The sequence below is a fragment of the Halichoeres trimaculatus genome, unplaced genomic scaffold (assembly GCF_033239565.1).
Source record: "Halichoeres trimaculatus isolate MK-OKI-2021-1 unplaced genomic scaffold, fHalTri1.1 fHalTri1_scaffold_2, whole genome shotgun sequence".
In the NCBI taxonomy this organism is placed as follows: domain Eukaryota; kingdom Metazoa; phylum Chordata; class Actinopteri; order Labriformes; family Labridae; genus Halichoeres; species Halichoeres trimaculatus.
Window position 1 is genome coordinate 27265593 of NW_027437180.1, and position 56944 is coordinate 27322536.

The window sequence follows — 56944 nt, forward strand, 5'->3', positions numbered from 1 at the left end:
TCGCTGTCTCCTTACCCGGAAGAGAACCCCTTCTCCCTCTCCCTGTCTCTCCCCCCTCTCTCTCAGCTGGGATGAACGCACACGTGGAAATGTTGGCCCGGCTCCACACTCGGACCAAATTTAGTCATACAAAGGCGAGGGAGAGCGAGGAGGGAGAGAGACAGGGAGGTGGTGGTGGAGGGGAAAACCGGGCGGGGGGAGTTGGGGATGAAAGAGCCAGCCGCCGCAAGATCAAAGGCAGCCGCGGCTCCGCCCCGCTAACCCCACCTCCGCGCTTTATAAAGATCTGCCTCCCCATCCCAACTTTGATTCTCACGCAATCTCTCACTGCTCAGACACTCAGAAAGCACCACACTTCCTCTGCTTTTTGGCTTTAGTTCTTAATTCTTTTTTTACGAGTTTTCTTCCGAATGTTTCAAAACTCAAACACTTTTCTCCTTTGGTTTCAACCAGTTTTCCCCTGCCTTCATGGCCTGCTGTATTTATTTCCTTAGTACATTACTTTTTTCATTGAAGACACAATTTCTGTATTTTTGTATGTTTGGAAGCAAGATTACACATTATATCAACTGTTCTGGTAAACTAATAATTCCAAAAATAATCCCTGAGTAATCCTTAAATCTGGGGTTTAATTGTTTTCATTTGTGTTTATGAGCAAATTCTTAATGAAAACTTGCCTCTTTTTCTAGCCTCGCCCCGTCAACCCCTTTCCTATACATCACTATGGATCAGAAGACTAGAAAATGTCGTTAGGCCTTGCAGTATTTGTTGGTACGGTTTCGATAAGTTGAGGCACTTGGCCAATTTGAGTTCATTGGACTAACTAATCATACTGTATCACCTTCGCATGATTTAATCATAAGGAGATAGCTGTTTTATCTACAATTTTCTTGAAAAAAAAAAAAGTTAATTCAATATTTGGACATAAAAAAGTACGCCAGAAAGAATGGATTTTTTTTAATTAAAATGATACGCCACCTTTTTGAAGAATCTAACATAAAAAATCTATACATTAAAAGTCTTAAATATTATTTAATAGTGCAACTGAATAGCTTGTTTAAAAATGATTATGCATCCTTCATACTGGTAGTGTTTCAACTGAAAATTCCACCTTAAATTAAATGTTTCTTCCTCTACCTTGGCTAGACGAGTTTAAACTTGCCTCTTACTTCTCTCTTTTTGCGATTATCATTTTCATTTATCACAATTGTTTGAACCCATCACAAACAGTGCGTGTGCCAACCTCGCTGCTGCTTCTTCTGCTCCTTTTTCTCCTCCTGTCTGCCCATTTGTTGTGAGCTGTGTATAAATCTCTCTCAGGAGGAGTGTCAATCGGTGCGGTGTCAATCAGAGCCTCGGCTTTCCTTTCATCTCTCCTTCCTCCCAATGACTGAAGAGGGAGGAGGAGGAGGAGGGAGCACGGCTACATTACCAACACACACATACACACACTGGATACATTACACTGTGGAAGCGGTGCGGGGAGCAGTAGGAAGTCTGTCCGCGACATTTTTCCTCTATATCTTCTTTTTCTGATTGTTTTATGACTTTTTGCTTTCAACTCTCCTCACCGAGCAGCTGTGAGGATGTATTTTTGAGCATGAAAGCGGCTCGTTGCGTTGCTCGTTGCTGCGTCCTAAGTGTTTAATTTGTTTTCCTCACATCCACCGGTTACCATATAACCCTCCAGACGGTGTTTTGATTTTGTTAGCCCACTTTTTTGCCACTTACAGGACGCCACAGCTTCTTCACTGGACGTATTTTTCTCACTTTTATAAATGCACTTCTTGAAATACTGGACCATATCCGCCGTCATTTGACTGAAAACAAGTGATGAGAGTTTAACTCGCGGTCTGTCTTTTTTTTATTTTTTCCTCATGACATTGAGTTGTGTCCCAGACTCTCCCTCTGGCCCGTCAAATCTTGAGCTTTCTGGTCTGAGTTTCTTTCAGTCGAGCTGAAACACTCGTGGTGAAGAAGGACGCCGACAGCAGCTTCACTCCTCCTGTTGCTTCAGTAAAAACACACCGGCAGCGTGCTCGCACGCCGCTTCCTCTCCAAGTGACTCACGGTCTGCACTCCGCTAAAACAAGGGGACGTTTTCCCACTCTGGGGATTTTAAGTGGGAGTTTTTCCCCGCTGTAGTCTCGGACAGTTCTGGCGTGTGGCTTCAGTTCTCCCTCAGAAACAAACACAGAAAACAAAAATGCCACAGTTATCAGGCGGCGGAGACCCGGAGCTGTGCGCCACAGACGAAATGATCCCATTCAAAGACGAAGGAGACCCGCATAAAGAGCAGATCTTCGCCGAGCTCAGCCACTCAGAGGAAGAGGGAGACCTGGCAGACATCAAGTCATCTCTGGTGAACGAGTCAGAGAGCAGTCCCAACAGCAACAGCCACGATGTGAGTAATGTTGTGTTCACTGATGTGGTGAATGATGGAGAGGAAGGTGGGTATCAACTCTCAACTCCAGCAGGGAGGGTGAAACAGCCGGCATCAGGCTGCAAACTAAGTTTTATTTGATCCTTTCAGTATTTCACTTTTCTTTTCCTTTTTTTGTACATTCATCATTTTATTTTTTTCTGGTGAGTGGAGGATTTTTAATTTCTAATGAAATGTGATTTAAAGAGCAGACTAAATATATAAGAAACCAAGGGCTAATACAATCCTGATGCAAAGAGCCTCTTGTTATTTACAATCCATTTGAAGCTCTTTCATCTCAGAAATTTATCAAAAATGCATGAAGAAATGCACAGCCTCACATGTCTGTGAATACATTCATATTTATTCTATGGTGACAATGATCAGCTTTGTAGGAAACTGTTCACAGACCCTGGTGCTCCAGCTTCAATTACAACCAAAAGATGGTCATTTCTGAAAAATCAAAGATCAAAAAAACACCTGACTGTTGATGATAGTAACATATTTTTAATCTGTCCCGAAATTTGAGATAAAAAAATATTTTAAAAGGTCAAAAAATGTGGTTGTCATTTTGTGGCCTTGTGGGCAGCCTGAGACAAGTATATGACTGAATCTACAAGGTGCACAATAATCCTCACCGCCTCTAAAATATGTTACGATCTTAGATTACATTCAATTTTTAAATGATTTCTGTTACCATATGATTTTTAAAAAACATACAAACAAAAGAATCACATCCAATGCTAAAATTAATAAGACGTGCCTGTATGAATTTCTAATGCCCTTTTTATGTTTCTTTTTTGTCGATCCAGTTTTGTCATCCATGAAATATTTTGCATGTTATGTTGATGAGAAATATGTTAAAACAATCTGCATCTGCACCGTTTTCAAAAACCGTTACATACAGGTTAAATTGAGGCAAGATAAATTTATCTGAGGAAAATCTTCATCTCAATGTGTTGACTTCATTCTGTATGTAAATACACGTAAAATCTCAATGGAAGAATTATGAATAATGAATTTTTAATGTTACTAAATTTATTTCTCTGCCACTTTTATATTCAAATCCTGAAAGATGGCATCACATTAGCCCATAAAAAAGACAGCAGGCACGAAGCATCCCAGTAAAATGTGTATTTAATTTTCCTGCCTCGCTCCACCCGTGTACTAACCTCAGGATGCAGACTGCAGCATCCCCATCCCAAAGTTCCTCATCGGTTTTGTCATTAACCGGAGTGTTAATGAAATTTTGGGCGCATCCTGAAGAGGAAGAGGCTGAGCAAATTCACCACAGAAATGTCCTAGAGATGCAAGAAACAGAGGCTGAATGTTAATTAGGAATCCAGTGGAGCTCCCTTGCTCTGCTTGAAGCCATCCTGAGAGGTCTGAACTCCAAAAAGAGGTCCTCTTTCCCAATTCAGGCTCGTAAAGAAAGAGGAAATGGATGTGCGAAAAGCGAGACACTTTTCCCGTTTTTAATACAAAAACTGTCTCAATCATCTCTTCATTTATTCGACGGTTATATTTCAAGCTTTTGATTCATGACCAATATTCTTGGTGTTTATTTGATTAGAGGGGGAGACTTGAAATGAGGGAGAGATGAAAATGAGAGTGGACCTATGGTATTGAAAACAAGTTAATTTGTAAGCTCCTTAAGGACATGAAGCTTAATTAAGTGGTTCTTTTGAAGCTTTGATGCAGGCTGCTCCATCACCCCTCTATAGATAGTACTGTGTGTGTGTTGGTGTGTGTGTGTTTGAATGTGAGTGTAAAGCTTGTTCTGCCATGGTGACAAGCAAGTGGACGGCATTTGTCCCAGTTGTATCTGCTGGTGTCTGACCGTATCATCATGTCTCTGTGTGTGTAACTGCGTTTGAAAGCCCTCCTAATCGATTCGCCATCATTTCAATGTATGTTTTTCTTTTTCTTTTTTCCACTTACAGGCAGCTAGACAGTCCCAAATACCACAAGATTCATATCACGAAAAACACAGAGACCATCCGGATGATGGTAAGTGACACGTCCTCGAGCAAAAGGCTTGTTAGATCTGCATGCTTTGTAGAGCACGACCAGCGTGTCATTTGGCTGTAATAAAGCCTCAGATTTTCAGGATAATTCTCAGAAGCTTGAGAAAAAAGTGATGCCTTGTTCCTCTTCACACAGATGTGATTGGTCACACTTTTAACTGCTGGTCCTCCCCTTATCAAAGCCCCTGTTTCTGCTCCTCTCAGATATATAATCTCTCATTCAGGTCTAGTCAGGACATGCTTTACCTTCATGTTTCCTGTTACCTCCCTCAAAGATGAGGGTGCCTGCAGAATGTAAAATAGATTGAAAGGACTGTAAAAGTGCATGCTTTCATGTTTAAAAAAAAAAAAAACTTGATTGCACACAAAGAATGAGCCTTAAAAAATCTGAATAACATCTGTTGTGTTCCTAATTATGCAATTAGCACAACAAACTATTCCCGCATATGTCTGTGTCATGCAACATGTTGCTACCGCTCAGGGCTTGCTGCACTTTGGCCTTTGTAGTCTGACCTTGCTGCTGCAGATCATCATTACACTCTGAAGAGGAGTGTGTCTCCTCTTTGTTCCCCTTTCACTCTTGAATAAGACCCCCTCAAACCAAACACTGCCTTTTTTCTTCTTCTTCACAACAAATCCGTGTTGCCATCAGGGCTGTGTACCACAAACACACCCCAGCCCCCGCGGCCTTGTTACGCAGCATGCAGTTGAGTGGCGAGTGGCTCTGTATTGAGGCCTCTTCTTTTACAAAGCTCCCCCTCTCAGGATAAAGGCATAGAGGAACAGTTGGGGCGTCTCCTGTTTTGACACAGTCTGTATGTTCTTCTAATTGGTGCTAATTGGCACAGAGGGGCTCCATTGTTCCTCTGCATAATACGACCCTCCTCTCCAAGACGGGAAGAAAGGGCACAAACAAAGGCCGAGGAAAAATAGGGCACAGGTTAAAACGATCCGCAGTGATATTATTACAGCGCCAGCCGGAGTGGGAAGGCCAACTTTGTGTGCAGCTTTGCCATCATAACAGTCTGATTCTACTGACTGAGGGACACGCAGTGTATGTTAGATTAGCATATCTTAAAGATTGAATATAGTGAGTGTACAAAAGTCACACCCTGTTTCACTTTTTAATCCTTTTTTATTAGGAAAGCACCAAGACATGTACGGTAAAGGTCCGTATGCGGGTTACCCAGGATACATCATGATGAGCAACATGAACGACTCCTACATGAACAATGGCTCTCTTTCTCCGCCCATTCCCAGAACGGTCAGTACCAGCTATTTTCTCCTGATTTTGTTTAATTGTGTTGTTTTTTTGTGACATGAAACGCTGCTGGTGTTGCAATGAACTTGAGCAGGAGGAGCTAAGAATAAACATTAAGTAATGGCAAGGCAATAAGCCTGTTGGAATTTTGTGGTGAGGATATGTGCCTCATAAAATCCAATTTCGATTTGTCAGTTGACAGAAAATAAATCACAGACTGTTTTAATGAGCGGGTAAGAAATGACCCAATCAATGTTGGTTTGTGAGTCCAAGGAGGCATGAAATATCATTTTTCTACATCTGTTAAGGGTAAAATTACGTTGTTTAATAACTGTTAACGTTTGGTGTTACTCTGGTCTTTGCTGTATTCATAGTAGGAAGTGAAAACACGCCAGAAGAGATTCGACTTGCTTTAGCACCTGTTTCGGTTAAATCCTGGTCCAATTACTGCTTTTACAGCTTCAGACCTGAGCAGAGGTCAGATAGTAAAAAAAATGTTTTAGACTCTGGCTTGGTAGTGTTACAAATTCTGAAAACGTAAAGTAGAGTAAAAGCACCAAGAAACAAGCAGCTTGGCAACTTGTTGCTTTACCTGCCCACAGACTCTGCTCTGCTTCTTCACTTTTAAACTCCTTACATTCCGCTTGAAACTTACTTGATGATTTTGTTGTTGTTTGTGTTCAGCTTCTTAGACTGTGGATTTATTTGTATTTCTGGCGATTAATGCTGCTTACTTTCTGATGTAGAATTGTTGTGAGATTAGAAGTCTGGAGTTATTGCTTCTAGCTGCAGCATTGGGTTTTAGTGCCAACTTTTCGAATTTTTTCTTTTCATCTAAAGTAGAACAAATTGTTATAAAATCAAAGTCAGATTGAAAATATGACATGCCAAATTCATTTAGATAGCTTTAGTGTTTACCCATTGAAGTTACAGATACAATATCTTGCTTGTATATTTAGTGTTGAATTTTGTGTTTAAGATGACAACACTGGCATTTATTACAAAATAGTAAGTGAAAAACAACTGGCAGCTGAAATTAAGAAAACAGTGAGTTTAAGATGTGTTAGATATTTCCAAGTTTTCTTTGTTTTGATTAACAACCCTAGCCTCGTCAATAAAAAGCACCAGACTGAGTGGTAGTGTATATTTGTGCATCATTTAGCTAAATGTACCAGTGTTTTTGTCTGCTATGCCCTTGGGAACCGCATGCCTGCCACTCTTATCCACAAGATTAACAGAGATATACAGTATTTCCCATCTTGTTAAAATCTTAAGTGATGCATGCCTACATGACCCAAGTAAGCCCTCTAATTAGCCCTGCATGACAGAGGAGGCCTAAAGGCAGTATCACACCCCTGCAGAGGAGTTCATGGTGCCGTCCAGGGGTGGCGTGCTTTGTTGCAGATATCGTCCTTGTGACCGTATTAATTTCAGGCCAGCTGCAGGTCTCTCTCTCACTGGCGGCTTCCTGTGTCTGTCCCGTTTGCAAATTTCTCCTCTCAAGACAGACATAAAACGCTGGGCACTCCAGCAGCTGTCCACTCTAATCCTGTTTTGTCCACGTCTCTGGGTCACAAGCAGCCTCAGTCTGGCTATGGTTTGCAAACACACACACACACACTCATACACACACGCATGGTGCTGAGAGGAACCCAAGAGCTTTGGGTTGTTTGTGCCTTTTGCAGCTCATTCGTGTTAGTTTCATCAGGGTAAAGTTGTGAAATGTGACTTCAGTGTTATTATAAGAATCGGCTTTCGTGGGCAGATGTGATTGTCGGGGGCAGATGCCACATGCTGTGTGTAAAGGAACTTCATTCACACGCAACTCTATCACGAAATGATGTTAAAATTGCATTGCTTCCCCTCTGCCAAAGCTGCAGAGGGTGAAGGTATGTGACATATCGGAGAAAAATACCCCAGTTACCTCAAGGTTAGTCCCCCTCACTTGACAAATAGGATGTTTTTCACCAAAATGTTGATGTGACGCTTTAAAAATCCTTTTTTTATGGCTTGTTTTCTGGTCAATTTTATCAATTACTCCATCAAACGTGCCGAAAAGCTCTCAGAGGTCTGTATGGAGACCAGCTGACTGTGTGAGAGGAAATTACCCCTCACTGCACGTGAATTAGGCCAGGCAGTTAGGCAGCTCATGTGCTGCCAAAACTTTTACAGCCACGCTTTCATTTCATTTACCATGGCTGCCTTTCCCCCCACAATTTCCCCCCCTCACCCTGTCTTCAATAAAACGGTAGTCATTTTATATACGTCCCTCGCACTTATCCAATAAAAAGAGCCAAGGCTTGGTGGAGGGATCACAGAACATGAGTCCTCTGGCTTTCTCACTGATGTCAGCTCGTAGCCACAGTATCTGCAGGCCTGGGATCAGTTTTCAGCCCAGATCAAAGGCACATTCTCTCTTTCATTCTCTTCCATCCCCAGCCCCAAACCGCCGCCCCCAATCCCGGTAGTTTAGATTGATTTCCATTGACCATGACATTCCTGCACATGCAGTCCAGTCATGATGGAGCTGAAGGGAGTAGCTGATTGTCAGCAGATTTTTTGGGGGGCTTCTAACTTGATAAGTCACCTCTGCTGCAGAGGCTCAGATTCAGGTGTCAGGATGCCTAATGATGCTCACTTCTTTTCATATGGGGTTTAAATATGATGTGACCACTTCAGAGAGTCAGAGTTTGTCATGAATACCTCCATTTTTAGAAAACTTATGACTGTATCAGGATGTAGAGCCTGGGTAAAAACTGAAATTTGCTGGGTGGTCATCACAGCAATGAATCTTTAGTGCAATAAAAATAGATGTCAGTGTGATTGGACTCTGCGAATTTTCAGGACTTAACAATTTCTGTTCACACATCAATCTGACTTCTTGCAGAATTTTTAATTGAATAATAACCAAATTGAATAATTTGTCTGTTGACACACACATGACCCACTTGGCAAATTTTGGTTACCATGTGTGAGCTCTCAGATGTACGCAGAGATGTTTTCAGGTAACAACTCTTAAATTAGTTGTTCCAGACAACTCTCTCCTGCATCTGTGTCTTTCTATAGCATTTCTTTATGGTTTTGATCCAGATTCTCATAAAACCTCTGTATAGGATATTTTTGAATTCATTTGGGAAGTCATCAGCGCAAGTTTGACATGTAGGAGAAGTTGTTGTCTGCTCTGAGGGCTTCTGTTTTATCTTTTTCTGAGAGTTCCTGCAGCCTTTTTGGCTCATGTGAGGATTTGAAAATGACAGCTACTAAATAAAGATCAGTGTGCATGTGATGGACAGTGCATATTTTTAAATAACCTGAAAGCTATTTTCAGATCAAGCTGCTGTTGTCACATTCAAATTTGTCTTTTGTTAAAAGGTTTTAAGAAGTCTTACAGCGGCTGAGCTCTTTGGATCCAACATATACCCAGTGAATAAACTCATGCATGGTTAGAAAGATAAAGACACAACTGTTTGCTTTCAGTTTGGAGGTTGTGATAATGCAGACTGCGGTGCAAGGTTTTTCAGCTGACTGGGGTGATGTGTTGATGATCTGCGTTAGGACAGTCTCATGGTTTGTGCAACAGCTTGAGGAGAAGAGCAAATAGAATCACAGATTTTTATTTTCTAATCTGAGTTTTGCTGCCGTGGTGGAGAGAGTTTAGAAAGCTCCCTCTCCTTTCCCCGTTCACTCTATTTTTTTCCTCTCTCCCTCTGGACCCTCAATTGCAGATCCTCGTGGCAAGAAAGAGGGGGTGTGTTGGGGGAGGGGGGTTGCGGCGCAGTACTTTCCTTTGATGTAGTGGGAACGTGACGGATCTGCTAGCCAGTGTCTCGCAGCGTGGAATCACTAACCCAGGCTTACCTAACGGGATTTGGTAGGACCGCTCTGGTGTCCCTCAGTGCCATGTGTGTCCTGAGCTCATGCCCCCAGCGCTACCGTGGAAGATCCCTGTTAAAGAGAACACTACATTTACCAGCAGCCCTCCATGTCCACACTGAATGATGGAAGCTTGTGATGGAAGTGTCGTTTTTTTTTAAGTCTCTATATGTTAGACAGGGAGTGGGAAGTTTAGGCTAGCTTTATTTCTTTTGTAGGTAAGGAGTCTTTTGTTCAGGACACGTTTGTTTTAGTCTTCAAACATCATCCTGTCAAACAAAGCTGTTAAGTTGCCAAGTTTAATGCTGTAAACAATATTCAGTGACATTAGTGTCATCTGCTGCACAGCACTGTCAGACAGATATATGTGCGTACACATGAAGCACATAAGCAGGGACCTCACACAGAAGAAACTCTCGGCACCTCGGGTGTCTTTGTAGTGCCGCTGGGTCGTGGTGCTTTATAAGCAGCGCCATTAGCACTCAGGGTTTCTTCTCGCCCCTGCGCTGTACCATGGTGCTGGTTGACATATTTACACCATATGCATGGCGCTAATGTCTCCATGTGGTTGCAATCACCTTATCGGTTTGTTTCATCTTGTTAAATGGAGCTCAGCGGAGTGATTGTCTACCAGGAACAGTAGACTCAAGAGATGTAAGCCAAGAATGAGATGGACAACAGAACTGAAAAGCTATTTTAAATTCTTATGAAGAAGTCTGATGTATTTTTTTAGAATCAGATGATTTTCCTGTGCTGTCTCTGGTAATATGTCAGGTTGCTGGTCTTTGAGTGACAGTGACAATATCGAAGTCATTTGAACACACAATATGTAAGAGTAAATTTGGTGGCAGTGGTGTTCCCTCAATTTTGACTTCTTCTTGGTTTTACCGTTTTAAAAAAGGAAAACAAGTGCAAGGAAAAAGCAATCCAGAGTGCCATTGTGGTGATCATGACATGCAGACACGCATTTAAATCCAGCTGATGTTTATTTAGGGCATGTGTGACTGCTCAGAGCCCAGCACTCATACATGATGACACTTTCTTTGCTCCCCGTCCTCCCTCTGCATTTGGAAGAAGCTTAACCAATCAAGCAGTTCAGCCTGGAGCCAGCCGGTCAGGCCACTTCTCAAGCCCTCAACACCTGCTTGCAGGACTTCACTCCTCACTAGCAGCCTGCCACTGATCTCCAGGGGTCAGCACAGGGCCGTGCCAAGGTTGTCCCTCATGTTTGCCCCAATTCTGTTTGAATGGGCTGGGTGTGGACTTCCTGTAAGGGCATCTCAGGGTGGGATATAGGGTGTTGTTTTTTGTTGCTGTTGGTGAGGTTATGAAGAAAGTGGGTGAATTCTTTCTTGGTGCAATAGTTCTTTTGTCTTTGTTTTTTAAAAACTCTGTCACCTAATTGACCCCGTTCAGCTTTTTAACCCACGATTGCAGTAGTAGTCCCTCAAAGCCGATCACAGTACCTCACTGTTCCCTGACACAGTCATAAAGTGAGTAAAATATGAATAGCTTTATTGACTTCATCCTGACAGCTTGCAGGTCCACATAGAGGCCAGCAGTGTTCTAGCTTGTAAACTGCAGCGTGGGGAACAATAGGACCACAGGAGTGAAACATGGGTGCAAATCCTGACGGCTGCGTCCAGACTTCAGAGGAGCTCAAACAGCCCCCACTTTGTCCGGCTAAGAAACAGAGCTATGATCAATAGCCGCTCTGTTGTATGAAGTTGGTCAGTCTGTGGCGCTCTCCCGGCCTCCCTCCTTCTCGTTGCTGTTTCATATTTTTCAGAAGCTCATTATTTCTTTCTGCAGAGGGTGTGAGCACTAAAGAGGCTCACATGCAATGTGTATCTGACAGCGCTGAAATATTAATGGTCCCCAGTGTAGGAGGTTGGTATAGGGCCTGCATAGTTTCAGTACAAAGGGTGCCTTCTCGCCACCAGGCTTTATTAGCTGAGCTGTTAAATGAATGGATGAATACAGTTCAGCCTCTTTCTTGATGCTTCCTTTTGTGTTCAGCGCTAAACTTCAAACCACTTTCTCCTTGTGTAACAATTTCCAGAGTGTACACTGAGCACACACACATGCATGCACTGGTAAAGAAGTTTCGCTGCAGCGTTCAGCTTTCTGTGGGAGGACAAAGAGGAGGGTTCTGCTATCAGTTCATTTTGTGTGGTCTCATAAAAAACACCCAGTTCTTTGACTGTGAAAAAAGCCTGTCTTTAATTTTTGGGAAACCCATAAAAGTTTGTCGCTCCTTTCATATCGGCAGCAGAATTGAAAACAAATGCTACATTCTCCCTCCTCTCCTTTGAACTGGCCAATTATGGAGTTGTGAAAATAAAAATCAGTCTGTAGATCTCCTTACCCCCTCCCCTCTTTTTTCTTTCCTTCTCTCCCCCCTCTCTCTTTCTTCCTCAGTCACTTTTTTTTCTCCTCCCCCTTGTTTTTGAAGAAACCGAGGGGGATCACTGATGTCAAAGTCAAAACCAAGAGCATTAAGAAAACTGGCGAAATGCAATACAGCTGCAATCCGACATGACGCTAGAAAATAGGGCTGAGGAGCAGAAAGCCTCTCTCCCGTATTCCCAGGGCGCGCAACTGCTCCCGGCCTTGGCTTTGATCTCTTCAAAGCCTCCTGCCTCCTACTAGATGGAGAGTCTTGGCTGCAGCTCGTGAGCGCTGGAGAGAGGCAAGGAGGGAGGTGGGGGTGTTTTTTTGGAGGGGTGGAGGGGAGACGTTGTCTTTTCCTTTCCAAGGCTGAAATCAATCACGGTGCCGAGGCAATTATGTGTAATTCAAGCCCAGCCAGATTAGTGACTCTTGTTACCTGAGCGACCCAAGCTCTGTAATCTGTGAGACACACCGGCCTCACCGGCAAAAAGGAGAAGCCAGGAACAGGCGAGGGCACTTGAGGGAAAGGAGGGGATTGAGGGGGAGAGGGAGAGGTGCTGAAAAGCAGGCTGCCATGCTGCTGTCCAGCAGAGCAGAAAATCAGAGTACAATGGAGTGATTACACTTGCAGATGTAGCTATATTTATGACAAGGCGGATAGAGAGGGAGCAGAGAGAATGCTGAGCGCTGATTGCCATGGAGCTTGCTAGTTAGCGTGCTAACGAGCTGGCTCTCTTTTGTGTTCAAACATGTGCCTAATGTCACCTCCACTGTGCTCCCAGTCCTCCCCCACCATCCTCCCCCTTGTCCCCCCTCCAGTGCCATATCTCTATCCCTCATGCCCTCCACAGCCGGCTCTGAAATGCAAGCTCGGCCAAGGCTCCTGCCCCAGGCGCCCAATTTACTATGGCTGGAGAAAAATTCAGTGGCCTCAAGTCACAGAGGAAAACAGGCGAGCTGAATGCTCTCTCCCTGCTGCTACTGCTCGTCTGATCTGTGCCACTGTTTCAGTGTCTTAACGCAGCGGTGTAACAATTTACACCCTTCTGCTTCTTTATACGGCTCACTGAAGAGATTCATCCCAATTACTCCTCCTAGTTTAGGCAAATCTGGAAATCATGTAGGAGTTTGATGCTATTGACTAATACTATCTAGAGTTTATTCTGAGATTTTTTATTTGTGTGACTTCTCTTTCAGACCCAGCGCCATTCTCATTTGAGGTTTTATTAAAAAAAATAATAGGAGGTTGGATAGAGGGCAAAGGTCAAACGCAGATTCATATGATTAGTATTTAATTGGTGATTTTTGATTGCCAGTTCTTTGACTCTTCCTCTGTGCTCGCTCTGTAAGCGCTGATGTCACAGGGATGAGAACAAGGCTTTGTTTTTTTCCTCAGCAGTCACTTGATGCAGGATGATGAAACCCACAAAGATATCTAGCAAGAACGTGTTTGTTCATCAGATGAGCTCGCCTTGTGCTTCATGTTTCTTTTGATCATAGGACCGCTCAGTCAGTGATGGAAGGCACTTATTTTCTCCTGGGATGTACACATTGAATAAATTACATATACCATCCTGTTATTAAACAACATAGTTGATGAGGATAGTTTGAAGCAGACTCTAAAAATGTAAAGGTCACGCTGAATGGATTATGTGGCATCAATGGAGCCAGCGTCCAGCTCTGCGGGGACCCTTAAATCCACTCGCAGCCATAACCCCTCAGCTATGAGGCCAGGTGACGCTTTTCATGTCCTCCAATGGAGAGACATCACAGAGGCCTCTACCACTTTGAGCTGCCCGTCATCAAACAATGCATCAAAACATCAAATCAATCCACCCCCACTGTATTCCCCCATCTTTCATCTCAAAAGACAGGAAGTGAGTGCCCATCATGCCCCGCACCTTAATTCTACGTTTGCATTTCTTGCATCCCATACAGCGGCGCTCCTTCCATATGCAAGTGACCACATAAAATGAAAGTTGTGCTTTTCTTTTTTAAAAAACTTTCAATTTGTTCACCTAAATCCTCATATTTTTAAAGGGGCACAGGAGAGTGTTTATTGTCTCTTAGTTTAACCTGTGATGACATGGAAGACACTTATAAATGATGGATATTGTTACACAATTTTTCTCCGATTGTTCAGATGCAGACCCGTGTTGTTTGGTATTAGCTATCATTTGCAGTCTTGGTATAAAAGTAGACACACATTTGCAGTGTTTAATCCACCCAAACAGCCAAAAGCCTGAAGATTGTTTCGCACCTAAAATACCTTGGTTGGCTTATCTAAATTTTCAAAGAGCTGAAACTGGTTCTAAAAATGGTTCCTGATGAGTTTGATGGGCTGATTGGCGAATATCAGCAACAGAAGGATCTTTTTTCAAACCAGATAATTAGTAGCACGTGTTCCTGCTCATTAATGTTAACATTGATTCCTTAATAGCTGAGTGAGATTATATTAAAACAAGAGCAGTCGGCCATGAATAAATCCAGCTTAAAGCTGCATTACAACCACAGTGTGTCCATTGTACGGCTTATCATTCAGAGTTGTGGCATCAGGTGCATGAGTGTGCCCCACAATGTCGCTGTATCCATATGCCCTCAGCCTAAGGAGTCTCCTTTGTGCTGCTGAAATTCACTATTAGCATTTCTTTAGAGGTATCAAGGGATAAGCAGACGTTGTCCGTTGCTGTGTTGTACATGGTCATTGTTTTGTTTGTATTAAAGCCTACAAAACCCTGCCACAAAACTAATTGACGAGGCAGAGTTTTCATGTGACTGTTCAGATCCTTGGAGAGGTTCTTCAAGAGTTCCCTGAGTCTGTGGGGATGAAGAAAAGCCATTTGTTCAGAGGGGATCAGATTTGAATGGCTTTGTGCTTTCCATTCAGATCTTAACGGGGGCGTGTGCGCCTGGCTAGAAAGGACTCCCTAAAACGTGTGGTTTGATTAGTGGCTAATTCCAGGCTGAAAGGCAGTTGTTGGTAGTCTTTACCAGTTAATCCCTTAAACTTGGACTCGCACCCCAACAGGTATTGTTGCACAGTCCATAATGCGAATGAGCTGAAAGGTCTACAGGATGATCTTCAACGATGACTGCTTTTAGCACTCTGACATGGGCCTCATTAAAACCAGAGCTAAAACACACTCATGGTTTTTAATCTATGTATTGTGAAAAACAACTTTGGGAGTAAAATCTGCAATGGGTTCATTGAGATAAAAATCAGTTTTAGTCATGTGACAGAGGGGTCAAAAGTTCAGATCAAAGCCAGGACACAGGTAGCTTCTTGTGCCAAGCAGTTTTTGAATATTACTTGACCCACACACAAAACCCTGTCCCAACATATGAACCCTGTTAACAAACATCAGTACTTTTCCATTAGCTTATTTTTTATATCCCATTAAGTCTCACTTGCACAGACTCACTAAGGCGTCAGTATTTTTATTCTCTCTATTCTTACACACTTTGTCGGTGGGTGTGCATCTGTCTGAGTGAAATACAGAAGGAAAACTAGGTCAATACTCTCTACAGCTCCAGCACAAGCTGCTCTCATTCAAATCACCTCCCCATCCACATTTCCAAGTGTGTGCCATTGAAAACCTTCCCCACAAATGCTGCAGCGCCTCTACTGCCTGTTCACTGTCTGCATTCGTTCAGATTTTCCCTTGCTAGCTTGCAGTGCTAGCATTTACCTCTTCTTCCCTGTGGATGTAATGTGCAATGTTGCTACAGAACTAGCCTGGAATTAGGGAAAAGAGTACTGTCTCCAGCTCTCGTCTCTACAGGTAGAGACATACAAAGACCCCCACCAGACTCTTTTTTTCCCCCCCTCAACGCTGAGCTCTCAAATCCAAACTGACAGCCATTCATGCCCAGAATACCTGGGCGAAAGCTGAGGGAGGGGGGGGACACTATCTAGGTGTAGCAGGCAAATCCCCTCTTGTTCGACGGCTCTGAAGCTCCTGCATGCGGCAACTCATCAGCACTTTTTCCTCCATTCTGCACTGCATTTTATTTCCCTCTTTCTCCATGTCTGTCTCTGCTATTGTTACAGAGGCTACGATTTTTGCGTGCTCGCCACACAGAGTTAGCTTGTGCTGCGTATTTATTTGTGTACATCTCTCAGGGCCTTCAAATGTTGTTGTTTGAATGTGGATGTTGGCACCACGGTGCAGCCTGGCATGAATGTATCTACTCAGCAGACCAGAGCTGGCTTCTAATGATAAATCATGCAGTGTGTTAATGCAGCAGCAGCGCGGCTATAAATAGTTGCTGGAAGAGAGGGATGCTGATTGATTCAGGAAGAAAAATAAAATGTGACCCAACATTTTCTGCCTGTGGTCAGCTGTGAATGCAAAGTTCAAACTTAGGGGCCCAAGAAAAATAAAGGGCAATGCTGCAGTCAAAGACGTCAACTCTAATTTCTAATACAGAAGTAATGGTAGAGAATTCAGATATGTCCTTTTCTTTCTCTAATATTAGATACTCTATATCTAGTTTCTTGACGCACCAGGTAGCTCTGTCTCTCCTCTTGTTAAGTGATGTGATGATTTTCCTCTTATATCTCAAAATTTAATCCGTTGAAATTAATGTTTTTCAGAAAGTGGCCATATACTTAGTTGAGGCCATTGTTGCTACATATTGGGTGCTCAAGTGTGTGTGCGGTCTGTCTTTTGTGTATGTGTTTGTGTGTGCGCTCGCAGGCCTGCTGACAGTGGCACTTCAGCAGAATGTTTGCCCTTTCCTCGGTCCTTTGATGTGACCAGGTCCTGCTGTGATAATGAGCCCTGTGCCCCGCCGCAAGGTGAACATCCTGCAGTTTGCCCAGGGCTCTGCCAGAGCAGCTGCCCAACCCCCACCACATGCACGCACGCACACACACACACACACACACACACACACACACACACACACACACACACACACACACACACACACACACACACACACAAAGCAGACCTCCACTCACAGCTGACCAACTTCCACACAGTGCTCAGATAGTGCGAACGCAACAGCAATCCGTCATGTGCCACAGAATCATGTCAAGCTCTATAACTGCATCTGCACTGAATACAGCAATCAACATTAACGAAATTAAGATAGAGAGCTCCCAAACGCTCTTTTTAAGCCTGTTGATCACTTTCCGCTAATCAGTGATTTACATCAAAAGACAAAAAATGACCAGAATTTCATTTTTATAACAGAAAAAATGCCAGATGTACTATTGATTATAAACATCATTAAGAAGGGAGTACAAACTACTTTAAACTAGCTTTGTCAACCAAGCCAAATTAATGATTAAATGAGAGTGTCCAGCAGGTGATTATGCTTAATAAGAACCTGAAAAGGTGAGAAAAGCCCCTGACGTGAAGCATAAACGGTAGCTCATGATTAGGGATGGGTATGGATAACTGGTTCCTGTTAGGGGCCGTCTACACGACAATGGTTTTAGGGTGAAACTCAAAAGTTTTGTTGCGTTTCAGCCTTGATTTTACCCGGAAACGGTGTTTCGGCTGACCTAAAACGCAAACTTCTGAAAACGGTGGGATTTTTCTGAAATGCTCCAGACACCGTTGCCGTGTAAACAGTAAGCCGGCGTTTTCAGTTGGAAGGCTGACATCATACTCCGCCTCACATGCGCGCATGTAACAGGACAACAGTACCGTTGTTATGATTGTCGTGAACTACCCTGTTGTGCTTGTGCTGCTCAATCTGCTGAATCTGCTGACTGTTTTTCAACAAAATATACATCTTTTGCTCCACTTTTTAACTTACTATTCCCTAATACACCAGATTAGCGGCTCAACTCTACTTAGGTGGAGATCTCCCAAAAGTGGCTTCTGGACAAGACAGTTATAGCACCACCTACAGGCCTGGCATGCTTACTGCAGTGGTTTCAGTCCATCAGCGTTTCCGTGTAAACGCAGATTTTTTTCACTGCGTTTGAGCGTTTTCAGATGAAACGTCGTGTAAACGGGGCCTTGAGAACCAATTGGAACTGGTGCCAATGGTGATTCATTGCTATTGTTTGCCTTTTTGTTTAATGATTTTCCTGTAAATTCTTTCCATTACACCGGAGCAGCCAGACCTCATGTCATGTACAAAGATTTTTAGCAATTTTTATTTATTCTGTACTTATTTAGGTCAAGAGAAATCCAGATCCAGATCCTGCCAGTACTTGACTTCCAAAGATTTACCAACCAATAAAGTTGTGCCATGATGTAATGTTTATGAGAGACCTGTGAACTTTACCTGTCCCATTATTGCATGGTTATTATATCTAGCCAAACTAGCTTGTGTAACAGTGCTTGTCTGCATGGTACAGTAATGTCATTACAACTGTGTTGATAGTGCAGCTGCCTGACCAGAGATATTTTGTGTAACACAGCTTTTAAACCAAAAATATTAATACTAAAAACAACTGTTCGAGGGGGTGTTCAAATGGCTTCTTGTTAATATGCTAAACATGACTCGATTCAAATGCCCCACGATATGAAGGCAACACTTAAGCTGCTAAACATTTTATCTTGTCTAGCATCTCCTCCCTTTGTGTCTTAGCAAAACTTGCAATGCGATCAACTGCGGCACAAAATTGTCAGCTTTAATTGTAGTATACACCTGATACCAAACCAACATTCTCTGTGAAACTGCTTTGACACCTGGGAGGTGATTTTACACAAGTCTGAGATTGAATGTTGACCCCTGCCCAGCCCTAAACATCATCTGATAATTCTTACACCCCTGACTTCAAACTTCTTCATGATGTGCTGATGTCATATATCGTCCTACCCACCTCACTTTAGTTAAACAGGGAGAAAAACAGCAGCTGCATCATTTTAATGTTCAGCTGCTCTTCCTTAGTTTTTTTAATAGCTTCTCCACATAAAAAATTAAGAGCTGAATACTTTAAAAAGCGGAAAAAGTCCTTTCAACTCGGGCAGGCATATTTCACACAAATTATCTTCAGAATGTCACTGTGAGAGCTTGTGTGATTGGTTTGCTCGCAGCACATGCTTTTCATGCCAACTGAAGGATGATGGGTAATCCACCTCAACGTATTCAGTTGTGCTTGGTGGCGGCAGTGGGGGAAGAGACAGTCAGCTGTTAATAGCTCTTTTGTGCTCATATGTAGCATGTATGTGATAAATTCATTAAGATGGGTTGTTTTTGCGGTCTCTGATCTTTCAGCTTCTACCATGACCATGTTTACAGCATGTCTATAAGCTTTAATGGCTTTTTCCCCCCTTTGGATTCCATGTTTTTTACAGCAGCTTGTGTCAGTCATGTGTGTTAATGTGGAGCGTCTGTGCGATTGTAATGGTGGTGTTTAGAGGACAGCATGACCACTTTCCTCACATGATGATAACGTCTTGCACTTTAGCCAATAAAACCATAACATTGCATTTTTGAGCTGTCCTTGCAGTCAAAGTGGCTTAATGAACAGAGTTTGCTTTAAGATTTGGGATTTCTACCAGCTGGTCTTGGCCTTCAGTGTCAAAATTCTCTTCAAATTTTGGAGTGGGGCTTACAAACAATTTAGATTAAAAGAGAAGGTAGAAGTGGAGATATAAAAAAGTGGAGACATGAAGAAGGGGGAGTTGTAAAGATATAAATTTGTCTCCAGGGCAGGCTTTTCCTCTCACTTGAAGCCTCCACCACTCCTGTCCCTGTGGTTGGGTTCGCTTGTTCGTCTCATTACCCGGGGCGCGTGGCACTCCTTCCCGGCTTTCTTTTCCATTAATTGGGTTTCGTTACATTAAGCCCTCTGGCCAAGGGGCCGTCCTGCCAATAAAACATTCCATTTTTAGCAAGCTGGTGGGGTTGAACCCGCTCTATGAATGGTAATTGGTTATTTATTTAAGCTTCCTCAGGTTGGTCTCCCCTGGTTTTTGGAAAAGATGGTGGGGAGGAGGAGGGAGGCATAGTCCCTTTTCTTTTTTACACTGGAAAGCGTCTGTGGGAGAATGTTTGCTTATTTGTGGGGGAAAGATGTAGCTGCTTGGAGTGGATACCTGGTCTGAAGAATTGAAGCCCTGGATACTCCTGTTACATACAAAATAATTTAGACTTCTGTGGTCGCTGTAAATGCAAACAATCAGTAGATGCTATCTGCTCCGGTTCACCATAAAGGTGCTAATTTCCTCGGGTAGTTGGAATCATCTAGAAGAGTATTGATCCAGGGATAAAAAAAGAAGATTTTTTTTTAATTAATAGAGAGGAAAAAAGTCAAAATTTATTATTAGTTATTCAGGGGTGATGTCACACTTGAGCCTCCCTTGCAAGTAAACCTTAGCTTTTCCCTGCTCTTTTTATTGGTTTACAAAACATTTAGAAATGGAAACATGACATCAGCTCATCCACAAGGTCTACACTATTCTACACTCTTAACATTCCAACTGGTTTTAAATGCCCTGACATCAGCTTGGCTAATTTCAATCTTTCAAATACACCTTGATCAAAATTTGCCATCTTTTGGTCTTTCTGATCTTTGATTTGAGCACATTTCTTTTGACTTGGCAGCTGGCTAAAATTTGACAGCCCCTCTTCTGTTTGATAGCAGTACCTGTGTGCAGAGAATCACATCATCAGAGGGAGAAGCACCTGGACACAGACTCAGTGTATAATACATTGGTACATGTTATGTAATGCAAAACATTGAAACAAACCACTGCTGATCAAATTTTTAAAGGTCTGAAGTGAAAAAAAAAACCCAAAACAAATATTGGTTAAAAGAAGTGTTAAGAGACAATAAGTAGCACAATAAATGAAATAATAAATCAGAGCATGTCACATGTCAGAATGTCAGGCTTGTGGGCCAAGATAATTTGTGTGAAGTATGCCAGGTCAGTGTTTTATAATTTTGGGTCTGAGCCGTTCTAATATTTAAGAGTAGACTGTTACGCAGGAGTAGATTACCTTTGGTAAATACCTTTGGTCAGGATACCCAAAAGTATCTGGTGTTTCCACCTCAGTGATCTGTCTGAGGCTTTTGCAACAACTTAGCCTGTCTACAAATCTACCTATAGCTTTATGCTAATGCACGGTAGCTTCAAAGATGTTTTCAGTATTTCAGTCCTTAAAGAATATAACTGAAATGATCCAATTTAGCCTTCTCTTCCCCAACAAATGGTTATTGGAAAAAAAACAATATGAGTCACTGTATTTTAAGACTCTGCTCTATTAAGAATAGCATCACGCAGCACTATATAAATACACGTTGCAAGATCATGACTTAAACCTGGACACAGTTTTATCCTGAAGTGTTCTTGAAATTTCAACTTTGATCCTAACTTTTCAACTGTTCAAATAAAATGTCCCCATCATTGTTGTGGGCACAAATATTCTCCTGCACTCATCCCTTGTTGTTATTTGCGACAAACACTTGGTGACACAGTTAATAACAAGAACTATTTCTTGCCTCATGTTTCTTTTAAGTTTCCTTGTGACATCCAGGGCCTTATTTTTTGGTGCGCTCCCTCCAGAGTGCAGTGGTTGAGGCTGGGTTTTGGGGTGAGGAGGGCTTCTTAGTGAAAAGATTTAGCAGCATGGGAATCCATCGCTACCACTTGAGCTGCCATCTCCCCAGCTGTTTGTGAAACACCTCACATGGTTTCCACACACTTGATTGTAGCTGCAGGCGCGAAGAGTCCTCATTGCATATAAATTACAGAAGTGGGAAGTGATTATTATAAAATTTTCGCTTTCCCTTTTTTCCACTCCACTCTGCAGAAGTGGTATAATTGAGTGGAGTACAAAAGCCGTGCTGCGAGGGGAAAGAGGGAGAGTGATGCTTAAAAGGCTATATTGCAGGGGTAGTTATTGCATGTACTCATGCAAACACACATGCACATGCTCAGGAACCTCAGCAGGACAATGGTGGAGGCAGAATACACGGTTAGAGACACCGGCATGCAGTCACACAAATCCTCTCCAGCCAACGAAAGGAAACAAAAACAAAACGACCCCACCCCCAATTTTCGACGGCACGCCAAGTCACTGGCTCTCCGTGCTGAAACACACTGGAGTGTGTCCTCCATGAGGGCTCCCTGCCAGCTCCAGTTCCACACAATGCATTTCTCTTAAAACCACATCTGAGGGGTTCTCTTGAAGGGCCGGCCAAGCCTGGATATGAAATTCCAAATGGAACGTTTTCTTCTCAATCCTCTCCGCCTGTCCTCTTTCGCTCTCCCTGAAAATATGAATAGAAAGATCCTAAGCCTATTATTTCTCCTATACAATGAGAAGGAGACCTCCAATATGGCCGCCCTCAGTCACAACACGGATGCTGCGTCTGCGTGTGCTAACAGCTCCTACAGTCAGTAACAGGATCAGAGGGGATCAAATTGCTTCAATGTGGCGTGACCCTGACGATTGTGGTCACTTGAGTGTCTCCAACTACTTCCTTCAGGAAATTAGTGAAAGTGTTTCATGTATTTGTGTGGACACGCCAAGAGTGGCAAAGGGTTTGCAACAAGTCTCCACCTTCAACAATTATAGGTGGCTCCATAATGGCTGCCACTTAGGAGCTTTGACATGAAACAGTGAACACATGATATGAAAAGCTTTCCCATCGCACTGTATGGAATTCAGCTCGGAGCCTAGCTGACATCTCACTGTTTTCTTCTGATGTAAACTTTGTTAGTTATGGTATACAGTTTATGTAAATAGCCATAAACTCTGTATTGGTCACAGAGGTCTGCATGGTTTCTCCGGTGGATTTCTTCACAATAGAGTCAGTTTATTAAGAAGTTGAGAGGAATTGGATTTGACAGCTGGAACCAGGAAAAGCACAAAAAATGGCTTCACCTCTAGGGTTGGAGCTTCCAGCTTCTACTGGTGCCAAGGGATCAGTGAGTTATTTTTGCGGTATTGTGGTGCATGTTGTTCAGAAACAAGCACACGAAGATGCTGACTTTTGTCTCTATGGCTGCTACAAGTTAGAGAAGTCTCGTAGCTAAATGATAATTCCTCAGATTCTTATCTCTTTCCCACAGGATAATCAATGGGAGTGGAGAGGCGTAAAATAATATGTGCGAGAAAGCTATCATTTAGCCCCTGGTGTAGGCATGTCCCAGCTGCCCGGTTAGCCCTCCTTTAGGGTTTACAGCCCTGATTTCTAATCCCTCTCTTCTGCGGGAAGAGGTCTGACACTCCCACTCTTGCAGATTATCCCGTCACCTTTGACTCGTGTTGACTGGGGTCAGGGAACCACACTCACCTGGTCTGATGTGGAAAAGCCTGATGGTGTAATTAGTTTCCAGGCAGGATTTGTGTTGTTTTGACTGAAGCATGCAGCGTGTTTAAACTCATGTGGTTTAAAGGTGGACTGTGCTGCATGATGAGGCTCATATCGAGAGCAAGACTGGGAAAGAAAATGGCTTGAGGAGATGAGATTCCCAGACCGATAAGGCGTCTGATGTGGATGATGTGTCATGTGGTTGGGGAGACCTCTTTTATTTCCACATGCGCACACACACACACACACACACACACACACACACACACACTGGCCTTTTGTGTTTCCAGTTTGGACCTTCCCAGAAGGTGGAGGGAGGGGAGGGTGGTATTAAGTTGAGAACGGTGCCAGTCTGCGAGAGCTTTGGGGGTAACTCAGACATTCCAGCCGCCCTTGTGGTCCAGGGGTTTTGCGTGTGTGGTCGGAGTGGGCGAGGAGGGGGACCAATCACCACGTAGCACTGCAGGAATGTCACCCTGGTGGACATGTCACTGAAATGGAAGCATCCCTTCCATTTCGTCTCCTTGGATCTTTAATATTATCTCTTTGCAACATTTGAAATCAGGTGACCTCTCCCATCGGAGCCTCTGATCACCACTTCATTGAACTCTTTGATTCCTTGTGGGAGGGCTTTGGTGCGAGCCTGTCTCACCGAGTGGTAAACTGATGTCCTCTCTGATTAGCCTGACATCCTGTGGAGGTGATATTTTGGTTGTGAACAGTAGATTTAGCATGGCTAAGCGCTACCATGTGTTCAGTGCAGCCGAAGCATGCAAGCACTGTTGACTGAGGGTTGGGGTTGGTACCGGGACTCTGAGGACCCGGCTCGCTCTGTTTTGGTTGTCAGGAGGAGGCAGGTCTCTGTGAGTCAGCCAGGGATGGGAGGCCACTGTTGACGTGATTACCCCTGCATTAAGCACTGCTGCAGACATCTGTCTCACTCACGCGCTCTCTCCCTCCATATCACCCCCCCTTCTCCTCCCCCGCCTCCTCCTCCTCCTCCATCCCTCATCTCTCCTTCCCCTGGCTCTTGCTCTGTAATGAACTCCCCTTATTCACCAGCTAATGACTGCCTTTGATCTCCCGCCTAAGACCTCTGCTCTAACTCTACCCTGTGAATCTCTCTTTTCTCTCCCCTCTCTTCCCTCTATCTCTTGCTTTCTCCAGCTCTGGTTGCATCTCTCTTGCTCTTTCTTTCTCTTTTGCTGTCTCAAACATGCCCATGCGCCTCTTTGACTTGTTTTCCTACTTTTTCAGGGAGTAGGGTTTTTGGTCCTGCTGACCTAGGCTAAACAAAGTTTTTAGGTGCTGCTAAAAGAGAATAAATTCAACTTTTCTTTCACAAGCTTACCCTTAAACTTCACCTCATATCTGTACGTAAGCAGACCACCAGCACTATATGTTGCTGTACCAGTCCCCAGATCATGTGGCAGGGAGCGGGAGCATTATGCTTATGGAGTAATGCAGCTCAACTCTGTGTAAAACCAGCGATCTTTCATCATTTTTAAACCTCTCTTATTTTTCCTCCACAGTCCAACAAAGTCCCCGTGGTGCAGCCGTCCCATGCAGTCCATCCTCTCACTCCGCTGATCACATACAGCGATGAGCACTTCGCCCCAGGGTCCCATTCTGGTCTTCATCCCCAGGATGTCAACAACAAACAAGGTAGAAACAATACAGATAAATCACAGAATGACACTAGACTCTGCAGCAGAAAGATAACGTAAATAAGTGTCTTTGAGGGTTTTTGTGCTTTTGAAAAGAAATCTCTAAATACTAGCAACGTTCTTCAACTGGATAAAAAATACTTTTCTTTAATAGAAAAAAAACGAAGAGACTTCTGATTGGTGGAGACAGTCATGTTAAAGGAATGGGCGATATGCAGCTGACAGACATACTTGTCACTTATTTTATTGCAAAAATGTTTGTTGAAACAGCACTTGAAAATAAGCAAGAGGAACCGACAAGGAGAATTAAAGTGCCCAAAATGCTTCATGCACTTTAACTCATTCACTGCCAGCCGTTTTAGCGCATTTTGACCTATCTTTTAAAACCCACATAATATTGAGTTCTATGACTCTGTAAACACAGAAAACCGAAATATGGAGGAGACTCTTCTTTCATCAGAAAAAAAAGATTGTCTCTACCTTTTTCTGTTCTTTAGCGGGCAACGTTCCGCACTGAAATGACGTCAAATACGTCAACGGCAGTGAAAGAGTTAAAAACCATGGCAGAGGTTGACCTTTGTTTTGGTGTAACCAGCGTCTCTGTTACCTGGTGTGCCTGATGCATTCTCACAGATGTCTTCAGATTATTACAGAATACTCCTCTGATGAGTATATGTTGTCATTGTAATGAAAAAACAAAACCAGGATGCATTCCCAAAGACCTCTTCTGTGTTATAACCATAGACTGTATAAAGAGTGGACGGCATGGTTCTGCCATTTATCATTGAGTTTTGAAGCCAAAATACCCCCGTCACAGGCGCATTGGTAGCAGTTGTCTTTCGAGAGTCTCATCACTTCTTGACTCTACCTCCCAGTATATTTTACAATCCCCCCAAAAAATACACAAGAACGTCAGCTGTCAATCATTGTTAAACGTGATACAAAACCTTGTTTTTAACCTTTAACAAAAAACGGAAACAAAACTTTTCAGAAAAAAGAGAACTTGAATACAAGGCAGTCAAATGATATCTTCAAATCATCACAACAATAGGACGAGAGAAACATCTCTACGAGGTGTATTAATTTTTTACAGTTTGACCACAGCCCATCTGGAATGACTAGGGAGCAGGATTTTTTGACCTATACTGCAGCCAGTCACCAGGGGGAGCAGTTTTTGTTTACAGTGTATGGTTTCAACATTATGCAAAATTGATATCAACTGACATGTTCAGCTTACAGCTAACCAGTTCACAGGGTCACTCTTAAAACTGTAACATTGGAAGTTGGCGGGTACACGTTCAAACTTTCAGGCTGAAAAAAATATGATAATTAGGAGTTGTTAAATCAAGTCAGCGTAATGTTTCCTGTGGATAGCAGGCAAAATAAAAACAATAGTGGTACACCTCCAGTCAGAAACTTTTAGTACTCTGGGAATGTTTGAGGCTTTTGGAAAGTGATACTCCAGAACTTAAAGCAGCTAATGTGGATAGGTTTGTGTTGAAAACGTGTATTGCAGGAAGAGGCATTATTATGTGTTATGGAATTTGTCTAGGAGAAGGCACCTGACATAAGTAGGCAGACTCTAAGATTTTTTTGTGTAAAGAGCACTTTCACACTAAAAACTTATAGCTCAAACATCACTTAGAGTAGTCAATAGGCTGGAAAGGCAGATGATACTAGGAGTTACACGTTTGCACAAAAACTGCACATTGCTGAACTTAACGAAAGTCTAATAGCAGGAACAATCCTGAGCAAGCTTACTCTGCGTTAAACTGTATTAAAACCTGAGTTGTTTTTTGAATCCCTACCTGCCAGAACTGTCAGGAATCCATCAAAACCCCTCAAAAATCAAAAGGTGACACAGCAAAGTCATCCTTTTCTCTCTGCTCCTCACATGAACTCATTTGAAGCAGCCTGTGGGACGACGCGCTGCGCTCCCCTGCCCTCTCTCCCTCTGCTCTCTCTGCCTCTCAGTAACAACATCACAGCTCTGCTCTGACAGCTGCAGACGAGCTGCTCAGCAGTGAGGACGAGCCTCCTCAGCCTCCTCAGCCCCACGCAGCTGGAGACTTTGGCAGCTTCTCACTAATGCTGAAAAGGACGTGGGCCCTCCGCAGTTTTGTCCCGCACCTTTTCTTCTTCTCCTTCTTCTTCTTCTTCTTTCTTCTTTTCCTGACTTTCTTCTCCCTCAGCTGCCAGTTGAAAAAGGGGAGAGGGATCAGACAGGATGTAGGCGATGAAAAAGTTGAGGATGAGGCTGGGAGGTTCTGAGGAACCGGCTATAAATAACGATGTAGAACAGAGCACACAGAGAAGTGAGATGAAGGGAGTGAGAGACGTTTAAAGAATCTGTGCTCCACATATGTCAGAGGAATCATACATCAGACACAGTTTGTTGAATATTTCTCCAATGGAGGCAGGAAAGAATTTGTGTTGACACGGAATCAAGCAATAAAACACAGCGTGCACATGCATGCGGTAGATTTCAGAAAGTTGTCATGTTGTACAATTTACGAGGTAGAGCTTTCATTTTCTGTGTTGGTCCACTGAGTTGCTAAAATGCACTGAAAAGCCCGGGAGGATTTTTCTTTTTATACCATATTTGATCTTTTTTAGCTTTCAGCTTAACAGAAATCCAAGTCCAAGAGATCCAGTTGCAGAGTGAGCTGCAAATGATTTCCTAAGGCCCATTCATGTGTGTGTACCAGCAGAGATGCTTTAAATCGCCCTTATTCTCTTTTCTGCTCTCTCTGTCTCTCCGTTTCCCTCTAATATCGACCAATTGCTGCTCTGCCTTCCTTAGTGGGTTCAGACTTTGATCTCCTCGTTAATTATGAAAAACAATCATGGATTTTCTCATTATGAGCTCTAATATGCACAGGGCCGCAATGCAGGATAGAAGGTTGGGCAGAGAAGGAGGGGAGGTGGGCTTTGAACATTTTGCATCTGAACCTTGTAAGTGTTTTGTGGAGAGACAAAAAAACTGAAATATAACACTGTAGATCTAATTTGGATAGAAATCATTTCCATGTGTAACAATGAGAGTCTTTTCACTACTTTTATTTTTAGAGGAAATGCCAATGTGAAACATTTTGGGGTGTCAGTGTGAACAGCTCGGTGAGTAATTAGGCGCCTTCAGGGCTGTGAGTGACAAGGTTAACACGGCAGGGCTCTCCTCTCCTCCCTTGCTGCCTCACCCCCTTGCCTCCTTGCCTTCTGCCCTCAGGAGGGCCCTGAGGAGTGTTACGTGGTGGATTAGTGGGCAGGGGGTAGTGCTATGCACGCTACGAATCCAGCGTTGCAACATTGGCTTTGGAGATATAAGCCCCCCGCTCGCCTTGCTTCTCTGAGGAGGGAGGCCCCTTCAGACCACAGCCTGCAGAGAGAAAGAGGAAGAGAAAAGATAGAGGCTGGGAGAAAAGGCTGGCTCCAGCAGGGATTAGGAGATGGTGCTAATCTGGGAGCATTTGCCCTCTTTTCTTTCTTTGTGTGTGTGTTGAAGCACACGTGAAGTTGTGGGTATGATTAATAATTCCATATATCTGAAGACTTACATTCATGTTACGTTCCCTTAAATAAAAAATAAAATGAAATTTGATTTTAATATTAACCAGAGGACAATTCCCCAAATTTTCCTAAACTGTGGTCGTCTTACATCCCCATCCTCAACTAAATCTTCCTGCACTAAGCAGCCCTCTCGACCTTGAAAGCCAGCAGGAGCAGGCGAGCTGGGGGAGCTTAGTCCTGAAGATCCACAGACTGTTAGTCCAAGTCAATCCGGTGTCTACAGGGAGAGCTGCAGCCTCTGCCACAAAGAGGGAACCTCAATTAACCAGCTTAAAGATGCTGAAACACAGTGGAAGGACTAAGTCGGGGAAAATATGATCCCTTTAATACCAGTTGATAATGTGAGGTCGAGAAGCCTGACATGAAAACTGTCCTTGACTCGTCGAAAACAGGCTGAATCAAACAAGTCTTAAAACAAGGTGTTGGTGAAAGCCTGATCAAGTGTTGTTTCTTGTCCTGAAATAAATAATAATAAATCATCTGTATATTTTATTTTGGGGGTTTTTATGGACATCTTTTTAATGAGATCCTAATTAAATTCTGTTTTCAGACAGACACAGGGAGTGTTAATTTGACACCAAATTGACACCCTTCAGTTTGTGCTTTAATCCAGGTGAACATGGATGAATCGTATCATAGACTTCTAACATCATTTCCTGTAACAATTGTGTTTGTGTAGGAATGCCGAGGCATCACCCAGGATCAGACATGCCCAACTTCTACTCCTTGTCTCCTGGAGGAGTTGGCCAGATCACACCACCTCTGGGATGGTGAGTCTCAGACAAACAAACAAAAGCATGCACAGTTGGTTCATGTAAACAAGGAGCAGTCATTCTGCTCTCTCTTTACGTCTGACGTACTCTGACACTCCCCGTGCGCTGAACTGAGGGCTGGAGGCCTGCTGCAGCAGCAGCACAGGGGAGGTCTGCCTCTGGCTTTTCCTGCTGCACGGCTGTGGCTTCAGCCGCACTGCTCCTCTGTGTGCCCAGCACATGTCAAACGCATCACCACATACGTGCCCCTGCATAACCATGTGGCTGCTTAACCCTCATCAAAGCTCTCTGGGAGCACTTCTCCCTCTGAGCATTACTTGATGTGCACAAGACAATATATTTTAGCAGCTTTTACTCTTTTTGTTGTCCTTTTTCTTTCTTTTGGTGCTGCATCCTCTGTTTTAATGTTTCTCTGAAGTTATCCCCCTCTGTCTTTCTTCTTCCTGTCTCTCCCTGTCAGTGTGATGTTGGTAAAGACAGGACTTTAGGCAAACGCCAAGTAAAGCCATATGTAAGGTGCAGGATTAGGCCCAGACTGTCTTTTCCCGCTGTCCCCCTTAGACTTTGGTCTCAGTCCCTACAGCCAGTTAGATACATTTTGTTTTTATTTTGGAAACATTTCAAGTTGAGGACCTTTTCATTCAAGAGGCTTCTGCTGATTTTGTTCTCCGATCTTAAACCATTACCAGGCAACAAAAACTGTGTTTGCAGTGCTGTTAACAGTCTATTGTAATTCTCCCCATTACTGAACATTAAAAACACAAAGCACTTGATTTCAAACAGAACCACAGAATGATAGAGTGAGTGTTGAAATAAAAGTTGGAATGGTTCACAATGGGAAAAGGAAGACAGGCTTTATGGTCCCACTAATGGACTGGTGACAGGAAGCAAACTCGTATTTATCCTCGCTGAAGTGAATGATGTCACAAGTAAACACAACTCACAAAAACGTTCAGGTCTTCACTTTTTTCTTTACTTTTCTTCACAGAGAAAAATACAAAGTAAAACTCATATTTCAGTGTAAGAATTCCGTTTTTCTTATATCTTAGCTGGTTCATCATGTAGGGCACAGCTCTGCTGATTCGTTTTTCATGTGTTCTTGTTTACTGTGTGCATCAGTGTATTTTTATAACAGTATCGACTGTTGTCTGTAAGCCAAATTGCCCCTTTGGGTCACTGAAGCTTCACTCTGCTGCTCCACAGTGCTCCAGTGTTGTAGGAAAGAGGCTGATGGAATCTGTGCATTGACAGCAACTGCAACCACTGACTTCCTGTTTTCTGAGCTAAAGGATGACTTGTAGTCACGATTGTGTACATTTCTGATTTACCTCCTTTTGGGGTCACATTGAGGTCACAGTTTCCCTGCTTTACTCTTCCTTTCTTTCGTTATGTGTGAGCAATTCAAAATGCTGTTTTTGCAGGTTTTCACACCACATGGTGCCCGGCCCCCCTGGTCCCCACGCCACAGGGATCCCCCACCCAGCCATCGTCAACCCGCAGGTCAAACATGAGCCTCTGCATGAGACAGACATCATGCACATGTAAGTTCTTCATGAAACAAACTTTAAACAGTGTTTTAAAAGTCCTACTCTCTTACTCCACCCTCACTCTATCAGCAGTTTTCTGAGACGACACACTTCCAGGTATTTGTGCACTCCACCACTACAGCAGGACAAACTCTCTGTCAGAGCCTTGTTCCCATTCCCTTGATGTGAGCAGATAAGCAATGAGGGCCCGTGCTCAGCTGATAACAGGCCTCTGCTTCATTCGGCCTCAGGGATCACAACACACTTAGCCAGCAACAGATACAGGTCCTAGATTAGTCCTGGGATGAACTCAGTTCACATCCCCAGTGTGCACAGTGGGAAGTGCTGTGAGCGCCCTGAAGTGGTTATCACTAATATTTCCATTATTCATGGCCATCCCAGCTCCAAGACTGTACGAGTATCAAAAAGGTTATTAGAAAGTGAGTCAGGAGAGGGAGAGCAGAGCAGAGCGCCTTTTGGTTTTAAATGATTGCTGATGTGGAGGAGGACGTTTGGTTGCCATTACTGGTGAAGTAATCTCTCCGCATGAAGGGCTGCAACTATGCAACTGCACATGATTAAAGAGGCCCGGGCCCATGGCGTGGTAACCCCTCTCACGCTGACTCCTCATCCGCTGAAAGTGAACCAGAACCTCGCTGCTTTTGTCGCCATTGTGGCACCACAGCCTTCCATGAGTTTCTCCTTATTCACCTCCATACATGGTGGTTTTTTTTTTTAATTCTTTACAGGAAACCCCAGCACGAACAGAGAAAGGAGCAGGAGCCCAAAAGACCGCACATCAAGAAGCCGCTAAACGCCTTCATGCTCTACATGAAAGAGATGCGTGCCAATGTGGTCGCTGAGTGCACGCTGAAGGAGAGTGCTGCCATCAATCAGATCCTGGGACGAAGGGTAGGTGGCACCGGTCACAATCTTTTCTGTGGTTTATCTTTGTTGATTTAGTTTAATCACAGTTCAAGCTGTGGCTCTGCACAGACTGCCTTCACTGGCCCAATTAGCTTAAGAAGTACAAAGATTCTCCCTGTATTAACATACAGCTTTTATGAACTTGCTGTGATTATTTCTATAATGATTGCCCCGGCCAATTACTCCCCTCTCAGCAGCATGGATCCAGCCTGCCTATCTAACTGACATTTAATCAAATTGGCTTTAATAAAACATGCCTGGATAATGGCACGGTTGGAAATGACAAAATTTGTTCCTTTTGAGGATTGGGAAAAGAGTGGAACCACAGAGCCATGTTAAAAGCCTTAACGAATAGGCCCAGCGGTCGAGGCAGCCAGCCACAGCAAAGCCGAGTTTGTGGCCTGTGTAGCGTAATTGCTCGCTGACATAGTTTGAATAAAAAGAGCTGCTAAATTGGAACCAGTGTTTTGATATGAAATCAAAGTTTTTTCCCTCTTCTCTGTCTCTCTGACTCTGTATGTTAATCTCTTCATCATGTGTCTCCCCTTCTGCTTTGTGTCTCTTTTATCCCACATTCTTCCTTACACCAAACGTTTGGAAGTTAAAAAGATTTTTTTTTCTGTAGCTTTACCAAAATACTAGCACACGTCTCTATGCAGGGAACATGCAAGTGCATGCCAGTAATTGACTGTATGCTATTTTTTCCTCCTAATCTCCCTTTGTACTGAAACAGTGGCATGCTTTATCTCGGGAAGAGCAAGCTAAGTATTATGAGTTAGCCCGCAAGGAACGACAGCTCCACATGCAGCTCTACCCAGGCTGGTCTGCTCGAGACAACTATGTAAGTATCAACAGAACAGATTGGAAGAGGTGCGTGCGTGTGTGTGTAGATTTGACGTTGTTTGTTTCTGTCAGCGTTGCATGACATGTTCTTTGAAAGACACACGATAATAACAACACACATTAATTCACATGAGCCAGCTCCATGCTAATGGGGTCCATTTGCAGACCCTTTGTTTCAGCCTTATGTGTAATTCATACGTTATATTACCGTCCACACTAGAATGGATTGTAGTATCGTGGACATTATTATTTCCACAGTGAGTGAAACTGCCTGGTGATGGTTCTGCTACTCTTTGATGTTCCATATCAGCATGGATGTAAAAAGCTCCTGTTAGACTGAGTTCAGGATGCTGTATCCTGCATACAGAGTCGAGCTGCAGCAACCTTTGCTCCTCTTGCTGCCCATTTTGTTTGTAAATGTGGATCCAAGATATTCTTGGTGTGTGTGTATGTGTGCTTATGTATCTCTAAGAAATTCTGTGTTTTTAGTGTGTGGTATGTATGAATTTTGTGTGTGTGTGTGTGTGTGTGTGTGAGAGAGAGAGAGAAACAGAGAGAGAGTGTGTGTGTGTGAGTGTGTGTGTGAGAGAGAGCACCAGCCTTTTATTAAAAGTGTGGCTCCAGCACTCACGTTCACTCCACCACCAAAGTGCTTTGTGGTGTTTATCTGCCTCCCCTCGGACACCGACAGCATCCCTCCTCCTTCTGCCTCTGCTGCTCCACTCGCTGCCAACACGCCTCGCTGAGGGGGAAGACACAGCACAGTTAGAGATGCAAAGTAGCAGCTAATGACAGCTAGCCCTGTATGCTTTTAATTTCTACCTTTTTTTTGTACAAACACATCTGACAGGGACGTAAGTAGTAGAGGTATTGCTTCCTACCTGGCATCCTAAAAAGATAAAAAGAGACGATATATTAAAGGCAGATATTTCTAATAGTGAATTTTGTATCCGTTTGAGTGCTTCTTCCTGTCTCCCCCCATAAACAAACTCTTCAGCTGCTGCACATCATGCCTGGAAACACCCAAAAATAGTCATTAAACTGGCATGGAGAGCGTGTAGCATTCATAGTTTTAACTGCGTGCCCCCCCCCCTCATCCTTTCTCTCACCCACTCTCACTTAGTCTCTCTTCTCCCCTGTCTGCCGCAGCAGTAGAAGGCAGATTAGCTCATGAATAAGTGGATTAGCAGACTTTGCAGCAGGAAACCAAAGTGCTGCTCATATTTGACTAGGACGACTCCGCACTGCTATCTATACCTATAGTCTCCCCCCTGGGGATTTAGCATAAGCTATAAATCCTAACACACTCCCACCACCTCTCGCTGGAAGAAGAGTGCTGCTCTTCATAGTCATCCAGTTAGACTAGCCTAATTACACTGAGCGTTTTTAATTGCTCTTCATGTTAATATTTGTCATTAGAAGGACTTCAAAGGCGGTGAAATGTGACGCAGGGAGGCCACATCAGCAGGACAAGATACCTTTATATTGTTAGCACTCAAAATAGGCCCACAAATTGTTTAAAAAAATCAAGTTATTATAAGAAGCAGGAAGATGACACTGAACATCAGCCCAGCCTGCTCTGTCCTGTCCCTCTCAGCGGGGCCGTTTGCGTTGGAGCCCGGAGACCAGGGGATGCTGGTTGGATGTCCAGCAGGGGATGAGTGAACATGGCAGTCAGCAGCAGGATACCAGAGTGGTCTAGTGAGCGTGAGTGCTGGAGCCACACTTTATGTGTTCCTCTGTATATTTTTTAGGGAAAGAAGAAGAAGCGGAAGAGGGAGAAGATGCAGGAATCGACCGCCGGTAAGACAAACCCTCCGTTTACTCTTCTTTTTCTCTCTTTTTTTGTCTTTTGTGGTTGCACCATCTTTCCATATCCTTCACATCATTGTTACTATACACTAACACAATTTTACTACTGGGTACTCTAAATTTCCCTGTAGGCATTGACAAACTCACATAGGTACACACAAATCTAGCTTCCTCACTCTGGCTTCAGTCTTGGTTAGCTCTTTCTTTATGCACATCCCTCCATCCTTTTGTCCCTTCTCCACACATTACACCTACTTTGGGATTAGTCTGTCCATTCTTTGCGACTACTTACCAATTCTGGGCTTTGCACTATTTGTTTGCCTGCTGCTCTACAGTATGTCTTTCTGCTGACCTTGTTTAGCTGCGCTTATGAGCCTCCTCTCAGCACTGCAACTCTAATCCATTGAGAATTACTTCTTAAAGCAGAATGTCAGTATTTTATAAGGTTTTTTTTTGGTCTGTACGGTAAACATCTATGCAGCACAGATTCCTCCAAAATTTTTAAAAAAGATGCAATTTTCTGCAGGTACAGGCCAGAGAATGAAAACGGCGTACATCTGAGAAAATGGTAAGACAAACCCCTCTATCCGCCTCCCCTGTCTGAACAGTCCAATACTTGTCAAAGCTTTTTATGCTGCTAAACACTGACTTGAGAGTTTGTACTCACAGACTAATCCTAAAAAGGTCCACCCGAACCTCGCCATAGTCATTGTGTCAGTGGTGTTAAGGTCTGAAGAGGGATTGTGCTTTGTGCGTGGAGTTTGCTCAGTGGCTTCAGCACAATAGCAATTGGCCTTGGATTTGCAATGTGTTTCTGTGTGTGTGTCTTTCTTAGTGTGAGTGTGTGTGCATGCTGAGATAGGAATTTGAATGTTTTGCAAGGGTCAGATGTTGTGTCAGTCTTTTTTGTCTTCTTGTATTAAAAATAAAGCATCAAACCTGTTAATAAATCAGGCAGCTCATTCTCTAAATGTTCACCAAACACGGTCTAGATAACACATCTGAAAACACTTTTTCAGCCCAGGACTTTTTTTAACTGCTGCTGGAGTCTAGGATGTCAGCTCAGCCCCATATGGACTACATGTGTTGTCTCCCTCTGCATCTTTGTGAAGCAGAGCAGGATTCAGCAGCTTGTTTGGCAGGAACTTAATGAGATGCTATACCTTAATAAGATTTCACAGTATCTGGGGTTTCAGCGTGTCTATAATGCCTTCATAACAAAGGCACTCTGCAGTTTTTTTACATGTGAATGATATGTTGGGATATATTGATTTAAATGACGTGTCAAACCCTCACGAAACTGTCACCTGTCTTTTTTCATTGTCAAAAAAAAGGATTAACATCCCCAGTATGTGGTGAATCCAACTCTGTTTTCTTCCATTCTGACTCTCTCTGGAGCTCTTCCCCTCTCACTCCTCCTCCTCCTCTCCCTCCCTGTGAGTCTGGCAGCGTCCTGTTGTTCCGCTCCCTTTCGGCAGCAGCGAAAGCTGGGCAGATGTGACAAATCTGGTCTTACGTCGAAATCACCCCAAACCAGACAAAGGTTTTCCACTTGATCGATTCCTGACCCAGTGGCTCTCTCTGAACCCAAATTGGTCTGCTTTTCTTTTCTTGTCCTTTCTTTTTTGCTCGCCACATACAGTTTTCAAAGCTTGGAGAGAGAGCGCTAAAAAGCACTTTATCTCTGATCCAATAATTAGCAGCGCCTAGCCGCAGCGGGATGGACACCCTTGCTGATTCTCAGTGACAGCCTTAAACTAATATGCATAATACCAAAGATACTGCCACAACTCCCCAAGCCCTCAATTTATGCAGATCCCAAAGAGCTGGATTGAGGTTAGCTTGGTGTAGACGCCAAAAAACATCTTTAAATGAACTCGTTTGTCTATTTCTTTTCATCTGCAGTGGCCTCTATCCCATCTGTGTCTCATCCATAACAAACATCCAAAGGAAGTTTGCTAATGAGTTAAATTTGGAGGCACGGTCCAAACACCTTTTTATATTGAAGTTCAACTGTTGACACCATTAGATTATACAGGATCTCCATAAAGTTGCTTTAACATTGAAAAATGTTATTACAAAAGCAAATAAACAAAGAAGTGGAAATTGTTACAAAATCATGAGTACGTAATGAAGTTTTTTTCTAACTCATTTAATAGGAGAGCTAGTTTTTAAGGAGAAAGCTGACAGGACATGATTGATATTTTCCTCAGATGCTCCTGGTCATCCACCTCCCTCTATCCAACACCGTCCCTGCCTCCGTGAATTTCGTACCGTAGATCTCTTTCATACTGAGTTTTGTAGTTCTTCTGAGTCTGCATGGTTTTATTTCAACAAACCATGGCACAAATTGTGCCTTTTCTTTAGGAGTAGCCATTCTTAAGGGTTCATTAACGGTACCTCTTTCATCAACAGGATGCCTGAAATACACAAATGCAATGTGATTAATAACTTTGATAACTAGAAAAGCAGTCAGAGAGCACAGACTTACGCCAAGCATATTGTGATTGTCACACAACACTTTAGTCCTACTTTAATGTTATACTCCCTTTCAGCAGTCTGTCTGCTACAATTTGGTGTTAGTTGCAGGTTTGTATGATAATTTGTTTCCTGACAGTGTTGAAAATTATTGCAGATCTTAGTATCCAGAATATTGCCAGGATCTGGATCGTACTTTTTCATGTGTCAGAAATTATGGTCACCTTTTCTTATATAATTCTGCAAAGCAATCCGCCCATTTATCGTGGAGTTATATACACATATGGTGAAAACAGCCCTATCTCACAATGATAAAGAATCCTTTAAAAACATACTGGATCCAGACAGTGATCCAGATCACCTCCAAAATTTAGTCACTTCTTCCTTATCCCATTTTGAACATTTTATAGAAATTTCATCAAGATCTGTTTGTTACTTTTTGAGTTGTGTTGTTCACAGACAAACCCTCCCAAGAACATGACCTCCTTGGTGGAAGTAACTACTGATTCCTTATATTTTTTGAATTGCAACGAGACTTAAATGACAGTGCATTTTTCAGCACTTTTTCTGCCATAACAAAGAATTTTAGAATAAATTGGTGAAATACTTTGATTAAAGTAGATTAATGAGAATAACTTCATGTCCTGAGTTTTCCTGCCTTTGAGGCTAAGCAGGATGTGAGATGCTGCGAAGCTTTATGGCTCCACATTGCTTCTCTTTGTTTTCTTTAGCTTGTCAAACACCTAGCCCGCCACACAGCTAGCTCTGACCATGGTGCAACAATGATAAGTTATTACCCTGACACTCCCTGAAAATGTGCAGTTGTACCCTATCTCCCCTTCCCTCTTTCGATTTTCTCTTTTTCACTTCCTGTTGTCCTTCTTGTCTGCCTAAGCCTGCTGATTCACTGCCTTTTTCAAATAGTTATCTGGATGAGACACATACATGCCCTTGAGGCTTTCTCCCTAATTTCAGCCTGTGTGGATTTTTTTCCAAAAGGGGAGGGTTCTAAGAAATCTGCCTGGTGAGAAGCCGGCGAGTTGCACTCACTTGCAATCTGCCATTAAACTGTCCTCAGCTTAACCTCCTCCTTTGTCATTGAGCAAAAAGGATGTGCTTAAAGTCTGTTTGCTCATGCACCTCTCTTAGGACCCTGAATACTTTTTCTTTTCTGAAAAATTAACACACTGAAAATCTAGTTTTGGTACCAAGGTTGATTTCTAACCTCGTGCCCTGGTCGAAGAACATGAAACAGTGTTGTTTAAGCAGTAGCTTTGGTGGCTACCCTTGCTCCCCCCCTTCCCTTCTCTGCCCCGGCTCTGCTCCCTCTGATGTGTGCAGCCAGAAGTCAGCTGTCAGAAGACTTTGATGAGGGAGGAGGGTGTGAGTGTGTTAGGAGGAGAGAAAAGGGAGGGTAAGAAGAGGGCCAGAAGAAAATCCTTCATTCTCTCAAGTTCTTGACTTTATCCAATCTCACTCAACTGCCACTCATCCTTCAGTCTCTATCCCTCATTTCGATCCCATTTCTCTTTCTTCCATCTTTCTTTTTTTATTTGTTGCTTCTCATCTTCTCCCTCTCAGACTGTCATAACTCACATTTCTCTCTCTCTCTCTCACACACACACACACACACACATATCTGAGCAATGAGCCACACACTCCGGCTGCAATTAGGCAAGATTCAGCGTCTGCCTCTTATTTCCCGAGTCGTTTCAATTTGGCACCGAGCCTCCAGGCCACCGCGGCACAGCCCAGTGCCTCCACACCCTCCACGCCTTATTAGTGACCTGGGATAATTGGGGAAGGAATCCAAATCCCAAAAAAGGGGGGAAAAAAGGACTCTGGGTTTTGCTCTGAGCAAGCGTACGGGGGGATGAGCGGATGTTTTTAAAGCTGTATTTCTTCACAGGAAAAAAAGAAGAAAAATAGTTAGGAGGAGGAGGAGGAGGCAGAGGGGTGAGATGTGGGCTTAAATCAGAGCGACGCCCGTCTAATGTTTCTGTGGGTGAGGAAGTAGAGTCGGAAATGTTTGCCCCTAACAGTCCTCATTTTTTCTCACTCCGCTGACCTTCACAAAGCTTTCTCTGTGAGGAAAAATGACCCTCTCAGCACTTAGCATGTGGACTTACAGAGGGTGGAAGCGTGTCAAACTTGATTTAATTTAAGTATGTGGTTTGAACTTGTAGGTACAAGTCTCTACTCCTGGCCTTGCAACCACATTTGACAATTTGAAGAGGGAAAGAAACACATTAAAAGTCAGGTACAACCCTCTTAAAGGTCTTTGTTTACATGTGTGTGTGCAGCTCTAGAGTCCCTATTGTTTAGACTGGGCTCTGAAATCTGTTTTGATTGAGTCACGGGCCCATTGTGTTGTGGTTTGGCCAGCTGCAGTAACAGTATGAGGGTCCAGTCTTGTGGATTGTGATGTCTTCTACACTTCCTCTCTCTTTCTCTCCCTGTGTGGCTCCTCGGGGTGTTGTGGCTCGCATTCAGAAGAGACCTCGTAAAACACTCCCCTCATGAGATCCTTATCTGTGAATGGATAAAAAGCCTCCAGGTAACACAGAGGGCACAGACGGGGAAAGGACAGTTTGGTTAAGGAAACGGTGTTTATTTTTATTTTACTCCCGTCAAGTCTGGTTATTGTCAAAAAAATGGAAAACCTCAGCTTCTTTTTTCCCCCCTTGTTCTCTCATTTTCTGACTCTGACAGAGAATATGAGTGGTGGTGGTGCTGGTGGTGGAGGCCTTTGAGGCAAGACCACAGCAGAGGAGCAGTCATTGTGCCGGCTCTTTGAATTTACAACACTCCCCCCTCCCTCTGCCTCCCTGACACCCCCCTGCCTGCAGCAGCTCAGACTGAGCAGCGCAGGGGCACACGGCCAGACGGTCCGCTGCCCGGGCCCCCAGCAATGCTGCCTCAGATGTGGGAAACGCCCCCTGCCACCTCTCCCCTCTTCCAACACCCCTCCTGCCCACCCCCAGTCTCACCCACACATGCCTGAGGTTTTTGGGTTTTGGTGGCTCCTCCCTTCCCCTTCTCCCCTTTTGACCACAGTCAGACCTCACCCTTCCCTCTCTGATATTCCACGCAGACAAGATCTCCCCTTCTTCTTCTTCTTCTTCTGTTTTTTTTAAAGAAGTTTTTTCAGCCCCTCCTGACTGACTTGCTTACTGCTGATAGCCCGTCTGGAAAAGCTACTCTCTCCCCTGAGCCTGCTGTTTGATTGGAGGTTAAGAATTTCAAAGCTTTTTTTGTGAAGAGGCGATTTCTTTTATGTTGAATGTCTAAGAGCTGAAGGAAGTGCTGACAGTGCAGAGCATTTAGTTTCAAACATTGCTTTGTCTTCCAGGTGCTGTTTTTTTTATTGCCCTGCTGTTTTATTTTTCCCCAGTGCCTTTAACAGCGGCACTGCTGTAGATGTAGAGAGAGGCGGCTTCTTTGAAAAGGTGTCACCAAAGCCAGCTGTGAGATCCGGGCCAAGGTCACTGCCAAGACGTACCCTCACCCCCTCACGGGATAATTTAAACGTGCGGACAATTACTTTCTCCAGCTCATAAGTCTCTGTGTGGGTGATGAAAGGAAGGGTTACATAAGTTTTTCGGATCACAAGTGACCACAGACAGGGCTGCAGATTTAATTTTTCATTCACTCATGAGATTTAATGATACTGAAAGAAATGTTGGCTCTGTTTCTTTAAGAATGAATGACCTCCATTAGTCATTAATACAAAACATTCACTTTCTCCAACTCATTGACTGTTTTATACAAAAATGTCTGAGTTATTAATTAGTCATTTGTCACTTTGACCTAAATTCAGTTGTACTCAACATCAAAACATTGCTTCAACAAGAAGGCTTGATAACTGGCAAAAATAGATTGAAATACAATTATTTTCCAACCTTGCCTTAAAGCTACTGTGAGAAGTTTTTGCCTGGCAACACAACATCATGAAATTAATGGTAATACATTTATTTTAACCACATAGTCATAAAAAGAACACATGTGACTTCACTGACAATTTCTGTGGTGTTAAAATAAATACTAAACCTGCTGTGAGGGGGTAGATGACAGGCAAGATGATTTAAAGAACGCTGAAAAAAACAACAACTACGAATGTTCGCTGTGAGTGATAGACTTTGAAGTCTGAAAAAGCTTCCTACAGATGTGCAAAACAACCTCGTGAAAAATGTAAGGGGTGCCACTTTCTCCACAGGGGTCATCAAAACCAACCGGAACAAAATATCTTAGAGAAGCTTTGTTTGCCCTTTTTTTTTGGTGAACAGTTCAGATAAGTTTTGTGTTTTATGACTGTCATCTGGCACTGTTTTGGGCGTCATTTTCCAAATTGAAACCGATTACTAGCCACGGTTACATGAGGAGTTTTTCGTCCGAATGGAATCTTTCTGAATTACTTTTCCAAAAACAATAGTATACATTGAAAGGAATATTCCAATCTCTGGTCTACATGCACCGCTATAGTCAAACAGAATAGTCAATGGGGCATGCGCAGAAAAACATAAACATCACGTGATTTATCAAAGATGGCAGACCACAGTTTCGTTTTTTTTTGCGAGTTTTTCGTCCGTCCAGTCTTGAAATTATGTTCAGTAAATCAAAGTGGATCAAAACAAACTTCCCGCAGCAGTCCAGTGCTGACTGCTCGCCGCCATTTTTAAAATTGAGGAACGTCTCTAATTGCGTTTTGCGTCATATCTGAGAATGCGCTGAAAGAACGCGCCCTGACAATTTTCCATTTGAGTGGATACATGATACCTCAATCGGTTTGGGGAAAGGAATATTCCACCCCTGTGAAACAGATTAAGTGTCCATTCCGATTGGCACTTTTCTTTCGGAATGAGGTGTATTCAAAGGTTTATTCTTTCCGTTTGAGCAAATAAACCGAATGCAATAAAATTTGGGTCCATGTATACGTGGCTTGTTATAGGTACAGAGAGTAACTCTTTTAAATAAGCAACTATGGTGTGATAAAGATACAAGAATTGTAAATAAAGGAAGGTGAGGGGTTGCAGTTATTACTCCTGATGTAATTTCAGCTGTTATCATCCACCAATACAGTAGATAGTTTAACTTTATTGGCCAAGCAGGTGAAGGATGTGGCCAGGCTGGAAATTCTGACTGAGGTAGGGTTGAGGTGGGGTGAAAACCCTCTGGCAAACAGTGGCATCGGGCCAGTTTCTAAGTCCACTATAACAAATATATACTGTGACCACTCCCCCTAATTAAGAAAAAATACATATAAATTTTATTCTTAATTTATAGAAAATGGATGAGCTGTATAAACTTATGCATGTAAGGACAAATGAATAAGATCTTCACCAGGCATTAAACATGTTAAATGTTGCTCTAAAAATGTGCTTTGATGGGACTCTCTGGGCTTACACAGTCAGCCTCAAGTGGACAACTGTTGAACTGCACCTATTAGCACTTCTACATTGCTGCTCTGACTGTAAACTTTTAAACCCGTTCACTCATCTACTGCACACTTTCTATGTCAGTATCCTTTTCACTGATGCCTCCTCAATCTGAACTTTTATCCTTCAATATAAACACAACTCATGAACATTAAGTCATCATCCTCATTCCAGGGTTAACTCTGACATGTCTTTCTTGAGGTTCATGGCTCTTCAGTCTTTCCCTCTCACTTCCCTCCAGACTTCTCCTCTCCTCCCTGCCATGGTAAAGTCTGCTCCTCAGCCTGAGTTGGAGACACCTCTCTCCACTTGGCTTATTTTTAGAGTAATTTGTCGGCGGTGTTTTCCTTTTTAATGGCACCAAAAGAAACCCCAGAGCTGTGTGTGTGGAGAGAAAGAAAGTGGGAGGACGGCTGGGTGGGTGGGTGGGTGAGTTGGTGGGTTTGGAGGTTAGGGGGCTATAAGGCAGGCGGGCCCCAGCTGCGGGCGCTTTGATTTGGCCGGGGAGGTGAAAGCGGCGATTGAGACGCGAGGCTGTGCCAGTTATCTTAACCTCCCACACTTCAAAAGCCGGGCGAGAACTTGTCCGACTCCCCCCTCCTCTCCCTCTCTCTGTCCCGTTGAGGGAATGGAGTTGGGGGAAGAGAAGAAGGAGGGAGACTAAACCTTCACTAGCCCTCTGAACAGAGGAGCGTTTCATTTCCTGCAAAAAAGTCCAGCCGGCATTCCTGAGCACTAATGTAGAGAGGGAGAAAGAGGGAGGTGAAGGGGAGAGGAGGGGTCAAGTTGCTCCTGAATCCTGGTGTTTGTGTCGGCTGAACCTTGTGAAGAGCTGCCCCCTCCCTCCTATGACCAACCACCACACAAGCACATACACACTCCTGTTGCTACCACCAAAACTAGCTCATACTCAAACACGCACACTCTTCTCACCCGCAGCCCCTCAGGCCTCTTCCCCAGGCAGGAAGGCCAGCGCTTTTCATGTCTGTGGTGGGGGGGAAGGAAAAATGCTCCCCAGGAAACAGGGTGCAGAGCCGGGCGTGCGGGCCCGCTTTGAGATCCTGGGATGAAAAGAGCGAGGGCGGTGGAGGTAAATAAAAGCGACAGGAGCTCTCTCTGCTTTCAGTCCGTGCTCGGGGTCAGCTCTCCTCGGGGAAAGGTGGCCTCTGTCCCGTTCCCTTTTATCCACATGTGGTAAAGCACTCTGTAGGGTGGTGTGTGTTTGTGTGTGTGTTAAGACTTTGGAGTGTTAAAATGCAGCGAGCAGCGGGGCTCAGCTGACTTCTCTCCTACAAAAACACACTCTTGGCTTTGCCACAAGGGAAAAGCAAACTAATACTGTTTCTTTTCCCTTTTTTTAGTCTTCACAAAACATCCATCTTTTTTAGTCGCAGGAGGCAACCATCCACCTCTGTCTCTGCCGCTCCACTTTGATCACAGATTCTATTTGATGCTGCTCCGGTCTAAAATAACCCTTTTCAGCTTGTCAATAACTGAAGCTAACTCTGTTGTGTTAGCTCGAGCCAGGATCACGATTCTTTTGCAGCTTGACAAATAATTTTGCTGTCAGGGGAAGGGGCCAATTTCATGAAGTCCTGTGAAGTGGATGGAGAAGTCAGGTAGCATTTTTTACACAGCCGCGTCAATCTGCACCTGCATTGCTCCCTACATAGCTCAATGAACTCTTGCTTGCTTTAAGCAAATGGGTCACTGCGGCGGTCCTCCTGTGCGGTCAGCATTTCCTCGCCTTGTTTTCCCATCGCCCACCTGCGGCGGCAACCTAAATGTCAACCAGAAGCTCCACAATCGGGTGTCCGCCTTGAGAGTGAGAGGAGGGGGAGTGAATCAGTCAGGGGAGGGCAGAGAGAGCAGAGAGCTGCCAGCTGGGTCACGGCAACCCCCATGTTAGACCAGATCAAAGCCAGACCGGCCCACATCCTGTCGCTGACCTATAACTCCTCTGTAGTTCAGAGATTAAGCTCCACACTGCGGCAAAAACTGGTGTTCAATCAGCTTCAACATTCTGAAAAAGAAGAAAACATTGATAATGTAGATGTCAGGACAGAACGTGTGACTCCTCCCTGATCGAGGAGGGAGGCATGCTTGCACGGTGAGACACTTCAGAGTCATAATGAGTCATCCTGATACGTCTGGTTTTGGTTTGCGTGACGTGAATGTGACCAGTGTGTTGGTGTGGGTTACTGATGTGTTCCTAATTATTCTCCCCTCCTCCTCCTCCTCTCTGATGAGAAAAAGCAGCTTTTATTCTTTGTATACAGATGCAGTTACTTCATCCTGAGTGCAGTTGATTGATCTTTTCTTTGTTCCTCTCTTTGTGTTTCTTTTTTCTACCCCAACAGGAGGAAAACGTAGCAACTTCTCCACATGCAAAGCGAAGGCAGCAGCTACGGGCCCTCTGCTTGAGATGGAGGCCTGTTAAGATTCCATGAAGACCCTTAAAAATCTCCAAACTGAAGCCTCCAGATCTCAGAGGACCCACCCCACCCAACCCTACTCCCTTCCCTTCAACACAGTCACATGCCACCACCACCACCGCCACCACCACCAAAAACACGTCACTGTTAGCCCCCTACTCCCTTAAAGCGCCTGCTGTAAAGACACTGAACTGAAGACAATCATGATTAGTAGGAGCACCCTCACATCCTCTCACCCAGAATCCACAAAACAGCAATTTAACATCTGAATTTTCTTCTTCTCACAATCAGCTTTACTGCAATCAAAGGCACTGCACTGAGAAACAGCAGCAATTTAAATGTGCGCACAAACTGCACCGGCCAAACACCTCTTTCTACATTTATCGTAATTTATTTGTCACCTGGGTTTGTTTGTATAGTTCATCGGGCGACATTCACCCCTTTCACCCCCTCTCTCTGTCTCCCTCTCTTTCTATCTCTCTTTCTTTCTCTTCCTGGATTTTGGAGACCATTTGGGGTTTTGCCCTATCGACCAAACACCTCTTTTTGACTGCACTAAAGGAAGACGGAGGGATCTCATTGTGTCTAAAAAAAAAAGAAAGAAAAAAAAAAGCCTCAAGATGCCATTTTTAGTTTGTCGCTGACCAGTTGGTGCAAAAAAGGATCAACGTTTTAATTTGCGTTTCATTTTAGACTGACTTTTATTTTGAATGCTTTTTTGTATCTTGAACCCTTGTTTCAACTTCTCTGTGTATATTTTAGTGATTTTTTTATTTTAAATATTGTTTTTTTATATAGTGCGTATATATAAAAATAAGCTTTGGACACAGGAAAGCCATTTTTCTTGTTGAAGCATCTTGCAGAAAATTGAAACTTAAGGCTTCTTTTGATAACTATTTGTAACAAATAGTGACCTCGAGTCTTGCTCAGATGTAAAATAATGCTCAGTATGTGTACTTTTTAAAACTGTCAGGATATGTCAATTTTCTTGGTATTTTTGCAGGCAACATTAGGACAAAGGCGAGAGTGATAGCTCAGAGGCCTATATTTTATTGTTCTGAAACATGACAAATGAAGCAGATATATATATTTACCCCAGCACTTGGCAGTCTTTCTTTTATTGCAATGGACCTTTTTGTCTTTTCTCTCTGGTAGCTGATAGTGTGGTCTTTAGCCATGTTGTTTATTCCATGCAAGCATCTCTGTAACATTTTGATTTAATGCTCTATTTTAGTATTACTTGATGAATTCCTTTTTTTTTTAACTATCATGTTTCGGGTCACTGTCATCTTGGTTTAGCATTTTGCTTCCCAAGTGGTCATATTTGAACTGTTTCAACATGTTTTGTTCTGTTTTTTGTAAGAAAAATAAAAAGGCACCATTGGCTCATTTGATTACTTGTGTTATGGACAGAGCAGAGCAGGGAGTGCCAGATTTACAGGCTGTGTCATTATTTAAAAACAAAAAAGAGAAGGACACTTTTGACAGGAAAAAAACAGTGTTATTAAGAAAGTCATTTTTTGAGTAAAACTTTGAAAAATAATAACAAAATAAAAGGCCTTGATGATCTAAGTATACAAACCCTTTAAATTTGTCAGGAAGCTGATTTAAAATGTGGGCTCTTATTTTTTCCCTCTCCTTGAATTAATATAAAACACCTTTTAGACGAACAGCGTAAAAAAAATACATGGAAGGTAACAATTGGATTGTTTGAGGCACAGACAGCATATTTGATGAAAGAGTGAAGATCAAAGGAAATTCTATTTATAGCACTATCTCTGACATGCCGCTGCAGCCACAGCTTATTTTAGGTATAATATCGCCACCTAGTGGCCCTCATCGGTACTGGATATCTTTGAACAAAAAAAAAAAAAGTCGGTGAGGATAAATGCTGCCTGTTAGGGAAAAGTTTGTGACATTATCCTCATTAAACAAATCAGTAATCTCAGCAAGGGGCTGGCGATTTAGAAAGTAGAACAAAAGGTTGAGTAGAACTCTAAACATGTTTTTCTCTGTGATAATTTTTCCTCCTGGGTGTTTACATTTTTATGTACCTGCTGAAGAACAAGTTTTTCTCTTTCAAACTGGATTCAAAAGAGGTCAAAGAAGGCTAACTGACATTTTTCTTATGTCATAACACACTATTGCCTGTAACTACTTACTCAAACCTTTTGTTTTTTAAATGACTTTGGTCCTCACAGAAAGGGAACTAAAGAAGAAACAATAATGTCATGAAAAGTTCCTGTGTTTCTGTGAGGGATTTATGAGCTGTACTCCCACCCTGAGAGGTATTCACTTGATCTGGCTCAATATTAATCCCACTTTCTATATATGAACAACTCCATTCATACACACACTAGCAAAGAGGGGGCTGTATATTGCATTGAAAGTATAACAGATATTTGTCAAAGACTCCTAATTGGAGTTATTTTTCTCCACCTCCACTAGTACAATCAGTCAGTTATGATAGAGCTGTTCTATTAGCAAGTGGACCAAATGAAGCCAATAATGTCAAGCAATTATACTGATCTACAGGTAGGTGTAGGTGGTTGGGTTCACCATTTTCAATGTAGCCCCCATTGACAACAGCAAAAGTAAAATAATTCTAAAAACAAATGGCTGACATCAGGGACACTACGTCTCTGTAATACACAGTCTACAGTTTAAACAACTCGTTTGATGAAGATGGACACATGGTGTTTAAAAATGTTTAATAACATTCGATTTGTTCAAGTACAAACTCTGAAACATATTCCAGTGAATGTTCATAAAGAACAGAAGTCGACCTTTGTTGTAGAAGGCACTGACAAGTTTTTCATTTCCCTTTCAGGAGATTCTTTGCTCAAAGGCTCATTTTCTAAAGTTCTCATAGTGCTGCAGTGACGTCTTTTCCCCCCACTTAGAAATCAATCACTTTTTGCCGTAGAATCCTTCTCCTGTCTTTTTGCCAAGTTTACCCTCTGCTACCAGCTTGTTGAGCATCTCGCTCTCAGCAAAGAGCGGGTTGCTGGGATCCATGTCCCTCCAGCCTTGAATGAAAAAGAGCAACTTAGTTTATACAATGAATGTGAATGAGTTACATCAGTGGATGCCAAAGTTTTAGAGTGAGATCATATTATCAATGTTTCATCCCATACAGTGTTGCTCACCATCAATGATGAATTTTATGGTGTCTAGTCCTACGTAATCAGAGAGCTCAAAGGGTCCCATAGGATAACCTGCACCAAGTTTCATGGCAATATCAATATCCTCTTTAGATCCATGGCCTGAGGAAGAAAACCAGAAACTCAATATGAGTCAGCAAAACAGCAAAACACTTTTGCATTCTCCAACAAACACTTGAATCTAAAATATTTAGTTATGGACTTTACTAATTTTACTGTATTAAAGCCTGGAATCTAATAATCTCATCTGGGCTTTTTACCATTTGACAGACAGCAGCAGTCCATAAAACAGATGTATAAGAGAGGGTTCACAGCAGGGCACTTAAGCTTTCCGTATTTTTAATATGAGATAAAGTGAAACCACACAAACCTCAAACCAATACAAAACTGTGCAATGTATCACACCGTGTATTAAATATATGCCCATGTGTAGTTGTGAAAGGAAAAATGTGTCAATAAAGTCAGTGACACAAGTGGCACAGCTAGGTGTACTCACCTCTTTCATGCAACCGGATAGCCTCTAAGAAATACGGAACGAGTAGGCGATTAACGATAAATCCTGGCGTGTCCTAAGAAAATATAGAAGTTAAAAGCTGCAGTTAAATCTGTTCTCGTTATTTTAAGACACTTACTACAGAGTTAGGGTCCTACCTTGCAGGACACAGGTGTTTTTCCTAGTGCTTTGCTGAAGTTCAGGAGGGAATCAAAAGTCTCCTGGCTTGTTGCTGGGGTTCCAATGACCTGGAAAGTTGTAAATTTTCACATGTACTACTTTTATACAGGTGTGCTCATTTTCCAGTGATACAAACACAAAATGATCCTATAAAGGTCTACATCCCATCAGGCTGAGAAAGTTCATATTTTACTCCTCTGTCAGCTTTTTAGACTCAACACATCATTTATTTTAGATCATAACTGATAAAAAGACTGAAGACAAGTCTCTGAAGTTGACCTCTTTTAATACAAAAGCAGTGTTTTGAGGGGAATTCGTAGACTTGAGGGCCATTTATTTTTTCAGCAAGAACTGGAGGTGTGTATGTCTGTTTTCTGTCAAACAGACTGCAAAGCTAACATCTCATTCTGTGTCCATCCCTTGTACCACTCACCTCTACCAGCTTCATCATTGGTACTGGGTTGAAAAAGTGAAGGCCTCCAAATTTGTCCTGCCTGTTCGTAGCACTGGCAATGTCACGGATAGGCAGGGAGGATGTGTTACTGGCAAAGAGGGTGTGTCTGAAAAGCAAAGTGGAAACAGTCAGGGCTCCAAATCCACCATATGCCCACAGGCCAGAACTTGAAATGAATGAGGTAAACGACTCATATTCCTTTAGTGTTATTAATCAGAAAACCTGCTCTTAATGATGACACTCACTGCACCATGGCACCAAAAGCAAAGCGCTGTAGCTTCTGTTTGGTGGAAACTCTGTGCAGCTCAGACAGTGAACAGTACTTACGCTGGTGCTGCCTTGTCAAGCCGACCAAACAGATCCTGTTTTATTTTCAGATTTTCCACAATAGCTTCCAACACAAGATCAGTTCCCTGAGCTGCTGATTCAGTGTCCGTAGAGGTCGACACATTCTGTAGAACTTTCTGAATGAACTCCTCACCCGCCTGGAACAAAAGAGAGCATTACGTTGTCATATTTCTATATCTTGATTTTTATTTCTGTGGTTTTCAGATCTATTTTAACTCACCTCTGGTTTATCAGCAAACTTCTTCTTCACTACTCTTTTGAGGCTTCCTTCTATGCCTTTAACTGCCTTTTTAAGGATGTCATCGTTGGTGTCCACCAGCGTAACTGTGTGGCCAGTTGAAGCAGCAACCTGTTAAAAAGTAACCAGCTTGAGATAAGAACACACACTTAATTGTGAGCATGTACGTGAAGACAAATAAGGTCAACCTTTCAGTTATAACCATAAACTTCAAGTTTATTCATAACCAGAGCTGTCTTGATTAAAACAATACTGTTCAAAATGCGAGTGCTGCAACTAACAACATTTTTGAAGTGAATTAGTTACATTCACTGTTATCCAGCCATCCAATCAGTAGTAGAAAAACATGCTGATGTATTCTATGGAAAGGGAAGTAAAAGGACAACTCAGAACCTGCCAGTGAAGTGAACTCATGATCACACTTATTAGCAACCTAAGAGTAACCAATTTACCTGATAAACAAACCTTATGTTTTGGACTATGGAAAGAAGCATAAGAGAGTTGACACAAGCTCAACGCAGGGGGTATCTGTCCAGCTGGAAAATTAGACCAGGAACCTTCTTTCTGTGAGGCAACAGGGCCAACTACTACACTACTACAAAGCCCCCCATTATTAGACAACACAAAAACTTTAAAAGTTTGAAAAGGAAGTCACAAAGTAAAGCCTTTTTAATTCAATTTGTTTTCTAATTTATTTTAAATAAAAGTGGTGTGGCCAAGATAACTTAATTTCGTAATCAATTGACAATGGTGTCTGTTATAACATATGTGTTCGAAAAAGTCAGGTAGCCTATACCCTGATCTTTTAAGTAATGCATTCAGTGTTAGATATTTATGGACATTGTACTTGATTAAAAAAAAAAAAAAAACTATATTTAAAATCCAGGCTAACTGTGTTTATCTGGGAGAGAGCTGAAATAAATCCTATCAGCGCACTTGAGACCAAAAATGACGGGTGACACCTTGTGGTCATATCTCTATCACCAGACGGACACATCCTGGGGTCATCTCAGTTGAATTCTCCTTGAACCTTTGTTACACCACAGTAACAACTGCGATTAATGACTGACCACAGTAACAACTTATTAACAAAGTATCTGCTTCTTCAGGAAAAACTGTTAAAGTGGACAGTCTTATGTTGGCAAACCAACATTAAAGACACAACATGGAATGCAATGAATGTGCTAACTGGGGTTTCTCCTCCTTCCTGCTTGTTATGCATGGCGGTGATTGTGATGCCTCTTACACAAAGCTATACATAGACTTCCCGAAATATCAAGAGAAACGTCAGAATAGCAGATTTCCCGGATTTCGTAGTCTGTTAACGTTTATAACGTTATAATACACTATGTCTTGATGTCAGTGTGTTGCCTATAGCGCATGCACAGAGAAGGCTACGATTCACTGAATGCCATAATTAGCTACAAAGAAGCTAACAGCTAGTTATGGTTTAGCTGCACAATTTGGCTTACCTGTGCGATTCCTGCGCCCATCTGCCCGCCTCCGATGATCGTTACATGCTTAATGACGACATTTCTGACAGCTGAAGAGGAGAAGCCTCTGCAGATCTGTTGACTGAAGAAGGCCATCGTGTACAGACCTGCGTCTGTCGAGACTTCAGGACAAACAGCTCCCGGGACAGATGCAGAGTTAAGAAGGTCGAGTGTCACGTGACTGCGTGTCAGATGAACTTTAACACACATAGATTCAGACCGTACTTTTCACCCTAGTAATGCCGATAACAACCATGTTTAAAGTCTTAAAGTAAATTTTACAGAAAGCACTTCTTGACGATCATCCTACTCTATCTAAAATCACAGTGTAAAAGCATTTCCGCCTTTTTATTGTGCAAGTGCCGTTTTTAAAAGCTTAGCAATATAGAGAGGCAGGGGTTTGTCTTGGACCTTAAATGAGATAAAAATAATTTTAAAATCAGTTTTAAAAACAACAATATAGGCCCCAATTTTCATCTGTCATCTCATCTGTCAGGTAAGTCTGACTTGACTGACAGCCCTGTATCTGTCAAAGAAGAAAAAGCCCACCTATTTACCATATTCGAACTCAAAGTTATGTTGACTTCAGCATTTATAGTCTGTCAAAAAACTCCCTGTCAGAAACAGATGGGTGATGTCACAGACTCTACATTACTGTATTTTACGGTCTGTAGTCACACCGCATAACTGGGATTGATGGGGGACAAGTATCTGCTTCCTCTGAGTTGAAAAAAAGAAAGAAAGAAAAAAAGAGTTGTCAAAGTGGAGAGTGTACCTTAAAATAAATATAGTTAACTTTTACCACCAATTCTTAAGAAACACAAGATTAAAAGCCAGTATTCAGAATTTTAATGATTTGATTCTATATATTTTTGTACTATAGATGGCAGTATGCATCTGTAAGTGGTTTGTGATCTGTCTTTAAAATCCAAAGAAGAAGGTACATTTAAATTTTATTGCACTATTTATTATCTATGTGTATTTTACAGCCTTTCTTGTCTTTGTGGACACAAGGTTGTGTATTTAAGTTTGTTGTAGAATGTTTAATGACAATATAAATGTGTTTTATTCTTTCTCTATTCTGTTGTTTTGTAATGAATTTGAGATGGAGTGTGTGCGCTCATCTCCTGCTTACAGCTGAATGATTACAGTAACATCTACTAAGGAAGAAAAAACTACATATCAAATGCGAATGAATAGTAGTTTGGTCTGAAAATAGATTTACACTGTAAACATAATGGTTAGTCTGACGAAAGTATTGTAACAAAGGTGCAGTAATTTCATCCTAAAACACACATACACACACAAAAAAAGTTAAAAATCAAAAATACATTAAACAGTGATATCTGGCATGGTGATAGCAGATGTTAAAAAAAAAATCATTCAACAACATAATACTGACCTTGCGTTTCAAAAATCTAAACACAGGATTCATTAGCAAAAGTTTGATGACAGGTAGTTGTTGTTACTTGATTATCAAGTTGCTAAGAAAATGCAGTCTGCTGGTGTCAGCTTCTTACATGATAATTACAAACCTTAATATTCCTGTGCGACAGAAATTTGTACGAATTCTGCTAATCCCTGAAAAAAAATCTTTCTTTAAGGCTTGAAGTCTTTTGGACAGCAATCTTGCCCAAACAATCATGAAAATTCACAACACTGTAATATAATATTCAGCCAAAAAAACATGTGCATCTTGATAACAGCATAAATTATTTCCAGGAGATTTGAACATCTTTGGAGAATTGCACAAGCACTCAGTTTACAGTTAGAGTCAAGTGTCCCATTGTTTCATCTGCGTGGATTCACACACACAGTGAATGAGCAGGGTGCCAGTGTCAGACCAAAACGTCCCCTCAGAGAAGGAGGCTGCGTTCCCTCCGGGAGTCTGAATTTGAAGGTCTGCAATAAGCTGGTCACTGTTAGAAACAGCTCCATCTTTGCCAGCTGTTCACCCATGCACACTCTGCGACCTGAACAAAACAGTGAATGACTGATTAGAGATTCCTTGATTCACAGATTAATGTTTGCTAATTACTTTGAGTCTGGAAGGAACGACATACCAATCCCAAATGGTATAAAGAACTCTTTCCTCATCAGCTTTCCCTCATCATCCAAGAAACGTGCTGGGTTGAAAGTGTCTGGGTCGTCCCACACAGTGGGGTCTCTGTGAACAGACCACAGGTTGGGGAGAACAACTGTTCCTTTTGGAATAGTGTAGCCTCTGAACTCTGAAAAAAGAGGGTGAATAACCGTGTTACGAGGCATTACCACAGCAGATCATTTGGTGGTAAAATTTAATCAAATTCAGTTCTTTTTTTTTTTAGTATTATCCATTAGATGAAACAATTGTAAGAGTTATTGAGTCACGTTGAAGTTTATGTGTACCTGTTGTCTCTGAGGCCATGTGAGGAATACCAAGAGGAACCACAACAGTCAGTCTTTGCACCTCCATGATGGTGGCTTCAGTAAAAGGCAAACTTCCCTTATCAGTCATAGACAGTGCCCGATGTGTGCCCACCACCTCATCAATCTCAGCCTGGACTTTGTCTGGAAGTAAAGGAGCATCAAAAGGACTGTTATTTAAGTTTTCACTCAAAAAAAAAGGTACAAAAAAGTGTGACCATGTGAATTCAATTAAGCTATAGTGGGTTTTTACACAAGCTATCTTTAAAGTAAAAAAAAGGTTGATTTGACTCCAGTGAGGTTGTGCAACAGCTGAAGAAAGTAGTATAAAGAATAATAAAACCATTTGTTTTGCTGTCTAGATTAAAAAAAAAAGTGTTGGAGTCATGGGGAGTCATATAACATTTTCAATTCCCTTTCTCTTCACCAGTTTTTTAAAAAAAGGAACATAAATTATGTAACATTTTATGCAACATACTTTATCCCCTTAAGTATCTATTAAGTTTTACATTTCTACAAACTAACACCTGAATAAAAATAATTTATTGGGAGGTTGTGTTAAAATTTGTATACCATTTAATTAAATAATGGGGCACCAGTTTGACTCAGCAGGTGGAGCTGGCCCTCATTTGCTATGTCTTTGTCAACTTGGCCGTAGGATATGCCCCGGTCCCAAATGTTTTGTCTTCTTCTCACATTTTCTGTCTCCCTCAAGATGTCTTATTACAATAGGGGCAAAAGTCCATTCAGAAAGTGATTTTTTTTTAATTATTTGAGTTGCAAATAACATGTCACATGTAAGCTGTTAAAATACCCTAGGCAACGGATTTTGTTAAGTTGGCCAATAGAACAATATAATAGTTTTACATCATAGTGACTATACCAAATAAAATAATTGAATATCAGAAATAATTACGACATCTGGAGAAGATAGGATAAGTGTTCTGTTGCTATTTTACCTTGAATATCAGGATGTATTACCAAATACAGCAGAACCCACAACACTGAGTTAGCTGTGGTGTCAGTGCCAGCAATGAAAAGATCTCCTATTATATAAAATAGATAATCTTCAGTGAAGCTGCTGTCCACATTTCCAGCTGCATGCTGGGCTGACAACTCCTTCAAGTACATGTCTGTCAGATCCCTGGGGTTTTCAGGATCTAGTGTTTCCCTGTGTCTTGCTATGAACCTCTTTAAAAACAGTGTAATATCTCTTTCCACTTGTCGTAGTTCTTTGAAGACTCCAAAAGGTAAATAGTAAAACAAAGGGAAGACATTGATTAGGACTGCAGGACTGTTCACACAGATCTCCAGCCCTCGGTCCATCAGGTCCAGCATGCTGCGGAACTCGCGGTCTTCGTGATGGAAGCGCTGACCCAGGATTAGAGAGCAGATGACATTTGACACAGCATGAGTGATCAGTGGAGCCAGGTCTACACCAGCCCCACCAGACTCTTCATTCAGTCGTAGCAGCTCTGTTTTGACAGAGTCCAGGCCCTGCAGGATGCAAGGCTCTAGGCTCAACTTCCCCAGACCAAAGTTTCTGAGAGTGGTGTGACAGAACTTGCGCTGTGTCCTCCACACTGGCCCGTAAGGTGCAAAGACTATCCCTGAATTGACAAGAAAGATGTAATATGAAACACTGGTTAGTGCTATTCGGGTCAGGGTTGACATAGACCTATTAATCCACCTCTGCTCTATCCCAAGGACAAAAAAAAGTAGAATCACTGCATCTGAACAAAACCATAACTCATTCGTGTGCCTGTCTGTGCCATGCATTACGTTTACTCTCTATAGATACGAGCTGAAATGGCTGTTAAATGCTAACAGTTGCTTACCTTTGCGTTTAGTCATGATAGAGATAGCAGGGATATCAGGTCTGTCAGAGAACACCTCGGGGTGGTTTGACAAAGCATCTCTGATCACTTCATAGCCGTTCAGCACAACAACCAGCTGACTCCCGACAAACAGGCTGTAGACATTACCATAAAGCCTGGTTAGTTCCGTCAAAACACCCACGGCGCTTTTGTCGGTGCTAGGTGATTGTTGTCCAAACCTCCTCTGGATAAAAGACGGAATAAGAAAGCCTCCGAAATTTCCCACCAACGGCCACGGCTTCGGACCTGGGGGAATACTTGAAAGGCATTGCTTCTGATAAAAATGAACAACATAACAGACTATCAAGAATACTGTGACAGCTACAATGTTTACATGAGACAGTAGAAAGCTGACAGGGGATGGCAGTGACACCATGGTGTCAAAGTAAATGAAACAAAGTCAGTGGAAAGGCGTCTCTATCCCATTTTCAGAGTTAAACGAAACCTAACACAATTAGTTTCACATCCTCAGCACAGGAGTTCCGTTAACGCGCAGCTGATCTCGACAACACACGTCCTTCCTGTTGATGATTCGGCTGAAGTCAACGTGGTGCCGTTACTGGAATCCTATTGGCTGACTGCTGTGACTCTCTGTGATTGGTGCTTCGGTCTTTTCCGTCTTTCCCTTTCGTTCTTAAAGATACAAGCAACTTTTTGTCTGATAAGACTTGACTCCTTGAGCATGACATAACAAGAGGGAGATAACCATTTCTGGTGACACCAAAAGGGTGGCACCGGTCCCTTTGAAATCTGAGTAGCCAAGATGGGTGAGAAGTGTTTCACACTCAACTTTTTGGCCATTTTGAGTGCGCCTGCTAATCAATGCGCACAACACTTATTTCTAAATTGTCAGTGTGAACGCACCTATGCACTCAAAATAGCAGGTAAAATTATGGAGGTTCACAAAGTTTGAGGCCTTTTAAGGACAGGGGCCATATTGCAAATGTTGAAATCGACCTAACTTTGTGCTAGGTTGAGACAAAGAGGTGGGCCTCTTGTCTTGTTTAATAAGTTTAATTTCTCGAAAAATAAAGAATTTTAAACAATGAAAAATAAATAAAAATACACCTCAAAGAGAAGTAAAGTTTTTGGACTCAATTTTTTTTTCTTTATAAACGGGTCTATACATGCTTATTTTTTCTGTCAAAATTCATTCTTTTGGTTTGATGTGCAAGAGGTTTCCTGTGTTTCTGAAGTCAACCAGAGCTCAATCTGAAAGAACTGCAGTTCTTAGCACTTCCACAAAAGCTTCATAATTTTATAGACCTTTTAGACCTGGGTATGCCACTTGTTGGACACGTAAATCCTCCTACCACCACCTCTGCCTATGCCAGAGACCCAGTTGGGTCACCTCAGACAAAAAAGCTTGTCCTCATTGGTTAAGGTAAGTCTTCACATCCAATAAGACGTGGAGGACAAATATTAATTTTATAAAAAATCTTCCGATTGTATGCTATTTGTGTTGCATGCTAATTTCTCAACAAGATCCTTTCTAGATACTTCAACTGTTATTTGATAGGGAGCCCGGTTCAGTTAAAATTTTTAAACTATACATCTGTTATTATGAATATTTTTCTTGATGTACATGTTTTCTTGAATTAGTCACAACACAATTATC

The 56944-nt window shown here is 42.6% G+C and overlaps 3 protein-coding genes across 8 annotated transcripts; 1 reads left to right on the plus strand and 2 right to left on the minus strand.

Annotated features, from left to right (window-relative positions):
- Positions 1 to 1437: 1437 nt before the first annotated feature.
- lef1 (lymphoid enhancer-binding factor 1) lies at positions 1438 to 45660 on the plus strand. 6 transcript variants are annotated; one of them, XM_074689197.1, is made up of 11 exons: positions 1440 to 2404; positions 4366 to 4432; positions 5592 to 5713; positions 24743 to 24875; positions 29124 to 29214; positions 30639 to 30758; positions 31493 to 31655; positions 32404 to 32511; positions 34268 to 34316; positions 34852 to 34893; positions 44599 to 45660. In XM_074689197.1, exons 1-10 carry the CDS (start codon positions 2207 to 2209, stop codon positions 34884 to 34886), a joined length of 1086 nt encoding a protein of 361 aa, XP_074545298.1. In that variant the 5' UTR covers positions 1440 to 2206; the 3' UTR covers positions 34887 to 34893; positions 44599 to 45660. The 6 variants fall into 6 exon arrangements, with proteins under 6 accessions (XP_074545282.1, XP_074545290.1, XP_074545298.1 ...); XM_074689206.1 differs by having other exon boundaries at positions 34274 to 34316; XM_074689214.1 differs by having other exon boundaries at positions 34277 to 34316.
- Positions 45661 to 47367: 1707 nt separating this feature from the next.
- Positions 47368 to 51273, minus strand: hadh (hydroxyacyl-CoA dehydrogenase). Its single transcript, XM_074694731.1, has 8 exons — positions 51023 to 51273; positions 49533 to 49661; positions 49292 to 49449; positions 48944 to 49070; positions 48489 to 48578; positions 48334 to 48406; positions 47823 to 47939; positions 47368 to 47702 (listed from the first exon to the last, which is right to left on the minus strand). Exons 1-8 carry the CDS (start codon positions 51251 to 51253, stop codon positions 47584 to 47586), a joined length of 1044 nt encoding a protein of 347 aa, XP_074550832.1. The 5' UTR covers positions 51254 to 51273; the 3' UTR covers positions 47368 to 47583.
- A 608-nt stretch (positions 51274 to 51881) lies between these two features.
- On the minus strand, positions 51882 to 55854 carry cyp2u1 (cytochrome P450, family 2, subfamily U, polypeptide 1). Its single transcript, XM_074682267.1, has 5 exons — positions 55288 to 55854; positions 54409 to 55059; positions 53432 to 53593; positions 53107 to 53274; positions 51882 to 53016 (listed from the first exon to the last, which is right to left on the minus strand). Exons 1-5 carry the CDS (start codon positions 55700 to 55702, stop codon positions 52835 to 52837), a joined length of 1578 nt encoding a protein of 525 aa, XP_074538368.1. The 5' UTR covers positions 55703 to 55854; the 3' UTR covers positions 51882 to 52834.
- Positions 55855 to 56944: the final 1090 nt, after the last annotated feature.

Bases quoted from the DNA above. Each gene is read 5' to 3' on its own strand.
- lef1 (XM_074689172.1), top strand. From the start codon at position 2,207: ATGCCACAGTTATCAGGCGGCGGAGACCCGGAGCTGTGCGCCACAGAC. The intron at 24,876-29,123 runs GTAGAAACAATA...GTGTTTGTGTAG, and splicing joins GGATGTCAACAACAAACAAG to GAATGCCGAGGCATCACCCA. The intron at 34,317-44,598 runs GTAAGACAAACC...CTACCCCAACAG, and splicing joins GATGCAGGAATCGACCGCCG to GAGGAAAACGTAGCAACTTC.
- hadh (XM_074694731.1), bottom strand. From the start codon at position 51,253: ATGTGTGTTAAAGTTCATCTGACACGCAGTCACGTGACACTCGACCTT. The intron at 49,071-49,291 runs GTAAGTACTGTT...TTTGCTTTTCAG, and splicing joins CTTGACAAGGCAGCACCAGC to ACACACCCTCTTTGCCAGTA. The intron at 47,703-47,822 runs GTGAGCAACACT...TTTTCATTCAAG, and splicing joins CATAAAATTCATCATTGATG to GCTGGAGGGACATGGATCCC.
- cyp2u1 (XM_074682267.1), bottom strand. From the start codon at position 55,702: ATGGTGTCACTGCCATCCCCTGTCAGCTTTCTACTGTCTCATGTAAAC. The intron at 53,275-53,431 runs GTACACATAAAC...CTCTTTTTTCAG, and splicing joins CATGGCCTCAGAGACAACAG to AGTTCAGAGGCTACACTATT. The intron at 53,017-53,106 runs GTATGTCGTTCC...TGTTTTGTTCAG, and splicing joins CTTTATACCATTTGGGATTG to GTCGCAGAGTGTGCATGGGT.